General features: G+C 37.4%; 2 protein-coding genes and 2 pseudogenes across 2 annotated transcripts; all 4 read left to right on the top strand.

Annotated features, from left to right (window-relative positions):
* The first annotated feature begins 803 nt into the window (after positions 1-803).
* On the top strand, positions 804-1847 carry LOC104219624 (F-box/kelch-repeat protein At3g06240-like; annotated as a pseudogene).
* A 6423-nt stretch (positions 1848-8270) lies between these two features.
* LOC104219623 (large ribosomal subunit protein eL42-like) lies at positions 8271-9219 on the top strand. The gene is made up of 2 exons (XM_009770315.2): positions 8271-8282; positions 8692-9219. Exons 1-2 carry the CDS (start codon positions 8271-8273, stop codon positions 9064-9066), a joined length of 387 nt encoding a protein of 128 aa, XP_009768617.1. The 3' UTR covers positions 9067-9219.
* A 17128-nt stretch (positions 9220-26347) lies between these two features.
* Positions 26348-27183, top strand: LOC138884599 (uncharacterized). Its single transcript, XM_070165629.1, has 2 exons — positions 26348-26842; positions 26980-27183. Exons 1-2 carry the CDS (start codon positions 26348-26350, stop codon positions 27181-27183), a joined length of 699 nt encoding a protein of 232 aa, XP_070021730.1.
* Positions 27184-31945: 4762 nt separating this feature from the next.
* On the top strand, positions 31946-55768 carry LOC104219622 (F-box/kelch-repeat protein At3g06240-like; annotated as a pseudogene).
* Positions 55769-72089: the final 16321 nt, after the last annotated feature.

Raw genomic sequence — 72089 nt, 5'->3', positions numbered from 1 at the left:
CATCATTCAAAACAATCAGGAGATTTCTCGGGAATGTCGGTTTCTACCTGGTGGCAACTGATTGTTGAAACAATCTTTGTGGCTGGATGGGATCCAATATGGGTAAAGCCAAGAATGACCCTGAACGCCCAATCTCTCACTTGGGGATCTATGTATTGGCTAACAATCATCAACAATCGTTGATGCCTTCCAGCAACACTACATATGTTAATGGACCAAGAGCCATGGCAATTTATTATTTTTTAACCCGCCACAATTTTGATGTGGCCCGACTCATTCATGATGAAATGTTCATTCACTTCCCGGAAATAATCAAAGGGTTCTGCTTCCCTTCCCTGGTCACCAAGCTGTGTCGCGCTTCACGAGTTCCTGAAAATCCCATAGTAGATGGGAAGTTGCCATTAAAAGTCGCGTTCAATGCTAGCAAAATTACAGTTGGGAAAGAGCAGGCTGTAGCGGATGATGATGATGATTCTGATGACGATGATGAGGAAGCTATGCATGCTGCCTCCCCATCGGGGCCGATTGCTGATAAGGCAGGCCCATCACAGGCTCGCCGGAGTACCTGGATGACTACTTTTGAACAAGATATGGCTGGCCTATGCACTTCAGTAAATGACCTGAGTGCTAGAGTTGACACTTTGGCTACTCAAAATGCTAGGTCAGAGAAAAGGATCATGGGCTTGCTTCGGGCGCTAGGACAAACGTGTCACTTCGATCCTGGTATCGTCTCCGATCAGGACTAAGCACCAGGGAAGTCGTCTTAGCTTACTCTACTTTAAATTCTTTGACATGGAATCTCCACAACTTGATATACTCTCGTACAATCCTCAACATTTATCAATCTTCATCTTAATCGCCCTACAACCAGAAAAAATGAATTCATTCTTTTCAATCGCTCCATCAAAGTAGAACCTGATGGATTAAAAATGACATATCTATTATTTAAAGTGATAATGACGATGATCTTAACTCCGTCTTTCCAGATCTAGATCGTCCATATCTGACCTTCAGTTATTACTATGCTTATAATGAATTAGTCGACCCTTACAATGATTTACATGCTTTGACGGATTTTGAAGTTATTATCTTATTTAATCCAGCTACTAGAAATTACGTGCCACTCCCATCTAGCCATTTTGTTTGCGCAGAGGGTTTCAATATCTCTATTGTAGGTGGTGTTGGATTTGGTTTCGATTGGATCAGGAATGACTCTAAGTTTATTAGGATTTAAGATGTTTTTAAGGATATTGATTGGTCTTAGGACGTGATAGATCAAAAAGTTGAGGTTTATGATTTGCACACTGATTCTTGGAGAGAATTCCTAGAGTTCATTGGTTGCCACATTTCGAGATCTTTCATACAGGAGCCTTTCATTGGTATGCAGATACAGTTGAGCAATGGTAATTCTTTGTTTTTACATGATAACTGAGATATTTCACACCATGATGATGCCTGATTCTTGCAAAGACTACGATGGGAAGTGTTATAGCCTTGTAATCTTGAACGAGTCCCTAACATTAATTTGTTACCCCGATTCATATGGCGAGACTGATCTGACACAAGATTCAATGGATGTATGGATAATGATGGACTATGGTGTACACGATTCATGCACTAAGAAATACATAATTAGACCTCTTCCAGTTAAATCCCCACTAACAATTTGGAAGAATCACTTATTGTTTCTTCAAAACAAAAGTGAACTTCTTATTTCTTGTGATCTTATTTCGAATGAAGCCAAGGAGTTCAACTTACAAGGGTATCTTCAAAGTTTACGCGGTATAGTTTACAAGGAAAGTTTGATTTCAATTCAAAAAAGAGTACGCGAGTCTAGATCGTCTTAACTTAATGAATACCCCAAAGACCTTAACACTTTTTTTAAGTCGCTTTCTCGGTATATGATTGTAGTTACGACAATGCATGCTTAGAATATCGACACATTTATTTATGCGGTAGATTTAGTTGTATATGGGTGAAACCGATCCCGGGGAACGTCTCGCTTTTCGAAGTAAACGGAAGAGAGATATGACTGTAAGGAAATGGAATCGGGGCAAAGAGCACCCCGAGTCGCAGTTGGAAAGAATCAAGGCCACGTCTCCCAGGTCCGATTTGAATCCCAAAACTTTGGAGAGAATTAGTAGATAATCAAGCACGACTGACAAAGGATCGTGATATTTGTGCCCAATCGGATGTTACGACGTGAATCTCAACACATATCGATTGAAAATCAGTGATTAGTAAAACAAAAGACTTTTACCTTTTAAGGAATTGTACGTAGGGTAAAACTCCCTTGCTATATAAAAAAGAGTCTAATTATTCATTAAAGATATTGTAACTCGCATATCAAGGCAATATACTCTTATTTTCTCTATTATTCAGAGTTCTTACTTTTGTTCATCTGTTCTTCAATATTGTGAGCCCGGGATCGAATGCGGGTATTTCATTAAAGTTGTTATTGAGTCCAGGATCACTCCCCTTAATTGGTTTGAAAATTTATTATGTCCTTTATTTGTTTAATGTAATGTAGTTTATCATTTATATTGAATTAATTGACATAATCTTAAAGCCATACATAAATTTAATTGTTATCTATTTTTGAGGGTAAACATCAGTAAAAGCCGTTTGTAGCTTAAATTTCAGATTTATTTTCATTTTGAGGTTGATAATTTGTTTGACGCAAATTCACCAAAACTATCACTACCAAAAATAATATATAACTACAAAAAAAATATTGTAGTCATTTTGCAATAGAAAAATCGGTTGGACTGATGATATCAGTAGGTATATTAGGTTGAGAATCGATTATCAACGGATTTAGTTTTCTACTAAAAGAATAATTTGCAATTTTTTCCAATGGATCTGTAATATGAAGTCCGTTCACTATCTAAGGATTTTCAATGACTAGTAATTCGAGTTTGTTTTTGTAGACAATCCACTCTCGCTAAAGAGAGAATTGTAAGTCTCCTTACTCATTTTATTACATTGGTATCACAGCCACGGGCTTGTTTTCTGGTCATGTAAATTATTTTTTCTAGTGTATGAATTTTAGATTTTTTTTATATGTTAAACCCGTATCTTGCTTGCATTATTTTATGCTCGAAACTATCTTTTTATGCGTGAAACCTTAGGAATTCTAACAAAGTTCGTTGCGAGCTTTCCAACGATACATAGAACAATTTTAAACTCTAGGATTTTATATGTTTTAAACAAGTTTCAATTCTCTATGTTATATGTAAATTTTGTGCAAATCGTACTGGGTAATCTATTATCCATATGTTTTTGAGAAAAATTATATAATCACATGTGATTAAGATAGAAAAATTAGGTTGGATTTTATAGAAAATCCGTTAGGGTTTGCTAAAAACAAAACTAATCAACTTTTGATCATATTGATCAATTTTTGAATGTTTTTCTTTAAATTAGTTATGCAAATAAGTCTTAGAATACGTTTAAGACTTTAATCAATATTTTAAACGAGTAATTTTAGCCGAAGAATACGATTTTTGGCCAAAATCTAGAATAAACTGGCCATCCCAAAAACTCCACTACTTTGATAATTTCCTGAGCAATAGGCGCTTGAGCTCAATCCTAAAACTCATTTGGAGTAAAACTATGTGTTTTAATTGAATTAAAATAGTCAAAAGTAGAGATAATTTTAATCCGGATCATAGTAAAAATCGTTTTCAGAACCTGTATCGCTCGTAAATTGGGAAAAAAGTATTGGTTACCCAGCTTTGACACATTCCCACACACTTGTGAGGGTTTTTGAGCGATTGTGGTTCCCCCAGGTCTCTGTTTTCGATGTTCTTTTCTTTGGTGATTTTTCTAAAATTTAATTTTTTACTTAATTTTTTTAGTTTAATTTTTGGACATTGGAAAATATTTTTTTCCATATTTAATACCTTTTTGAAAATATTAGTTCCTTATTAATTTTTATGTGGCATTTTTGGAAAATGAAAAATACAAAAAATTATTATATGATCTAGGAAATATGTCTATGTGACTCACTCTATATAGATATTTATGAAAAATTAATATCGTATTTCTAAGTGAAATTAGGTATAACTATTATTATTTTTCCTTAATTTGTTCTTGGAATTATATGAAAATCATTTTACTTCATATCTAATTAAAATATTCTTTTTAATAAATATAAATCTAGAATAATATCTGATTTATTATTCTTGTGCGTGTGTATGTGTGTGTTTATATATATATACACACACATACACGCACACACTATATTTTTATTCAAAAATAAAAATATTATGTGGGATAGTTTTATTTGGAGACTTGGCCTGAGTTGATTTGTGTGATGACCCAAAAGGTCATCACAAGTTTTAAAAGTAAATTCTGCGTTTCGAGGCCTTAAAAACCTCTTTTTGTCTCATCTCGATTTGCGTGTGTAGTCTGGGCGCATAGCCGGAAAGCCAATATATGAAAATCTGTGAAAAATAATAAATTTTGACTTTAAAATGAATTAAGTTGACTTCGATCAACATTTTGGGTAAATAAACCCGGACCCGAACCCGTGATTTGACGGTCCTAGAGGGTCCGTATAAAAATATGGGACTTGGGCGTATGCCCAGAATCGAATTCCAAGGTCCCATGCCCGAGAAATGAATTTTTAAAGAAAATTATTTTCTGAAATTATTTATGAGATTTGGAAATGAATTGTAATTACGACTCGATGGTATCAGGCCCTTATTTAGGTTCCGTCATCTGATACAGGTCTTATATGTGATTTAAGATAAGTCTGTGAAATTTGGTAAGAAACGGACTTGAAACGACGTGAATCGGATCGTATTTGAGAAAAATGAAAAATTTGAAGTTCTTGAGAAATTTCATGATTTTGGTGTTAAATTCACAGTTGTTGATGTTATTTTAGTGATTTGAATGCACGAGCAAGTCCGTATGATATTTTTAGGTTGGTGTGCATGTTTGGTTTGGAGCCCCGAGGGCTCGAGTGAGTTTTGGATAGGCCACAGAGTGAAATTTTAACTTAGGGAATTGCCGGTATGCTACAGGCCTGCAGGCTTTGCATATCGCAAATGCGATACTTGTGTCGCAAATGCTACAACTGCTTGGAAGCCCCCCTTGGTCGCAAATGCGACACTTCAGTCGCAAATGCGATTTCGCAAATGCGACACTACATTTGCAAATGCGAACTTAACAGAAGTCGGGGTTCGCAATTCCCATACCTGCAACCTGCAATTTTATAACTTAGCCGAAAATCTCCCATTTTTCACACTCATTCAAAACCAAAATACTCTTAGGTGATTTTTTCAAAGATAACTCTTCTTCCAAATCGATTGTAAGTCAATTTTAACTCGTTTTCTTCAATCATTAACATCTTTTCACATGATTTCAACTCAAAATCAATGATTTTCATGTGGGAAATTGGATGTTTTGGGTAGAACCTAGGTTTTTCAAAAATTGTGGATTTGGACCTCGATTTGAGGTCCGATTTCAAAAAAAATTATATATTTAGGTTCGTGGGGGAATGGGTAATCAGGTTTTGACCATGTGGGCCCGGGGGTGATTTTTGACATTTTGGGCAAAAACTTTGAGAAACTTATTTTCATGCATTGAAATTTATTCATTTATCATTTATTGATGTAATTAAGTAATTTGTGGCTAGATACGAGCGAATTGGTGGTGGAATCAAGAGGTAAAGCGATAGTAGAGACTTGAATTGTGTTCGTAGAATCGAAGTAAGTGTTTGGACTAACCTTATCTTGAGAGATTAGGAGTTGAGTCTTATATGCTATGTGCTAATTATTAAGTACGACGTATAGGCATGGTGACAAGTATTTATACGTTGGTGCATGTGAGTCTTATACCATGATTTATGTGACTTCATTTCGTATTGTTCATGCTCTATATGATGATTCCTACTGATGAAGATGACGTGTGGAAGTATTATTGTTAATTGAACATGGTAAGAGCGTTGTCTCAAGTTGAGAATTTAATTGTTGAACATGGTAAGAGCATTGGCTCAAGTTAAGAATTTAATTGTTGAACATGGTAAGAACAGGTGGGTGTGGTCCCTATGGAGGACAAGATGCAAGACTTAGATGGTTCGGGCACATTCAGCGAAGGAGAACTGAGGCACCGGTGAGGAGGTGTGAACGACTGGCTGTGGTGGGCATGAGGAGAGGTAGAGGGAGACCTAAGAAGAATTAGGGAGAGGTGATCAGGCAGGACATGGCGCGACTTAGGATTGTTAAGGACATGGCCCTTGACAGGGAATTATGGAGGTCTAGCATTAAGGTTGTAGGCTAGGGGAATGGTGTGAGTATTTTTACAGCGCACTAGAGTGAGACTAGCCAGTTAGGAGTTAGTATTAGGATGCTACTGGTCAGCTACTGATGCAGGGCTTTATCTGCTGGATATTATTATATCTTCCATCTTTTTCGTACTTCCTATATTTCTTATATTGTTGTTATTTTTATTTTTTGTTATGTTATGTTATTTTATGTTATTCTATTATGAGTCTATTGATAGTACTAATATATCGTCTCTTGTCGCTGTGTTGAGCCGAGGGTCTCCTGGAAACAACCTCTCTGCCCCTCAGGGTAGGGGTAAGGTCTGCGTACATATTACCCTCACCAAAACACACTTGTGGGATTATACTGGGTTGTTGTTGTTATTGTTGGTAAGAGCGTTCGCTCAAGTTGAGAATTTAATTGTTGAACATGGTAGAGTATTGGCTCAAGTTGAGAATTTAATTGTTGAACATTGTAGAGGATTGACTCGAGTTAAGAGTTGAATTGTTGATCATATAGAGCATTGGCTCAAGTTGTGAATTTAGTTGTGAAGTAAATGTTATAAAGAAGAAAGAAAAGAGAGGATAATGATATTGTCTCCCTTGCCGGGATGTTGTTGCTTTAATGTTATGTCCCTTGCCGGGATTTGATTGTTGTACTATTGTTACCTTGCCGGGATTTTATTGTGATTTCATTTATTTCCTTGCCCTTATTTCCTGTGATTGTTGTTTGGGTGAGGAAGAGTGTTAAAGCATAAAGGGTGATGTCGTGTATGATTTTGTGAGGAAGAGTCTAAATCACGAAGGGTGATGTCATGTCGCACGATGTACTATTCTGTGCCTATTATATTGATTTTATGGTGAGGATGAGAGTAAAAATATGAAGGGTGATGCTGTGTAATTTATGTTGATTCTATGGTGAGGACGAGAGTAAAAGCACGAAGGGTGATGCCATGTAATTTATGTTGATTCTTTGGTGAGGACGAGAATAAAATCACGAAAGGTGATGCCGTGCACTTGTCCTTGATTTTTCTGACTCTTGCTGATAATTGAGTTATGTTATCCATTACGTTTACTTATTGATTTTCTATTGTTACTTGATTTTATTTCGATGTTATAGATTCTCTTACCCTATTTGCCTTGTGATTTGTCGCTTGGGTAAGGAAGAGTGTAAAACACGAAGGGTGATGTCGTGTATTATTTTGGTAAGAGAGTGTTAAAGCATGAAGGGTGATGTTGTGTATTGTTTTGATGAGAGACTGTTAAAGCACGAAGGGTGATGTCGTGCACCTGTCATTGTTTTTTCGATTTTTATTGATAATTGGGTTACAATTTCTCTACACTTAATTGTTGGTTTCCTGTTGATACTTGTTGTACCACGCAGCATGATTTCCCCTTCAAATTTTGAATTCAACTGTGATGATCCTCATATTTATGTGTTATTCTTCTTTTATTATTTGATGTTTCACCGCAACATGTTTCCCCCTCCCATACTTGACTGTATATTATTGTTCTTCTTTCCGATGTATATAGTTAAATTGCATAGGTTTATTTGGTAGTCTGGTCGTAGCCTCGTCATTACTTCGCCGAGGTTAGGCTAGGAACTTACCAGCACATGGGGTTGGTTGTGCTGATACTACACTCTGCACTCTTTTGTGTAGACCACAGTGTTGTAGACTCCGGACCGTAGTGAGATTGTTGTTTCTTGTTCATCAGGCGATCCGAGGTAGTCCTGCAGGTGTCCGCATGCCTTGGCGTCTCCTTCTATCTACTATTCTTATTTGCTTCATGTATTTTCAAAGACAGTGTTGAATTTATTTATTTTAGACCTTTATTTGTAGAACTCTTAGACCGTCTGTGAAGCTGTGACTCCAGTTCTAAGTAGTCTTGTTGAAACATTTGTATTGGTTATACTCAGTAGTTTTATTATTTTTCTTCCGCTTGTTATAAATTCTGATGTCTTTAAGGTATTGCTCATAATTTCTTGTAAAGGATTAAAATGGGAAAAAAGGTAAATTGTTCAAAACAGTCGGCTTTCCAAGCTTACATTAGTACGCGCCATCACGACTCGCGAGGGTGGAAAATACGGGTCGTAACAATTTAGTTAACTTACATTTAAAATTTATCCTTAGACGATAATTATGAAGGTGGTGAACATTCAAATCTAGGATTTATATTTGTGTTTAATTTGTTAGCCTTGTCAATTTGCTTAAGTTACATTTAAGTGTTTGCAAAATACTAAACTTGCATGCTTTTAGGGTCTATTTAGAAAGTCACCAGGTAATTGGAATTGGTATAATTACTAGGGTAGTGATTACGCAGCCTAGTAATTACACAGTTGTATAATTGTGACAACCTGTTTGTTTGTCATAGTGTAATTACAAGTTTACTGTTTGGTTTGCATAACTGTAATTACACAGTTAACTGAACGACAATTGTGCTCTCTGCTATTTCTGTCTAAATCTTGGCCGGCGAAAAAGGTGAACGTTCCTAAGATAAAGAAGACCTACTGCAAGTCTAAGGAGTGCAAAAAGCATACGTTGCACAAGGTTACACAATACAAGAAGGGGAAAGATAGTTTGGCTGCTCAGGGAAAGCGTCGTTATGATAGGAAGCAGTCAGGTTATGGTGGTCAGACAAAGCCCATCTTCCACAAAAAGGCAAAAACCACTAAGAAGATTGTGTTGAGGTTGCAATGCCAAGGTTGCAAATATGTTTCACAGCATCAAATCAAGAGGTGCAAGCACTTTGAAATTGGTGGAGACAAGAAAGGAAAGGGAACCTCTCTTTTCTAGATTGCATGTGAAGTGTAATCCACAACTTTTTTTTTCGCCTTAGTTTATGTTAACTTAGAGATGTTGATTCGTATGGGTTACATTGTTTTTCAATAGATGTTTTTGTGTTATGGTTGTGATATGGAGATGAAATTTATATTTTAGGGTTTTAAATTTCGTAAAAAATGCCTATAAACTTTTATAAGTACGAATGAATGAATAAAAGTGCAACGAAACAAAGAAGTTCAAACCTCTTTAGGAAGAAGACCTTTAATAGTGATTCTGTCACAATACATCGGCCATAATTTCGGACTCCGTTAAGTTAAGATCACAATCTTAGTACCAAAAGAACACCTTTCTCGTTGTGATCAATCCCCATTTGATTTCTTCCTAAATATTTTAACCAAACGCATCAGATCTTTAATTTCATCTTGTGAGTTACTATAGCATCGCGATTGCAAGACTACATGTTACTACTTTTGACGTGAAGTTGAAGTTTTTGAAGATCAACTTGGAAGCTTTGTTTTTTTTAACTGGAATTATTAGATGTGAAGCCAAAATCAACAACAGGTATTACAAAAATTGTTGGAGCTACTGTAGCATCTAATTAGTATAATCTGCAGCTTTTATCGTCAAAGACAGTTATACATTGTAACTGGTGCAAGAGAAATACTTTGTACTAAACTGGTGGATCAATGATACTTCAAGTTCTTTGAAGAAACAAGATTTTCCTAGGAAGTCCACTGCTATTTGACACAGTGCTTCCATGGCCACAATGGCCAGTGGCAAGCTACATTCAATCGATGGGCCAAAGCCCCAACCAGCCCCCAACATTACACAGCCATGTACGATGACTGCTAAGGTTCCAAAACAAATGGACTACGCAAAGGTAGTCAAACCCATGGCCAGTACTTCAACTACACAAGAAAGAGTACAGGTGGATCCAATAGCTACTAGACAAGCTCAATACTTTCAAGGACAACCAACTGTCTGTTTTAAAGAATCAGAAGTAGAATGTATGAACTACATTGAGGGATTGCAACAGGCAGTGGTGTGCAAATTTTCATACGGATGGCCAGATATCAATGAAATACGTCGAATAGTCCCATTACAATGTGGTATCAAAGTTGAATGCAACATAGGATATCTACGTGACAGACACATTTTGATACGATTTACACTATGGCAAGATTATGTAGATTTCTCGTCAAAAGGTGTGTACTATGTTAAGGATAAGTATGGGGATGAATATCAATTGAGAACACTGATTTATGATGCAAAATTCAAAGATGGAGAAGAGACACCTAAGGTTATGGCCTGGATATCATTCCCTAATCTGCTGCCAACATACTTTGTCAGGGAATTCCTATTCTCTTTAGCTTCAGCTGTAGGTAAACCCCTTCAATTGGATTTGGCCACTGTAAAGAAACCATGACCTAGCTGTGCTCGTGTGAAAGTGCTGGTGGACCTGCTAGCTGATCTCCCAAAGAAAGTTCGAATGGACATTCTCAATGAGACAAATGGAGAGGTAAGAACTAAATGGGTAACCATTAACTATGACTACCTACCTAATTATTGCAAAGAATGCAAATTACAAGGACACGATAGGATGGAATGTTGGAAAATTAATCCTGAGCTAAGGGAAACCAAAACTGCCCAGCAGCAAGAAAATGTTGAAAATGTGCAACAAGAAAATAAAAAACATGCAAAACATGATTCTCCTTTGATGGTACTTACTAGTAGCAAAGTAGTTGGTAATATAGGCCCTCAGTGGAAGGAAGTACGCGACAATAGGAGACTAAACAAAGGCAAAAAAATTGAAGATAATACTGCACAAGGGAAAGAAATGGTTCGTGTTAACAATGTTGCTGTAGAAAAAAAAATACAATCAACCAACAAATTTGCTGTGTTTGAAATTGAAAATGGTGAGTTAAATGAAGATAACCAACTGGCAGTTGTGGAGGAAGTTCAAAAAACAACAGACCACAGTGATATACATCACAATAATTCCACAGTAATTGTGGTCATTGATTCAGAGGAGCAGGAAGTTCATGTATCGATCAAGCAGCTAGTACGAAAGATAACTTCTCCTATTTCAGCTAGGATACAATCATCAAATACTAAAGCTAATAAACTGAACCACAAAGCTCCAACATTTATTCCTACTGCAAATGGGAATCCAACAACAAAGTTCAATGCAGACAATGAGAAATCAACAACAGCTTGGGTGCAAACAGCTTTTTCTAACAATGTTGTAGGTACCAACACCTCATATAAAGACATACCATCTCAAGACACTAGCATTAATGAGACAATAGCCAAAAATTCAGTCAAGGTAAATAATGTGCATGCAGTGACAAGGCAAGAAGAGCAGACAAGCAATGATAATGAGCAGGCGGAAGACACAGATTTTGAAATGTTTAAAAACAGTGAAACAATTAATTGGAAAGGAAGCAAGTTATGGTTAAATCAGACTGAAGAAGATCCAGTAGAGGGTCAAATTCCAGATGGAATGGCAAGTGATGATGAGACAGGAGGGGATGCAAATAATGAAGATGATCCAAGTGTAAATGAGAAAAGGAAAGGAGAGCAAACTTCTGAAAAACAGAATTCAGTTGTTGAAGACTTAAACCTAAAAATGCATAGCTGTGCAATGTTGATGATCCAGGAGGAACACTTGGAGATATTGAGCATACCAAAGCAGGACAACAACGTCCAAGCTATAGTAATGCAATTCCAATTGTTAGTGCAAATGCTACAAACCAACAACCAGATCCACAAGCTGCAGAGCAGGGTACTGTTACATTAAAATCTGCACATCAACAAAATGTCAGCAGTTCTGGTAACAAACAGATAAATATCCTACATGAAAAATTTGGTCTAATGGTTACAGCTAACACTAAGGAAATTGAAGGCCAAAGTAATCAGGCAATCAGGGACCTGGATGAGGAGTCAACAACCCAAAACTTTCTCAATGTTGCCAAGCAAGGAGATTTATTACCTAGGCACATTGAGCAGTTTAAATCTGCAACAAAGAGAAAAAAAAACAAGTCAAAGAACCATCTATCCCAATAGGAGGGGTACAAACAAGGAGAACATTGTCCAAACCCAAAAACCTTTAATGGATGTCATTATATGGAATGTGAGGTCAGTAAATACAATGCAAGCATTTGAAATGATTACAATGCACAGGATACATCACTTTGAGTTCATAGGAATCCTTGAGCCTATGCAACCGTTTCACAAAATGGAGAGGTATAAAGCAAGAATTGGTTTGGCACAGGCTGTGGTGAATGTGTCAAACAAGATTTGGGATTTTATTGATGAAATTTTTGAGTTACTATTCTATATAACATGACTCAACAACTGACTTTGAGATTGATGCACACTGAAACACATGTTGAGCTCATCCTTACACTAGTTTATGCCAAATGTGATCGCATTGAAAGAATTTAACTATGGGATACTTTGTATGCAATGACATCAGATATGGTAGTACCATGGCTAATTGGAGGCGACTTTAATGTGATATGGGACGAGGAAGAGAAGTATAGAGGCTTTCCAGTTTCTCTCCTTGAAGTAGATGACTTTAGTCACTGCATCAATACCTGCAACTTGACAGATTTGGGATTTAAAGGAAGAATATTTACATGGTGGAATAGAATATCGGAGGAGGATTGTATTTTTAAAAGATTGGATAGATGTTTTGGCAATAATGAATTGTAACAGACCTTTCCTGGATTGGAGGTAACTCACCTGTCCAAAATTGGGTCTAATCATTGCCCGATGCTGCTGAAATGTGATATAGAAACTCCTCCAATTAAGAAGTCATTCAAATTTCTAAACTTCTAGACAAAGCATGAATCTTTCAAAGAGGTAGTGAAGGAGAATTGGAATGCTGATTTTAGTGCTAACCCTTTCTGCATTTTTAACTACAAGTTAAAGAAGCTTAAGCAAGCACTATTTACCTGGAGCAGAGCTACTTATGGGGATATATTCCAAAAGATTGCAAGCCTTGAGGAGGTGGTCTTGGTTCATGAAAGACAATTTGAAGTCAATCCTACACAGATGAAAAGACAAAGATTACGACAGGTCCAAGCTAAAATGATTAAATATCTTGCATTAGAAGAAGAATTCTGGAGGCAAAAAGCTGGCATGTTATGGTTCAAAGATGGCGATAGAAACACTAAATTCTTCCATGCTCAGGTTAATGGGAGAAGGAAGAGACTGAAATTATCAAGGATCCAGAATAACCTTGGTAACTGGATTGAAAAAGATCACTTAATAGCAGAAAAAGCAGTAAATTTCTACAAGGATCAATTTACTTAGAGTGTAGTGCTTAATGATTTTGATATTCTAAATCATGTACCTTCAATGGTAGATAGCAATCAACATAAGAGATTGATGGATTTGCCTTCCAATGAAGAAGTGAAGAGAGCAGTTATGGGGTTGAATGGGGACTCAGCAGGCGGACCAGATGGTTTCACTGGAGCCTTTTAACAAACATGCTGGGAAATCATTGAAGAAGATGTAGTCGGCATGGTCAGGGCTTTCTTTTGCGGTCAACAATTGCCAAAGAGTGTGACACACACAAACCTGGTTTTATTATCAAATAAAAAAGAAGTGATGACCTTTGCAGACATGAGACCAATCAGTCTCAGCAACTTTGTTAACAAGTTTTTCTCTAGGGTTATTCATGAAAGATTGGTTGAATATTTACCAAACGTAATCTCACGGGAACATGCATGTTTTGTGAAGGGAAGAAGTATAGTTGAGAATGTACTGTTAACTCAAGAAATCATTACAGATATCAAGTTGAGAACAAAAAAAAGGCCCAAATGTTGTTATTAAGCTCGACATGACAAAAGCTTACAATAGGATATCATGGCTTTTCCTGACCTAAATGCTAAGGAAGATGAGATTTCCTGAAGCATTTATTGGATTGATCTTTGATTTGATTGGGAATAATTGGTACTCTATTCTTATAAATGGGCAGCCAAATGGTTTCTTCAAATCTTCGAGGGGAGTTAAGCAGGGTGACCCTTTGTCACCAACCCTATTCATTCTAGCAGTAGAAGCAATGTGTCGGGGTTTGAATTCACTACACTCTAACCTGTATTTCCGTGGATTTGGAATGCCAAAATGGAGCCCAAAAATAAATCATCTCTCATACGCTGATGATACAATCATTTTCTCCTCTTCTGATGAAACTTCACTAAGACTTGTCATGGAGGTTTTGCAAGCTTATGAATCATTGTCTGGTCAACTGGTGAACAAAGCCAAGTCTGCCATATACATGCGTCAATTAACAGATAATGAGGTGATTAACAAGGTTAAAAGGATTACAGGTATATGAAGACAATGTTTCCCTATGACCTATCTTGGATGCCCTATTTTTTATGCAAGAAGAAGGAGTGACTATTACCAGGGATTAATCACTAAGGTCATGGACAAACTGCAGTCGTGGAAAGTCAAACTCCTATCTATAGGAGGCAGAGCTGTATTGATCGCAAATGTCATGTAGAGTATCCCAATTCATATGTTGTCAGCAGTTAATCCACCAATTTATGTGATCAATAAATTACATAGCATTTTTACCAAATTCTTCTGGAGCAGAAATGTGGTAGGCAACTTTAGACATTGGTCATCGTGGACTAACCGTTGCATGCCTAATGAGGAGTGAGTGTCGACGCCCCCTTTTTCCCTCCTGAAAGAAGGCAAAATCGGGTTTACGACATTATGGGAAAAACAACTCTTATTCCCCTTTCGAGGAATCGGGATATGGAATTTGAAGAGTCGCCACCTAATGATTATAGTGCATTAGGACACTTAAAAAAAGGATTTTGAAAGATAAACCAGAGTTCGGGTAAGGGCTTCAGATTATCTCGAGGAGAAGGTGTTAGGCACCCCTCAAGATCCACTAGTGTGCTTCCCGACCGTGCTTAGTTATGAATTTAAGAAGAGTAAGAATAAACAAGCAAAGTTTGCACATAGGAAGTATAACCAAGTTGAAAAAAAAAATTGAAAGAAGAAGGACACAAGTGATTTTGAAAAGAGAAAAGCTTAGTTGAAGAAAACACTAATTTAAGAAAACATTGATAACTAAAGAAGGAGAAAAGGAGTCCTAGGTTTAAATATAATATGAAACAGTTTGGTGCAATACCCAGCAATCATTCCCGCACGATATATTAGCGCACCGTCATCATCTTCATATTCTACCCTTCCCACCCCGTTAGGGTATTAAACACGATTAGTTTCGTTTTACTTATTGCATGCTAGTACCCGTCCCAACCTATCAGTCACGGGGTATTTGGACTTCTAATCCCAAAGGGAAGAAAGGGATGGAGGCATATATGGTGCTTAAAAGGATAAAATACTAGGACGTCAGTCAAAACAAATAACAAATAAGCGGGGCATAAAATAAATATGCAAGGCTCACATAAAACCCCGTAAATCACATAGCAAATAGTTTAGCATGTCTTGCATATACTGGTTTGGTCTTTAATTAAAACTTAAACAGCGGACGGATCAGTTTAACACATAGAATTAGATAAAAGGTCTGCATTAGGCAACTCGAATCAAATTGTCAGGAATTGAAGTACTTTAAATGAATTATTTAGAAAGTACTGATTTCAGAAAAAGCCTAATGCAGAAAGGATTAAAACAGATAGTTGAGATTACAGAAATAGGAAATTGACTTTTAAATCAGCAGATTTGAAATACAGTAGAGTTATGAAAAAGAGTTTCGAAAGTAAAGCGGCTTTAAAAGTAAGAACAAACTGAATACTATTTTGAATATAACAGCTTCGTGAGATGAAAATTTAAGCAGAAGATTGAAAACCGTTTTAGCAAAGAGAGATTCAAGTTTAAAAAAAAAAAGAAACCGATAATTTTAAAGACTTGTAAGAGTTCTAGTAATAAATAGATTAGTACAAGTTTGTTGAAAACGCTGAATCCAATTTCCAGATTAATGCTTATACAGATTAGGCGAGTTTGAACCCTGTTGGCAGGATATCTATACCTGTTATTAAGTTGTTAAGAAAAAATGAGTATTTGATTACCCTACAGTTTAACGTTTTCATGCATTTCCTATAGGAATGATTTCTACGTGCAACGGGTTATTCGATTATTAGGTCCTATAGGCAGGATTTCTACTGATTTGCGATATTAAATCTTATAGACATGATTTCTAAATGATTGATTTAAAGGAATGTAAAGGCCTATAGACATGGTCTCTAGGTGATTGAAAGCATTAAAATCCTATAGGCATGGTATCTAGGTGATTGAAAGAATTAAAATCCTATAGGCATGATTTCTACCCTTTAACTCATGCAAGCAATATAAACCCCTCCCACACCCTTTACTAATATTCCCCGAGTTCTTTTTACAAGATTATTACAGAACCAAAAGAAAGAAAGTAAACAGAAATACATCACAGCGTACAGCTAGATCCAAGTAGCCTAATTCAATCTTAATGCCCAATAACATGTATTTCACCAAATCCGGATTCTAGATTCCGATGCCTTCTCTTACTCAGAATGTTTTCAAAGTTCCAAGGAGCTTCAAGAACTCCAGGAAATGCTTAACATTCTGAATAATTGATATAATAACAGAACAGTGCAGTGTGGAAGTGCCAACCCTCAGGCATCCAAGTTCAGAGGGAACTCAGGGGTCCCAAAGCATGGCTTGCAAGAGAGGGGTAGAACGTAATAGCTAAGAGTAAGTGCAAAGTGAAAAGGGGGATTGGGGAGCCGTGACTGGTGGTGGTCATGCCTAGCCACAAGGTAGGCTAGCACACCCCAGACCACCTGTTTGATTAATCAAATTAGGAGCAGACCTTTGAAGGTCAGACCAGGGTCTGGACAGTGATTAGGACACTACCAGACCCAAGTCTAAGGCTCAAACACATAAAGGGGGAAGGGAATGGGGAACTGATTGAGTTTTGGATTCAAAGAACCCAATTTAAAAACATAGACAACAATATTAGAGTGATGTCATGCTTTGAACCATAACTCACATATAAAGGAGTAAAGGGTAAGGGAATTCACGTAAGAAAAATAATGATAAAGTTGCAGAAAACAGTAAAGAAAAAGCATAACAGAACTGGGATGTAAAACACATAGTCGAGAAGCAGTATTAAACTAAGATGGGCATACCAGTTGCAAAGTAACAGAAAGAGAATAGCAAAGTAACCACCGTAAGCAAACAGCAGAAACAACTCAGGTTTTCAGTAGAACACTCGAAGATTCAAGGAGAACTTAAAAGTATTTCAGAAAGAAAAGAGAAGTAGAAAATAGAACTGGTCAGCGTGTTGAGAGAAGAAGAGAGTTAGTCGACTGATTGCCTTTTTGTTCCTTTTTTTTTGGTTTTTTCTTTTTGAAAAAAGGGAGGGCTAAGCCCTTTATATAGTTTTGAAAACAGGTGAGGCAGGCAAAGGATACAAACATAGAAACTAATCAAATTAGTATCAATCAGGGTAGCCAGACTCCTTTAATTAAGGGTCTAGTTCAAACGACTAAGAAGGAAGAGAGAATCAGTTTATTAAGGCTAAATTAAGGTAAAGCAACCATATAGTGCACAAATAGGGCCAAATACAAAGTTGGTATTTAAGGAGAGATGGCACAGTAGGTACAAATTTGAAAAAATCAGTCAAAGGATCTCGGATCCAGTTGCAAACCACAAAGAAACTGAGGTAATTAAAGAAGTAGATGATCCAGACGTTGGTACAAAATCATAGAAGATACAGGATCAATAATTTAAGGAAAACATCAGTAAGGTAAAAGAGGTTCAATCAACAGAAATCAGTGACGAATTTCTTAGTATGATTAAAGGGATTTCAAAACTTTGAAAGGGAAGCTTATATATAAAGCATACAGTTCAAACCAAAGAAGAACAATGAGAGTTTTCATAATCACATGCAAATAAGATTTTGAGTTCGATTGCAGACTCGTCGTGAGTCTGTAAACTTAGGGTTTCAGAGTGAAACCCTAGTGTCTTTTACTCAAAGAAAAAGAAAACCCAAATTCTAGGGTTTCCCCCATCGAATCAAACACAGAAACGAGAAGGCAAATGAACAGACTCAAGGAGTCTTATGAGAATCAGGCAAATACAATAGCAGGCTTGAAACAATCAAAGAAAGAAAACCATTTTAAGGCATGAAGAACATGTTCAGACAACTTCAGAACTTAAGAAAGGATGGGGATTTAAACAGAACAGACAAACATGCTTACCAAGAAACACGAACATAGTTCAGAAAAGCAAAACATCTAGAAACACAGTAGTAAATACGCTGGTAGAAGAGTGAGAAAACAGACTTAATCATGTGAGCATACATATAAAAATAGGAAGACAATACATGCGTAATAGAGGAGGAAAACATACGAGCATACTACAGACAAACATCTAAAGAAAAGAACAACAAGAATCGAAAGACTTTCAGAAACCCTAATTTGAAAACCAACGATTTTGAAAGGGAAATTTGGGGAAAACCCTCAAATGTCAAATATAGAATAGATTTAGCACAGCTCTAAAAGAATAAAATGAAATGGAACCTCGAATAGGATAGGGTTTCTGAGAACCCTAAAGGACGAGAAGGCTTGGAAGTCTCGAGAGAGGATCTGAGCTGCTAAAGTCGAATCCAGGCTCAAGAGGCTAAGGTACGCCGGAGCAAGGCCGGAAACGGCCAAAGAATCTCGATTCGGCCAAGGTCTGGATGAAGACCTTCGATGTCTAGCCTCGAATATTCAGCGAGCAGGCGTATAGGAGCAGGAGATGGTGAGTAGAGATCATCCATGGCTAGGTTAGCCATGGATTCAATTGGATTTGGGGTCAGAGGGGGTAGGCGGCTACTAGGGTTTCAGGAGTTGAGAGAATTTGAGAGAGACGAGGGAACCAAAGGCGGCGGGTAGGTGAAAGTGATTTTAGGGTTGGGGTGCTGGTGGATTAAAAAAGGAAAGGGGGAAATGTGGCCGTTGATCATTTTGATCAACGACCTTGATCAAAAAGGGAGCCAGACGGGTAAAATAAACGGGCTGTGGGTCGGGTTAATTGGGATATGGGTTGGTCTGAAATGGGTTGAAATTGGGTTTAAAATTGGGGTTAATGGAGGTCGAAATTGGGCTAGAATTGAAAGTAAAATGGGCTGCAATTGAAATAGCCATTTTCACTTTTTGAATTTACAAAAATAGTAAATGATGTTTAGAATCAAATTAAAAATACTTAGTTGATAAAAAATATGTAAGTACTAATTTAAAAATATTAGAAATGATTTTGTGATTAAAAATGCTATTAAATCGAGAAATAGGCTAAAATTGCAATTTCATGCAATTTTAGTTTTAAAAATAACAAATGGACTTGTAAAATTATGAAAAAATTGTGTAAATTATATTTTGATGTAAATAAGAGAAAATAATAACTTATTTACCAAAATGATAAGTTATGGGAATAATTATTGGATTTTATAGTGCAAAAATAGGCCATAAATTGGTTTTAAAAATCTTAAAGAATTTGGGAAAAATACCAAAACCTATGGGGATGCTTATATATGCATATACATGCTATTTTGAAAGTTTTTTGAGTATAAAATACATAGGGAAAAATTGGGTATCAACAGTGAGGCATAGGCTTCAGGTCCCTACATGATGTATCCAAAGCACTATTCTGTAAATTGTGGCGGAATTTCAGGACAAAGCCTAGTTTATGGAGTGCATTTATTAGTCAAAAGTACTGCAAAAAACTAAATCCAGTAATTGTACCTTGGAAGCATGGATCCAACGTGTGGAGAAAAATGCTAGAATGTAGGGACATGATTGAACATCAAATCTACTGGAAACCGAGAATGGGATCAGCTCAATTCTGGTTCTATAATTGTACTGAACTGGGAGCCTTATATTTCCAAGTGCCTGCAGACTTTGGTATCGATGAGGATATTCACAATGTCAATGATCTGGTTGAAAATGGTATGTGGAACTTGAAAAAATTATTTTAGACTCTACCTGAAGATTTGGCAAACCATATTATGCAGAACTTTAGACCACCAAACGAATGTACAGAGTTAGATACACCATTCTGGATGCTTGAAACAAGAGGTCGTTTTTCAGTGAAGTCTGCATGGGATTAACTGCGAAGAAGAGACAACCCAAGATTAGCTTACAGGATGATATGGGTCAAAGGATTACCTTTTAAGATATCCTTCTTCCTGTGGAAGGTGTGGAAAGCCAACTGCCACTTGATGATTTCTTACGAAAAATAGGATACTCCATGCCATCTAAATATTGGTACTGTGATGATCCTAAGGAGGAGCCATTAGTACATTTGTTCTTCACATCCAATGCAGCTAGGAGTGTTTGGAATTACTTCCTCAGGAGAGGAGGAATTGCATTAGAATGGTTATCATTACAACAAGTAATTACAAAGTGTTGGACAGCACCCATTGTTCCTAGATTGAAGCCAGTTTTACAAGCTTTACCTTGTATGGGAACTGTGGAAGAGAAGAAACAGTTTGAAATATGGAGAAGCAATGTCAATGAGCAGAGTTATTTACCAGGTGCCATCTACTCTGCAAGCTCTAGTCCAACTGAAAAAGCCTGGAATGCATGTGCCTCACAAGTGGCCGGACTTACTGACAATGATGGAGCAATACACACCTCGATTGAAATATGAAAAGGTGTTATGGGAATTTCCTCCAAGAGGGTGGATCAAAGTAAATACAGATGGAACATGTAGAGGGAACCCAGGGAGGAGTTCAATTGGTTTATGCATAAGGGATGAGGTAGGTGATTTGATATACGCGGAAGGAAGGGAGATTTCTGAAGGAACCAATAATGAATCAGAAGCAGTAGCTATTGTGGAGGCATTGAAGATGTGCAAAAATCTTAATTATTTTCAGATATGGCTGCAGACAGATTCCCTACTACTAAAGAACATTTTAGAGGAATCATGGAAGCCTCCTTAGTGTATTACTGATCATGTAGAGGAGATTTTAAGATTGAAAGAACAAAGTATCTTCAACGTCACACACATATTCAGAGAAGGGAATACACTAGCAGATCACCTTGCTAATTATGCTCTAGATGAAGGAAATATTGAATGTCATGATTTCTGGGATATGGACTCAAAATGAAGGAGGATTATTAATGAAGATAAGATGCAATGTCCCCACATAAGAGTGAAGGTTGCAAGGAATTAGGAGGAAAAGAGGACACAATTCTCTACCATACTCGGATCATTCTTGAGGAGAGTTTGGTAAGAAAATTTAAAGCTAACATTATTTACTTTCTTGCAGGTACACATTATGTGTTAAAGCCCTATTCTTGCAGACTCAAAGTTGGTAGTGTTAGTGATGTACACTCATTTTTCGGACAGAAAGCTGAAGGTAGACACAAGCGTGCTCATTTACAGAATAAAATATAAGCAACGGGAAAGAATCGAGGAATCAGACTCGATAGAAACAAAAAGAACTCAGGCGTGGTGGCAATTACCAAGGTTTTAACTTTGTGGAACAGTACTGTTGGGATAGCTTGTCTCTAAAGATGTGCTGGAGCGTAGAGGCATTGCGGCTTCAGTCAACAAAGGCAAAAATGCAGCTGCTCAATGCAAGTTTTCACTTTTTTCGCCATCTGACGCAAATGGGGAGTTGTTCTTCGATATAATAGGAAGGCATGCACATGGGGAATCATAAAAGTGATTCACTGATAACAAAGCTCAAGCTTGAACAGCTTTCACTTTCGAGGATCACAACTCACGCGTGAACAACTTTCACTTTGCTTTATATACACAGCTCGAGATGTGTGTCTCCATGGGAGTGTGCAAGGGGAGATTCCAAGAGGTATGGGAATTAAAATATTGCATAAAATGCACACCTACAACAAATGCATCAGCTCTTTTTTCAAAGGAAAGCACATGCTTATGGTGGAAAACAATGGATAATTTGCACAATTATTTGTTCAAAAAACCATGGTGCAAAATCATTCAAATTGGATGCACAATGGCTGCACATGGGAGGAACCAATATTGATAATTGTTTAATCACTTGGGGAAGATAATGAGGACCTCAAAAGATTAAGGCTGCACATGCACACATGGTAATGTGCAAAGCAGCAAATGCGACTTTAAATGAATCACGGATCCATTCATGGACTAGTTTTTATTATACAATTTTTAGTAGTGTTGTTGTGATATCAACTTTGAGTACACTACTCAACTTTGATAATAGGGTACATGTAATCTCCAAGGTTTATTCTTTACATTTCGTAGAACATTAAGGCACTTTATTGTTTTTTTTGCATATTTTATATAACTAAAAATTAGCCCTAGGCACTTGCCTAGCGGATTGCCAAAAAAAAAGTACGAATGAATGCAAAATGAAGAAGACCAAGAATAGTGATTCCGTCAATATTCATCGGCCATAACTCTTTCATCCGGCGAGGGAACACTACAAAATTGGTCTTAAAAGAACACCATTCTCATCACAAACAACCTCCCTTTGTTTTTTCACTGATTTCTATATCAAAAAGCTACAGATCTTAATTCTAGTTTTTCCAGTTACTGCAGCATCGAGGTATTTCATTCAAACTGCTTCGTTATTCAACTTTGTAATGTGAATTTGTTATGCTCTAAGCTCAAGTGTTGGTTTGTTGAAAAACTATATACTTGTATAACAATTCTACTGATTATCAGTTGAGTTCGAAAATTACTGTAGCACGACATCTCTCTTGGTGAATTATCTGGCAGATTTTCGATCTAGATTTTGGCTACTATTAATGTAGCATCACATTTCTTCAGTGATTTACAATTTTCACGCGAAGTTTCCAGATTTTGAAGAACTCCTTGTAGTATTAGAATCGTCCTTAGTGTTCTGGGTTGATTTAGGGAAGACTGTCACGTAGTGCTGCCATGGCTACTATGGCTAGTGTCCAGCCACCCTCTCACGTTGGGCCACCTCCACAACCACCCCCCAACATCACCCATCCTTCTAATGGCACAAAATCTATGGACTATACAAATGTTATAAAACCTACGAACAACACTTCGACAATGCAAGAACGTGCAACAGTAGTTGAGCCAATTCCTCCAAGACAAGCCCATATATTTCAAGGACAACCAACTGTACGATTTTCTTAAGCAGAAGTTGAACGCATGAATTTAATGGAAGGTTTGCAATAGGCTGTTGTTTGCAAATTTTCATACGGATGGCCAGATATCAATGAAATATGTTGTATTGTTCCTTTACAGTGTGGTGTCAAAGTTGAATGCAACATTGGATCTCTACGTGATAGGCACATTTTGATTTGTTTTTCATTATGGCAAGATTATGTAGACTTCTCGTCAAAAGGTGTGTATTATGTAAAGGATAAGCTTGGAGATGAATATCAATTAAGAACATTGATTTATGATGTTAAATTTAAAGTTGACGAAGAGACTCCTAAGGTAATTGCGTGGATCGCATTCCCTAATCTGCTGCCTACTTATTTTGTAAGAGAATACTTGTTCTCCCTAGATTCTGCAGTCAGTAAACCCCTCCATTTGGACTTGGCTACTGTCAAGAAAACTAGACCTAGTTGTGCTCGCATGAAAGTGTTGGTGGACCTGCTAGCAGACCTACCTAAGAAGGTTCGATTAGACATTGTTAATGAGCCTACTGGAGATATTAGAACTGAGTGGGTGACTATCAAATATGACTATCTACCCAAGTATTGTAAGGAATGTAAGCTCCAGGGCCATGATGTGTTCGTATGCTGGAAAATTCATCCTGAACTAATGGCTAGCAGAAATGATGAAAAGAAGGCTTCAACTAATGCTGTAGTGCAGCCCAACAAGGATAACAAAACTAACAATGCTCCAATAATGGTTCTTTCAAGTGGTAAAGTTGTTGGCAATCAAGTTGCTCAATGGAAGGAGGTCAAAGATAGGAGAGTGCAAGCAAAAGAGAAGCAGGCAGCAGATTTAGCAAATACTGGACAAGAAATCGTGGCTGTAAACAATCAAAAAGGAATTCCATAGCAGGTTCAGACAACAAACAAGTTTGCATGTTTAGAAGTGGAAAATAGTGAAGAACTTTGTACAAATCAGCTCATTAACAGTGCTGTCCAAAAAAATGCCTCCAAGTCCATAATTCCTGTGACTGAAAATAATGCAGACCCCATTAATATTCATACAGTGGCGGAGAATGAGTCAGAAGAGCTACAATTTGATTTTTCGACTAGACAAATGGTACAAAAGGTAAATTCACCTAGTTCATCTAGGAGACCATTAGCTATGTCAGAACCAAAGAAACTGAACCCTGCAGCACCTACTTTCAATCCTACAGCAATAAGAAATCATGTAGCAAATAGGAAATCAACAGCAGATTGTGTACAACAAGATTTGGGGAATGATCAGCATTTTGACAATTACTCAACTGCCCAATGGGTGCAAGAAGCATTCAAAAATAATGTAGTTCAGGTCAATACCTCATGTCAAGACATTCCTTCACAGGACACCAAAGTTGAACAACATTTAGCAAACAATAAAGAGAATGACTTAATTGAAGATACAGATTTTGAGAAATTCAAGACCAATGAAAAAGATAAATGGGCAGCGGGGAGATTATAGATCAACCAAACAGAGGAAGTCTTAGCAGATGGGCAGATTCCAGATATAATGCATAGTGAAGAAGAAATTGGAGGAAATGAAGTGGAAGATGAGAATCAAAGTGTTAATTGTAATGCCAATGCAATTAATATTCAAAGCATAAGTGAATGCACAAATGCAGCAGCAGAAAAGACAAAAGAGGGGAACATCAATATTATAGATCCAGGAGGGACTTTACATAATGATGTTAGTAATGTCTTGAAAGAAGCTGAAAATGCAGACAAGAACCAAGAGAAAAATTCAGATAAGAACCAAGAGAAGACAGTGCAAGTCTATGCAAGAAGTGTTGTACCATTGAGCACAGTGAGGGATGTAGCAGGAAGTGCTGTTCCATCGAGTAATACATAGCTTTTGACCAATGAACATGAGGAAAAAGCTGCTGACCTTACCAATCAGGAAAAAGATGCTGAACTTACCAATCAGGCATATGATGTTGTGACATCAAAAGAAGCAATAGAAGCACATGACCAAGGTGGCCACACAGAACTTAAAGGTAGAGACATGGATGAGGAATCCACTACACAAAACTTCCTTAATGTTGCCAAGCAGGGTGATATGTCGCCAAGGCTTATTGATATAGTAAAATCTGCAACAAAAGGAAAAAAGAAACAGTCAAAACAGACATCTATTGTCCCAGCTAGTGGAGTACAAACAAGGAGAACACTGTCCAAACCCCAAAACATTTAATGGATGCAATTATAGGAATTGTCAGGTCAGTAAATACAATGCAAGCATTTGAAAGGCTGATTACAATGCACAGAAAACATCACTACGAGTTCATATGAATCCTTGAGCCTATGCAATAGTCTCACAAAATGGAGAGGTATAGAGCAAGAATTTGTTTGGCACAGGCTATGGTAAATGTATCAAACAAGATTTGGGCTTTTATTGATGAAATATCTGAGGTTACTATTCTATATAACATGACTCAACAATAGACTTTGAGATTAACGCACACTGAAACACATGTTGAGCTCATCCTTACACTAGTTTATGCCAAATGTGATCGCATTGAAAGAATTGAACTATTGGATTCTTTGTATGCAATGGCATCAGATATGACAGTACCATGGCTAGTTGGAGGCGACTTTAATGTGATATGGGATGAGGAAGAGAAATTTGGAGGCTTACCAGTTTCTCTCATTGAAGTAGATGACTTTAGGCACTGCATCAATACCTGCAACTTGACAGATTTGGGATTTAAAGGAAGCATATTTACATGGTGGAATGGAAGATCAGAGGAAGACTGTATTTTTAAAAGATTGGACAGATGTTTTGGCAATCATGAATGGCAACAAACCTTTCCGGGATTGAAGTAACTCACCTGTCCAAAATTGGGTCAGATCATTGCCCAATGCTGCTGAAATGTGATATAGAAACTCCTCTAATTAAGAAGTCATTCAGATTTCTTAACTTCTGGACTAAGCATAAAACCTTCAAAAATGTAGTAAAGGAGAATTGGAATGTTGATTTTAGTGCTAACCATTTCTGCATTTTTAACTACAAGTTAAAGAAGCTTAAGAAAGCACTATCTACCTGGAGCAGAGCTACATATGGGGATATATTCCAGAAGATTGCAATCTTGGAGGAGGTGGTCTTGGTTCATGAAAGGCAATTTGAAGTCAATCCTACACAGATGAACAGACAATGATTACAACAGGTACAAGCTGAAATGATTAAATATCTTGCATTAGAAGAAGAATTCTGGAGACAAAAAGAAGGCATGTTATGGTTCAAAGACGGCGATAGAAACACTAAATTCTTCCATGCTCAAGTTAATGGGAGAAGGAAGAAACTGAAAGTATCAAGGATCAATAATTGCCTTGGTAACTGGATTGAAGAAGATCACTTAATAGCAGAAGAAGCACTAAAGTTCTACAAGGATCAATTTACTGAGAGTGAAGTTCATAATGCTTTTGATATTCTAAATCATGTACCTTCAATGGTAGAGAGTGATCAACATGAAAGATTGATGGCTTTGACTTCCAATGAAGAAGTGAAGAGAGCAGTTATGTGGTTGAATGGGAACTCAGCAGGTGGACCGGATGGCTTCACTGGATCCTTTTACCAAACATGTAGGGAAATCATTGAAGAAGATGTAGTAGGCATGGTTAAGGCTCTCTTTTGCGGTCAGCAATTGCCAAAGAGTGTGACACACACAAACCTGGTTTTATTACCAAAGAAAAACAAGTTATGACCTTTGCAGACATGAGACCAATCAGTCTCAGCAACTTTGTTAACAAGATTTTCTCGAGGGTTATTCATGAAAGGTTGGTTGAATTTTTACCTAACTTAATCTCACAGGAACAAGCAGGTTTTGTGAAGGGAAGAAGTATAGTTGAGAATGTACTACTAACTCAAGAAATCATTACGGATATCAGGTTGAGAACAAAAGTAGGCCCAAATGTTATGATTAAGCTAGACATGACAAAAGCTTACTATAGGCTATCATGGCTATTCCTGACCAAAACGCTAAGGAAGATAGGATTTCCTGAAGCGTTTATTTGATTGATCTTTGATTTGATTGGGAATAATTGGTACTTTATTCTTATAAATGGGAAGTCAAATGATTTCTTCAAATCTTCGAGGGAAGTTAAGCAGGGTGACTTTGTCACCAAGCTTATTCATTCTAGTAGCAGAAGCAATGTCTCGGGGATTGAATTCACTACACCTAACCTGTATTTCTATGGATTTGAAATGCCAAAATGGAGCCAAAAAACAAATCATCTCTCATACGTTGATGATACAATCATTTTCTCCTCATCTGATGAAAACTTACTGAGACTTGTCATGGAGGTTTTGCAAGCTTATGAATCATCGTCTGGTCAACTGGTGAACAAAGCCAAATCTGCCATATACCTGCATCATTTAACTGATAATGAGGTGATTAACAAGGTTGAAAGGATTACAGGTATAGGAAGACAATGTTTCCCTATGACCTATCTTAGATGCCCTATTTTTTATGCAAGAAGAAAGAGTGACTATTACTAGGGATTAATCACTAAGGTCATGGACAAACTGTAGTCGTGGAAAGGCAAACTCCTATTCGTAGGATTCAGAGCTGTATTGATCGCAAATATCATGTAGAGTATCCCAATTCATATGTTGTCAGCAGTTAATCCACCAATTTATGTGATCAATAAATTACACAGCATTTTTGCCAAATTCTTCTGGAGCAGCAATGTGGGAGGCAACTCTAGACATTGGTCATCGTGGACTAACCTTTGTATGCCTTATGAGGAGGGAGGCATAGGCTTCAGGTCCCTACATGATGTATCCAAGGCACTATTCTGTAAATTATGGTGGAATTTCAAGACAAAGCCCAGTTTATGGAGTGCATTTATTAGTCAAAAGTACTGCAAGAAACTAAATCCAGTAATTGTACCTTGGAATCATGGATCCCACGTGTGGAGAAAAATGCTAGAATGTAGGGACTTGATTGAGCATCAAATCTACTGGAAACCGAGAATGGGATCAGCTCAATTATGGTTGGACAATTGGACTAAGCTGGGAGCCTTATATTTCCATGTGCCTGCAGAGTTTGGTATCGATGAGGATATTCAAAATGTCAATGATCTGGTTGAAAATGGTTTGTGGAACTTGGAAAAAATATTTCAGACTCTACCTAAAGATTTGGCAAACCACATTGTGCAGAATATTAAACCACCAAATGTGTGTGCAGAGTTAGATACACCATTCTGGATGGTTGAAATAAGAGGTCATTTTTCAGTGAAGTCTGCATGGGATTACCTGCGAAGAAGAGAAAACCCAAGATTAGGTTACATGATGATATGGGTCAAAGGCTTACCTTTCAAGATATCCTTCTTCCTGTGGAAGGTGTGGAAAGCCAAACTGCCACTTGATGATTTCTTGCATAAAATATGATACTCTATGCCATCAAAATGTTGGTGCTGTGCTGATCCCAAGGAGGAGTCATTAGTACATTTGTTATTCACATCCAATGCTGCTAGGAGTGTTTGGAATTACTTCCTGAGGAGAGCAGGAATTGCATTTGAAGGGTTATCATTACAACAAGCAATTACAAAGTGTTGGACGACACTAGTTGTTCCTAGATTGAATCCAGTCTTACAAGCTTTACCTGCATGCATTGTATGGGAACTTTGGAAGAGAAGAAACAATTTTAACTATGGAGAAGCAGTGTCAGTGAGTAGAGTTATTTACCAGGTGTCATCTACTATGCAAGCTCTAGTCCAACTAAAAAAACTTGGATTGCATGTTCCTAACAAGTGGCTGGACTTACTGACAATGAAGGAGAAATACACACCTCGATTGAAATATGAAAAGGTGTTATGGGAATTTCCTCCAAGAGGGTGGATCAAAGTAAATATAGATGGAGCATGTAGAGGGAACCCAGGGAGGAGTTCAATTGGTTTCTGCATAAGGGATGAGGTAGGTGATTTGATATGTGCAAAAGGAAGGGATATTTCTTAAGGAACCAATAATGAATCAGAAGCAGTAGCTATTGTGGATGCATTGAAGATGTGCAAAAATCTTAATTATTTTCAGATATGGCTGCAGACAGATTCCTTGCTATTAAAGAACATTATAGAGGAATCATGGAAGCCTCTTTGGTGTATTACTGATCATGTTGATGAGATTTTAAGATTGAAGGAACAAAGTATCATCAAGGTCACACACATATTCAGAGAAGGGAATACATTAGCAGACCACCTTGCCAATTATGCTCTTGATGAAGGAAATATTGAATGTCATGGTTTCTGGGATATGGACTCAAAAGGAAGGAGGATTATTAATGAAGATAAGATGCAATGTCCTTACATAAGAGTGAATGTTGCAAGAAACTAGGAGGAAAATAGGATTCAATTTGCTATCAGGCTCGAATCATTCTTGAGGAGAGGTTGGTTGGCAATTTTAACGCTAACATTGTTTACTTTGTTGTAGGTACTTCATTGATGCTAAAGTATTATTTTATAGTAGAATCTCAAGTGGTGGTATTAATGTTTTACATTCAATCCACTGAGAGGACATTAAAGTTGAGCTTTGGCATATTTTCAAACATCTTTTCATGGCAGCTCAAGTGTAAAGAAACTCCACAAACATGGAGGGCACGTGAAATTGATGAAAAGGTGAGCATGGGCATTAGGCACACAAGGTGGTTTCAAGGCACACTGAAAAAGGATATACCAAGAACCTTTGAAAACTGTGTAGTCGTGCGCCTTTTGGCACGCCTGGTTGAAGGCTACACAGTGAGGCATGGAGGTATCATGCAACGTTTTAAAGTTTTAGAGCAAATGCTGAGCATAAAAGAGACAGGCATGCCATTGTATGTTCCCCAATTTTATTGGAAAAAGGTGCTGGACAGTAATGAAAAATTCAGTTGCTCAACAATTATTTTGGGACACTCACATTCTATTATTTTAATGCACGCATGCTCATTGGGACTGATTGCACGGGAATCTGCATTGGTAACCATGCGTCTTGGACCTCAAAATGTGGAAGTGCTGATTACAATGGCAGATGCACGCTGGTTGTGGACATGGTTTTTCTTGTCGAGACAACAGCTGAGAAACACTAAACAGAATGCTATAATGCACGCACATGGGATGAACATGGGCTACTATAATTAAATATGGCATGTTGCGTTCTGCTGGACAAGAATCTTGGATTTTAATCCACGCATGATTAAGTTGGAAATAAGCCATTACAGCCTTTTGATTCTTAAATGCACGCATGCTTTCACATGGATTTTGCACGCTCATTAGGGATGAAAATGTGACGTGCAGATCAAAGAGATGCAATGACACTATGCACGCCTGGCTCAAGGGTGAATGCAACTATCTAAGACCAATACAAATACATGGGAAAAATTTAATCAAAGGTGGGTCTGCTTGGAAATCACGTGAAAATAATGCAACAATGACGAAGATTAAATGCAACAAAGAAGGTTATAAATGGATCCATGCAAGGCAACACGTGTACAGTAGCAACGATATAATTAAAGTGGCTATTTTTGCAATTGAAGGAAGCGAAAATGGAGTGTGGCTATTCATGCAACCTATGTGTTACGCTAGGCTGGGCTGCTATGCAATGGAAGACCATATTTGGGCCAAATGATTCGGCCCGCTCGCATGGGCTAATTGTTTATGCATGTTTTAGTGATCATTTTGTGATATCAATTTTGAGTACATTACTCAATTTTGATAATAGGGTAAATGTAATATGCAAGGATTATTTTTTACATTTGTTAGATTATTTGCACACTTTGTATTTAAATTATTATAAATAAAAACTAGCCCTAGGCCATGCCTAGTGGATTGCTTTAAAAAAATAAGTACGAATACTATTATATTTGTTATTTAAGATATATATTTTTCGTGAATATACATTAATTAGTTATCATATATTTATAATTAATATTAATACCTCAAAACCTTGATTTATTAAATAAATGGACAATTCCTAAAGTTTCTATAAAAACCATTTAGGCCCCTCAAAAAAGGATTGATATTCTTCGAGCAATATGTTTAACAGTGCTTTCTTCTATAATCCTTTTTTGAGGGGCCCTTGTCATCAAAAAACATGGTGTAATAATTCATAATCTATTCTAAATATAAATAATATATATATATATATATATATATATATATATATATATATATATATATATATTGAAAAGCTCAAGGATAACAATCAAAAAATATTAAAATATTGAATTGTAATATGTGCTAGAAGAACAGTATTTTTTGGATTGTTATAATATCATGGATCACATTACGTTGTTGAGTAGTAAAGGTGTCACATGGCATTCTACTCACAAGATTATCAAATATCCGTGGGATATTATTGAAACTAAGTATGGTAGGACTACGGTGGTCAAATTAGGGTTATAAATTGTCTAATGAGCAAGAAGTTCATGCAATTATTCATTTTCTGCTTAAAAGTTAGGACCATATATGAATGCATCTGACACATACAAGTAATTGTGCGTTTGATTACGTGAGGCAAACGAATTTACCCCAATATTATTTTCAAAATAGAATCTACTATGTCATACATTAAAGAATAATGAGTCAATTATCCAAACAAGCTATAAAATAACTCTATCTAAACGAAAAATGTTGCACCGTAAAACACTCAAATCACAACGACAAGTTTGGCAGCTAATTTATTAGGGAGTTAAATATGTGAGTAATAAGCATTTGCATCCAATTCATAGGATGATATTACTGAGATGTTAAAGCTTTTAGTGGACAAAGAAACATCATTCGTCATTGCATTGTAGAGATTAATGATGGTAGATGGAATTATGAAAAAGTTGCCTGAAGATGTGGTAATTGATATACTTTTGAAGTTCACAGTGAAATCTCTTATACGATTTAAATGCATCTCCAGAACTTGGTATACTCTCGTACAATCCTCAACATTTATCAATCTTCATCTTAATCGCCCTACAACCAGAAAAAATGAATTCATTCTTTTCAGTAGCTCCATCAAAGTAGAACCTCACGGATTAAAAAATGTCATATCAATTATTTACAGTGATAATGACGATGATGTTAACTCCATCTTTACAGATCTAGATCCGCCATATCTGACCTTCAGTTATTACTATGCGTATAATGAACTAGTCGGCCCTTGCTATGGTTTACTTGCTTTGACAGATTTTGAAGTAATTATCTTATTAAATCCAGCTACTAGAAATTACATGCCACTCCCATCTAGCCCTTTTGTTTGTGCATAGGGTTTGAATCTCTCCATTATGGGTGGTGATGGGTTTGATTTTGATTGGATCGGGAAAGACTACAAGTTGATTAGGATTTTAGAAGTTTTTAAGGATGCTGATTGGTCTCCGGATGTGATAGATCAAAAAGTTGAGGTTTATGATTGTGAGCACGTGATTTTTGCCTTAACGAAAACTACTCCAAAAATAAATCAAAAAATATAATAAAAGTTTTTTTTTACTATGTAATTTTTGAATTTGCGTGGTATTAAATATTTGTGTTATGTCCGTAAATGTTTACTTTGTCATAATAAAATGAAAAAATAAAATAAAATACATATTGCATGCATATAGGATTTAATTATGCATTTAAGAGATAATTTAAATAAAATCACAAAAAATATGCATTCGTTCTATTTTTAAATATGTTACTGTATGATTAATGTTTTGACTATGTGTTAAATAGTTGTTATAGAGTAATTAATATATTTTTGTGAAGTTAAAATTGTTTTATAATTAAAATTGAAAATTTAAATTAGAAAAATGAATTAGTTGAAAAAGGAATAAAAAAATCGGACCTGGATTTAAATCCAGGCCCAATTACCCCAACAGCCCAATCCAACATCCCCTGTCCGGTCCAATTCAGACCAGACCAAACGACGTCGCTTCTGGATTTTTAATCTGGGACGTTGATTCATTTCAATCAAACGGTACAGTTCAGCCCCTGCACAAAAGAAACGACAACGTTTAGGGCAATCAAATCTGAACCGTTCATCCATCCTGATCCTACGGCCTCAAAAACTCACCCAGACCCGATCCATTTCACCCCCGGGTTGACCCTTTTCCCCAACTTAAACCAAACGATGTCGTTTGGTTAAGTGGATTGATCCTAGCCATCCATTCTACTTGATCCAACGGACGATACCAATCCACCCCACCCCTATATAAATCCCAAGCCTTACCCCGGCCCCTAACTGAACACCCCCCCCTCCTACACTGTTCATCATCGTCCCCCAAACCCCCACTCCTAACCCTAGCCGCCCTAGGATTCCACCGCCTGAAACCCGGCGGCATCAACGCCGCCGGTCACCAACTTAACACCCTAGGACCTCCTGAACATCCCCTACACGAATCCGACCTTAGTTTCCTTCGAATCAGGCCCCAACCCTTCGAATCTTAAATCGAAGGTTGGCCTGAAAACCTGATCTAAACCAATCAGCACCTAGTTAACACCATAGCTTCCCCTAGTCATCCTGAGTATGGATCTGTTGTTTGTTTGGCTCGAATCAGTTCCGAGCTTCTCGAATCTTCTTTTGAAGATTCGGACCAAACAAGAACAAGCTCAGATTTGTTTTAAGCTGACACCAAATGACCCCTAGGCTACCCTCACCCTTGTGTCATGTTTGGTTCTTCTCGAATCTGACCAGAAATGGTTAAATCCCAAATCGAATTTTTAAGAACCCTAAAAATACCAAACTTTCGGATTCTGTTCAGATTAAGTAAAGATTGAGGTTCAATCGACCTTAGTCGAAGTATTTTCAGTGGAAAATACTTCGACTAAGGTCTGTTTGATTTCAAACAAAAATCCAAATCCAAGCTGAGTTCGAGTCGGATTAGAATTGAAGATTCAAAGGTATTTTTTCTATTATTTTGTGTATTCTACGTGTGTTGTTGTTTGTCTTAATAACTTGTTAATTTTTCATGATTTTATTTGATTAATTCTGTCACCTTTGTCTCATGCATGTCTATATGGTCAAATATGAAACTGTTTCAGTTGGTTGTGATTGTTCATAATGTAAGTAATCGACTCGATTAAGTTCGTCATATTATGAATTCTCACTTATGATAATGCTAATAAAAAAACAATCTGCTTCTATTGTTTTAGACCAATTATGGACAATTGTTGTAGATAATCAGTTTAAATTAATACTCGTCAGTTAAATCACCCTTGTTTACATTTCAATGAGTCTGTCAAAATGAATGCTGTATATATGTTGATTTCTGAACCTGTAAGTTTCAGGGCATTGTCAGTATACTGACAATGCCCCTGCATTTATGTTGATCTGAATTTCAATTCAATTTTTTTGGTTCTGATAAGCTCTGCATAGTGTTAATGTGTTTGTATGCAAGTTCAGCTGCTCAATCTGAATTTAGCTTGTCCATTAGTTATTAGACATTGAGTTTGTTGGGTCAATTAACTAACAATGAAAGGACAGAATGTTATTTGATTTAGGAATTGGTTGTTAGCTGCTAAACAAGTTTAATTCAGATAACTTGGACAGTAATTACAGTAGGATTTTAGGGACATTTCTGGGAATGAAACAGATAAAACAGTAAGAGTAATATGATATAATAGTGGGCTGATAATGGAGTGTTAATGGCTATATTTAAGTAATAAAGGGGGAACAAGGGATAATGGGGCTGCTGAAAATCATGTTAGGATCACATAAAGTATTAAAAAGTAGTTTTTAATGGAAACTTTCTAATTTTTAAAGGGATAAAGGGTCCAGCCACCATGACAAAGGTGCAACCAGCCCTGTATAAATACAGGAGCTGGACAGCTTAAAAGGGCAGACCTTAGAGAATTTTAGGAGACTGGAAGAGATTTTGGAAGGGAGAAAAAATTAGTTTCCAGAGAGAGGGAAATCAGCTTTTCATAATAGAAGGGGAATCAGTTCTTTCAAGGAGTTTTAAGAGGGAAAAGAAGAGTTTTTTTTCAAAAAAATAAAGACCTTAGAGAATTTTAGGAGAGACTGGAAGAGATTTTGGAAGGGAGAAAAAATCAGTTTCCAGAGAGAGGGAAATCAGCTTTTCATAATAGAAGGGGAATCAGTTTCTTTCAAGGAGTTTTAAGAGGGAAAAGAAGAGTTTTTCAGAAAAAAAAAAAAAGCTTAGAGAGAGTTTAAAAACAGAGTTTAAGAGTTCTTTATTGAGAAATTTTAGGAAATTTGAGAGAGGGAAGTCAAGTAGAAACAGAAATTTGAAAAGGAAGATAGAAAGAAAAGAAAACAGAAACAGAAAAATCAGAAACAAGAAGTCCGAAACAGGAAAGAAACTGAAAAACTGAAAAATGTTACTTTTCTAGAATCTGTCCGTTGTTTGCTTGTGAATATTGTTCGGTGAAATCTGAAATTTTTCTCAAGTTTCTGTCACTATTCATCTGGGTTCTTCGGGTCTTATTATTGCTCAAATCTCTGGAAAAACAGGTATTCTGCTGATTTTGTTACTGCTGCTACTGCTGAATTTTACTCCTTCTGCCTTCATTTCCAGGTACATGTCTTTTAAAATCATGTGGTGAAAAGCTCCAACATGATGAATAGATGAAGTTTGAGAATTATAATTTTGTCTTCCACATGTTTAAATTCAGTAGTTCAAACTTCTGTTTTGTTTCGTGTAGGTTAATATGACAATATGCTTGATACGATAACTATTAGCTAATCATTCCCTTTTGAAGTTTTTGTATAAATATTGTAGCAAAGTTATTTATTTCGAATTTTCATTCAATATAAGTTGTATTTGAATCATTAAAATAGAGAACATGATAGAAAACTGGCCATTAATTGCATCTCTTAAAATTGCTAGTATAGACTAGTATGGAAATTTCAAGATAACAGCATTACTAGTCTATATTGTTAAACATCTGATTTTTAAGGCTAAGATAGTATTGATTGTATCTTGTTCATATTTAGCATAATAATGTTCATGTTCATAATCAATAGCCGAAAGATGCATCGATAAAATCTGTTATATTCACGATATTGGCATATGGTGAATGGTGTAGGGGTATATTCATGTTATATGTGATATTGTCTTCTTAAGTCAACGATTTTTTTATGTCGGCCAAATAACTCGTATAGGTTGAGAATAAAAATTGGGTTGATTAAGTATATTTCGAATTCAATCAATAGCAATTAATCAAAAATAATTAGGCCTATCAAATTAAGAACAAGCAATGTAGAAAGAGATTAGATTTATAATGTATAACAAGTTTAAGAGTGTAAATAGTAGCATTCGTTGCAAAAAGAATATTGAGAACTCTTCGAAAATATCATTTCCTTTCAAGAATTGAATTTTTTTAGTTTCATACGTTATTCACATTTTAGTATACATATGTTGTATTTACTAAAAATAGTGTTAATCACATGTTTATTCTTTTCTTTAAATTTGAATAGTTTGGAGGAATGTAATTCATACGCGAAATTATAATCAATGGGCGACATTCGATAAATTGTGAAATTTTTTTTAAGAGTATTTTAAATGAAGATTTCTCATAATATAATAAACAATTTGTGGAAAAATCCCTAATATCATTATAAATATTTTGCGCAATTAGGGATACGTTCGCGTACCATGATTATATTTTTAAAAGCAAAAATTCGGATTATGCGTACGCGCAATTTCGAGCGAATATTTAATAAAAGGATTTTTCCAAAAGCGTTAAACCAATTTCATAAAAACCCGAGATGTGCGGTTCACTATTTAAGAAAAACAAATATTCTTGATTCGACACAATTTCGAAAAAATGATTGTTTAATAAATATATTATCAAAAGTTATCGTGTACACGTACGCGTGACACAATTCCGCATTTTTAAATTTATAACACGAATATACGTACGCGTAATTCGATTCAAAGAAGGGTCCTCAATCACAATAAGTATAAGCGGTAGTAAAATCATGTAACATCAATATATTTAATAAAATCAAGATAATTAAGCCAATAATAAAAACAGTTAAGCGACCGTGCTAGAACCACGGAATTCGGAAATGCCTAACACCTTCTTCCGGATTAACAGAATTCCTTACTCAGGATTTCTGGTTCGCAGAATAATAAACAGAGTCATATTCTCCTCGATTCAGGGATTGAAATTGGTGACTTGGGACGCCTTAAAATTCCCAGGTGGCGACTCTGAAATAACTAAATAAATCCCGTTTCGACTGTCCTTTAATTGGAGAAAACTCCCCACGCGCCCCGCGGGCGCGGCAAAAAGGAGGTGCGACAGCTCTGGCGACTCTGCTGGGGACATCAAAAGTCAAACTGTAACCCAGAACCAGTGGTTCAGGGTTTAAAGAATTCGAGCTTAAAATATCTGTGTTAATTGGTTTTATTTACTATGAGATTTTCAACTGTTTATATGCTAATATGCTAAATGTTGCTGTTTACCGCTTTAATATTATTTGAATTGTGAATATATACAACTGCTACGAAACCCCCTTCTTTCTGAGTCTTCTGAATTTATGGTGTACACGTGCGCGTGACCCACCTTTCTGTTAGAGTCGTACCAAATAAGACGGAGTTGGGACAAGTAACTAGGCCGGGCAGACTTTCGTGCTCCCGGTACGTTGCCCCCGCTTCGGCTCAAACTGTCCGTTTGGGTAAGCCAGGTTTAGAACAATCAACCTAAGGTTTTACACTTAGAATAACTCAGCCATGTACCGGATCCCTAGTAGGAACGAATATTTGCATCATATGCATTTGGCCTTGGAGACTCAACACAGGGGTTGGGTCTGTCTAGGACAGGTGAACCCAAAATAAAAAGACCATCATGATGCATCCTACTTGTTACTTGTGCATTCATTTGCCTCGAACATGCTTGTTGACCAGCTTAAATAAAATCATGGTAAGAAGAAAGGAATAAAATGGGTTGTTTTAAATTTCGAAAAAGAGAAAAGGTTTTAAATCTTGAAAACTACTTTTTTAGTATAAATTTTCAAAAATGAATTTTGACTTTATCAAAATTAAATTTCAGATACAAAATGAGCATCACACAAAGCCCCTCATCCACAAGTACGGAAGAATTTCTATGTCAGCTTCAAATGTGGTGGTATGATTTAGGCGAAGACGGTCAAAAATGGGTCGTCAAGCATTTGGGAAATCTCACGGACATTATGAAAGTTAAACCCCGTGATGATCTGATTGCGGCGTTAGTAACTTTCTGGGATCCTGTTCACAATGTTTTTCGTTTCTCTGACTTCGAGCTTACTCCTACATTAGAGGAGATAGCTGGCTATGTTGGTTTTGACGGAAGTTTAAGAAATCAAAGCTTGATATTCACAAAGGCTCCTTCGGTACATCGATTCTTCGGTCTTCTGAACATCAGCAGTCAAATCAGGAAAAGCAATGTCATCAATGGATGTTGTTCCTTCAACTTTTTGTATTCAAGGTTCGGAAAGTCAGATGGGTTCGAAATTCATGAGAAAGGCCTTACTAATAAGCAAAACAAAGACACTTGGCAGATTCACCGTCGATTTGCTTTCATGGTGGCTTTTCTAGGAGTCATGGTCTTCCCAAATAAAGAGCGAACAATTGATATTCGCACCGCAAAAGTTGTGCAAATCCTTACCACCAAAGAAAATCACACCCTTGTCCCCATCATTCTATCAGATATTTATCGGGCTCTGACTTTATGTAAATCAGGAGCAACGGTCTTCGAAGGATGCAAAATTTTGTTGCAAATGTGGGTGATGGAGCATCTCCAACAACAACCCAAGATCATACAGTATGGGTCAAACAAAGCTAATTGCATTGAGAGCTATGAGGAAAGAACAAAAAATTATCAGGCTCCAGAAGGGATAGAAGCATGGGTATCTCATCTAAAAGCTTTAACGGCAAATCAAATTGAATGGACTCTGGGATGGCTCCCGATGAGGGAAGCAATACATATGTCAACCTCAAATAGTTATCTGCTACTATTGGGATTGAGAAGCATACAGCCATATGCACCGCTAAGAGTCCTAAGGCAACTAGGGAGATATCAAATAGTTCCTGATGATGAAGATTTGAGTATGCAAGTAATCGAATTACACCCAGAAGCCACTATTCCCGAAGCTCTACTTCAGCAGATGTGGAATGGATGTCGATACTTGAAAAGTGATACTCAAGTCCCAGACACTACAAAGGGTGAGATGAATCCTGGATATGCAAGGTGGTTCGAAAAACGGTCTCGCGTGGATGATGTACCAGAACCTGAGCTGAAAAGGCCAACAAAAAGACCCCATGTTCAAAACTTCAATGATAAAATCCAAGAGCGGTTGATCTGGGGAGAAAAAGAAAAAGGGTACAAAGCAACTATCCATGCCCTAAAAGAAAATCTGAGAAGCCTCAGTTTGGAAAAAGATTTACAAGCACAAGAAGCCGAAGGCGAGAAAAAGAGTCTAGTTTGTGAGAATGAAAATCTTCATGCTCGTTTCCAAAAAATGAAAAATGTTTCTGAAACGCCAAAGAGGAGCTGGAAGGATCAAAAAACCATTGCCAATCTCTTTTAAAGGATGCAAGATTATGATTCCATTCTTGCGGAAAATGAAAGGGCATTGAGCAAAGCAAAAGAAAAGATCCAACAATTAAACGAAGAAGCCAGATCTAACAAGGAACGCCAAGATAGGCAATCCGAAAAAGACAAGGCACAATTCAAGAAGGAAAAAGACTATTGGATGCGATCAGAAGACCAGCTTCGTGCACAACTAGAAGAGGCAAGAAGATGCAACAGAGAACACCAACAAGCAGACCTCGACAGGGAAAGAGCGCAAGCAAGATTAGAGCAGGCCAGACTCCGAGCTTTGTTAGAATCAGCTCTAGATCGTGAGAACCGTGTCAGAGATATAGCCACCACTCGTCAGCAGCAATTACAAGACCAAGACCAACGTCTCCAAGGTTTCAGGGCACAAATCCACGACCTGGCAGTCTTCACATCTCAAAGTTATGTAAACTGCCAAGGAATGGATTATGAAAGATTTACTGAGCATGCGCCCACTTTTGCTCGTCATCTAGCAATGGAGTTGGAAAGGATGTATCGTACGCTGGGAGGCCATCCGGGTCAAGCACCACATTGAGCAGATAATCCAATATTTGACAACAAAAATGGAAAGTGGGGCATGTTGTGAGATGTTATGAATTGTATCTTTTATTTTGATTTAAGTGTGTGTGTTTTCAAGCCATTTTCTTAAAGTTTTCAAATGTAATTCCATCTTTGTGTAATGAATAAAAATGATTGCCTTTGGTCCGAACTACGCAAGGTCTGATTCATGTAAGAGCATGATACGTAGGCAATCTCTCAGATTCGACCACCACGATAAAAGATATATATAATAAATAAAAATGAATAACAATAAAAATTTCAAGAAGGCTGGGACGACACAAGCAGCCGAGCAAATGCATAATAGAAAGGGATTATTTGTCTAGGAGCATTGCATCTCAACGTGTGATTATATATGTGTTAAACTCTCAAAACTAACAAGTTTGTTCATTTCCAGAATTCAAGCAGTTAGTTTCTCTAAAGAGTATACTGGCATATTATCACTATCACACAAGATCAAAAGGACCGATACCCGAAAGTATGTCTATCCCAGATGTTGACACAGGTATGGAGATAGAAGAGATGGATGTCGGGAAAATGAAAGAAGAGATGTTTAAGCTCAAGCAGCAAATGGCTGAGATGTACCAAGCTTGGTCTACAGGACAGTTACCCCCATCTTACCCAAATAACCCTGCTCCATCAATGACCCAAACTCAGGATAATATCACCACCGAATTATCCCCAAGTTTCCCCATTTATCAGCACTACCGAGGCACCACCTCTCAGACACCACAGTCTCCACCTCCAAAACCAGTTCCGTACTTTCCTCCACCTATGACTCCTGTTTTCGTAGCACCTCCCCCTGCTACATTTCACAAATCTCCTAGTGAGCCTACATTCCAGGCCCAGGACAACCAATATTACCCCCCGGAGCCTACCTTCAAAGCCTCCAAAATCAATTCCACTGCTCCTCTGTTTGATCTCCCAACCGAAATTGACAAGCCAGCCAAAAATGTTGAACAAGAAGAGATGTTCAGGAAGGTCAAAAGTCTAGAATAATCGTTCCGAGACATGCGGGGGTTAGGTGGGCAAGTCAGTGTAGCATACAAAGATTTATGCTTATTCCCTAATGTGCAATTGCCAGTTGGCTTCAAGATGCCCAAATTTGACCTATACAGCGGGCACGGCGACCCAGTAGCCCACTTAAGGGGTTTCTGTAGCAAGATGCGAGGAGCTGGAGGAAAGGATGAATTATTGATGGCTTACTTCAGTCAAAGTCTAAGCGGATCAGCTTTGGAGTGGTATACACGCCAGGACCATGGAAGATGGTACACCTGGGATGACCTGGCACAGGCATTCGCATACCATTTCCAATACAATCTGGAAATCATCCCAGATCGATTATCTTTGACCAAATTTGAGAAGAAACACAATGAAAGTTTCAGAGAGTATGGTTTTCGGTGGAGAGAACAGGCAGCAAGAGTAGATCCTCCTATGAAGGAGAGCGAAATGGTAGACTACTTCCTCCAAGCCTTGGAACCAACTTACTATGCCTACTTGGTTTCAGCGGTTGGAAAATCATTCAACGAAGTAGTAAAGATGGGAGGTATGGTGGAAGAAGGCCTCAAGACAAATAAAATCATGAGCTATTCAGCAATTAAGGCAACTACTCAAGCTATCCAAGGCGGGGTAGGAGGAATCGGAAGAAAGAAGAGGGAGGAAACAGCCGTAGTTGATTCGGGAATTTGGCCGGGACCCAGAGGTTCACCGCTTTACTATAATCAACAACGACCTCGCCCATCAGCTTACCACCATGATTCATCCCAACACTACTATCACCCTTCAGAGCCTCATTTTTCCATTAACCATGCTCAAGCATACAATCAGCCACCAGTTCACACCAATTGGCGTGCTCCTGTCACATCAAATACTTACCCACGAGCCTATCCCGGACCAAGTTTCAGGCCTAGGCCAGCATTCAGGGGAGAAAGGGAACAGAAAAAGAAAACTTACACTCCATTGGGAGAGTCTTACACTAGTCTGTTCCACAGGCTGAGACAGTTAGACATGCTGAGACCAATACAATCCAAATTACCCAATCCTCCACCAAAGAATCTGGATTACACCATTAGCTGTGAATATTGCTCCGGTGCACCAGGCCATGATACGGAGAAATGTTGGCATTTGAAAAATGCAATACAAGAGTTGATTGATACTAATAAAATCGAGGTTCAAACCCCCGAAGCTCCAAATATCAATAGAAATCCAATGCCAGCCCATCAAGAGGCTAATATGATAGAAATCGTACAAGCTGATGGGAAGACAAAGAAGCCGTCACAAACTGTCATGATGATCAAGTCTTATGAAACCAAGCCAGATAAGCAGTTAATGGAGGAGAAGCCGGTGTCTAAGCAGAACAAAAATGGTGATGAACCGTCTATGATAGTCGATGAGGGATCATCGAGCAAAGTTGCCGCAAAACAAGAAAGGCCGAAAGTGATAGTACCAGGGGTTGCTAACAAACCCATTGTATTCGTGGAAGGAGCCCGTACAGATCGGGTTATTATTGCACCTGTAATCCAGCTGCCGGTCATCAACAACAAAGCCATCCCATGGAACTATGAACGGGTGACTGTAATGTACAAGGGCAAAGAAATCAAGGAAGAAGTGTGTGAGGTGCAAGGCTTGACACGTTCGGGAAGATGTTTTACTCCCGAAGAGTTGAGAAAAACTAAAAACAATCCAATGCCAACAAAGAGAGCTGTGACGGAAGAAGAGGCGGAGGAGTTTTTAAGAAAAATGAAACTCCATGATTATTCTGTTGTGGATCAATTAAAGAAGACCCCCGCTCAAATTTCATTGTTGTCATTACTGATCCATTCAGAGGAACACCGTCTGGCGTTGATGAAAATCCTGAATGAAGCTCATGTTCCTGAAAAGATCTCTGTAAATCATTTGGGCAAAATAGCCAACAGAATCTTTGAAACAAACAGAATTACATTTGCTGATGATGAATTACCTGTGGAAGGTACCGAGCACAACAGAGCTCTTTACCTCACCGTGAAATGTGAAAACTCCGTAGTAACCCGGGTATTGGTTGACAATGGGTCCAGTGCAAACATATGCCCTCTCTCCACTTTAAACAAATTAAAAATTAAAGAGGAGAGGATCCAGAAGAATAGTATCTGCGTACGAGGATTTGACGGTGGAAGCAGAGATTCATTTGGCGACATAGTGTTGGAACTAACTATAGGGCCAGTTGAATTCACAATGGAATTCCAAGTGTTGGACATGACTGTTTCTTACAACTTGTTGTTGGGTCGACCATGGATCCATGCTGCTAAAGCAGTCCCGTCAACACTACATCAGGCTGTCAAGTTCGAATGGGATCATCAAGAAATAGTCGTGCATGGAGAAGAAAGTTTAAATGCTCACAACAGTACCATTGTACCGGTCAAGGGAACAGAAATTGACCAAGGACCATGGGTATACCAAGTGTCCGACACGGTGTCAGTAGAGAAAATTCCAGAAGGGAAATACCTTCCGAATCCAAGGATATCCTCTGCATCAGTCATGGTAGCTTATGAAATGTTAAAGAATGGCTTTATACCCGGCAAAGGTCTGGGCTTATCTCTGCAAGGAATTGTACAACCAGTATCTCTCCCCGAGAACTGGGGAACATTTGGTTTAGGGTTCATACCCACTGCCAATGACGTGACAAGGGCTAGGAAGTTGAAACACCAAACATGGGTTCTTCCAAAACCAGTCCCACATCTGTCAAAGTCTTTTGTCAAGACCGGCGCTAAAAATCGCCCGATAACAACAATTCCTAAATCCCGGGTCAATCCTGAGAAGGAATTAATTGAAAGGTTCGAGAAATTGTTTAGTGATGTGAATATGTTGGAAAGCGGAGAAGGGTGTAGCAACGCAGAAGTTCAATTCGTTGGGCCAGAAACAAAGCTCAATAATTGGAAAGCCACTCCTCTCCCAATTCGAAAGGAGTCTTGGTAGTTTATTTTGATTTTCTTTCAGTTTGTTTGGGTTATTTCAAGGTTGTAATCCCAAAGTTTATCTTACAGTTGGTTTGAAGTGTGCAAAACCTTGTTATCTTTCATCATCCAATAAAAAGCAGTTTCCTTTTTATTATCATTCCTAATAGCTTTCTTTTCTTTTTCTTCTTTTCTGTACAGTTCCTTTTACGCTGGCTCTAGTGATATGGCATGCATGAGGAATCCTCAGCCCAGTCTTAAAAATCAATCTGGTTCCGAAATATTAATTCAAGAAATATATTGTGATTATGAATCAGAATATGATGAAGATGAGGTTTTTGAAGAGATTAGTAAAGAGTTAATTCACTTTGAGGAAAAAATCAAACCTAACTTGAGTGATACCGAGGACGTCAATATAGGGGACACGAGTAATGTCCGGGAAACTAAAATAAGTGTCCATCTCGAACCAAAGATCCGAGAAGAGTTAATTAAAGCACTCATAGAATTCAAAGATGTTTTTGCATGGTCGTATGACGACATGCCGGGCTTGAGCACTGATTTAGTGGTCCACAAATTGCCCACCGATCCAACGGTGCCTCCTGTCAAGCAGAGGCTGAGAAAATTCAAGCCTGATATGAGTATGAGAATTAAGGAAGAAATCACCAAACAATTGGAAGCAAAGGTCATTCGAGTCACTCGATATCCTGTTTGGTTGGCTAATGTCGTTCCTGTGCCAAAGAAAGACGGCAAAATTAGAGTATGCGTCGACTATCGCAATCTCAACAAAGCAAGTCCAAAGGATAATTTCCCATTACCCAATATCCATATTTTGATCGACAATTGTGCCAAGCATGATATAGGGTCTTTCGTGGATTGTTATGCCGGGTATCATCAAATTCTAATGGATGAAGAAGATGCAGAAAAGACGGCATTCATCACACCATGGGGAACTTATTGCTATCGGGTAATGCCATTCGGTTTAAAGAACGCCGGGGCAACCTATATGAGAGCAATGACCACAGTGTTTCATGATATGATACACAAGGAAATTGAGGTGTACGTGGATGATGTGATCATAAAATCAAAGCATCAGGCCGACCACGTTGGGGATTTGAGGAAGTTTTTCTTGAGACTTCGCAGATACAACCTCAAGCTTAACCCTGCCAAATGCGCATTTGGAGTTCCATCCGGAAAGTTGCTGGGATTCATAGTCAGTTGACGAGGCATCGAGCTAGATCCGTCAAAGATTAAAACCATCCAAGAACTGCCACCTCCAAAAAACAAAACTGAAGTAATGAGTTTGTTGGGGAGGTTAAATTATATCATCAAGTTTATTGCTCAGCTCACGACAACCTGTGAGCCAATTTTCAAATTGTTAAAAAAGGATGTTGTGGTCAATTGGACCGATGAGTGTCAAGAAGCGTTCGATAAAATAAAAGGGTACTTGTCGAACCCACCCGTGTTGGTCCCGCCAGAGCCAGGAAGACCTTTGATTCTTTACTTAACGGTTTTGGAAAATTCATTTGGTTGCGTATTGGGGCAACATGACCTCACTGGCAGAAAAGAACAGGCCATCTACTACCTTAGCAAGAAGTTCACAGCTTATGAGGTTAAGTATACTCATCTGGAAAAGACATGTTGCGCCCTAACATGGGTAGCTCAAAAATTGAAACACTATTTGTCATCCTACACTACTTACCTCATTTCTCGGTTGGATCCATTGAAATACATTTTTCAAAAGCCTATGCCAACGGGAAGACTTGCAAAGTGGCAGATATTGCTCACGGAATTCGACATCATCTATGTGACTAGAACTGCAATGAAGGCTCAAGCACTGGCCGATCATTTAGCCGAAAACCCGGTCGATGAGGAATATGAGCCGTTGAAGACTTATTTTCCTGATGAAGAAACAATGCATATCGACGAGGTGGAACAAATGGAAAAACCTGGCTGGAAACTTTTCTTTGATGGAGCCGCTAACATGAAAGGAGTCGGAATAGGAGCTGTAATCATTTCTGAAACAGGGAATCACTATCCTGTTACGGCTCAATTGCGATTTTATTGCACCAATAATATGGCTGAATATGAAGCTTGCATTTTGGGGTTAAGGCTAGCTGCAGACATGGGTATCCGAGAAATCTTAGTCATGGGAGATTCGGATCTTTTGGTACATCAAATTCAAGGAGAATGGGAAACCCGAGACTTGAAGCTCATACCATACCGACAATGTCTACATGATCTTTGTCAGCGGTTTCAATCAGTGGAATTCCAACATATTCCAAGAATCCATAATGAGGTGGCCGATGCATTGGCTACCCTGGCATCAATGTTGCACCATCCGGACAAAGCTTATGTAGATCCGATACATATTCAAGTCCACGATCAACACGCTTATTGCAATATGGTTGAAGAAGAATTTGATGGTGAACCATGGTTCCACGACATCAAGGAGTATATCAGAATGGGGATATATCCCGCACAAGCCACAGGAGATCAAAAGAGGACCATTAGGCGATTAGCAAATGGATTCTTCTTAAGCGGAGGAGTTTTGTATAAAAGAACACCAGATCTTGGATTATTAAGATGCATAGATGCCAGACAAGCTACAGCTGTCATGTCTGAAGTACATTCAGGAGTTTGCGGACCCCACATGAGTGGATATGTGTTGGCAAAGAAAATCCTCCGAGATGGTTACTATTGGCTTACCATGGAGCGAGATTGTATCAGTTTTGTGCGCAAGTGTCATCAATGCCAAATACACGGAGATTTGATTCATTCTCCACCATCCGAGTTGCACACAATGTCGGCACCATGGCCCTTCGTTGCCTGGGGCATGGATGTGATTGGACCAATTGAGCCGGCAGCATCCAATGGGCACAGGTTCATTCTGGTAGCTATTGATTATTTTACCAAATGGGTTGAGGCCAAGACATTCAAATCAGTGACCAAGAAAGCTGTGGTCGATTTTGTCCACTCAAATATCATATGTCGATTCGGAATCCCGAAGGTGATCATCATAGATAACGGTGCTAATCTTAATAGCAACCTAATGAAGGAAGTATGTCAACAGTTTAAGATTACACATCGCAACTCTACCCCATATCGGCCCAAGGCGAATGGAGCAGTAGAAGCAGCCAACAAAAACATAAAGAAGATACTTCGGAAAATGATAGAAGGTTCAAAACAATGGCATGAAAAATTACCATTTGCGTTATTGGGATACCGCACTACTGTTCGCACTTCAGTAGGAGCAACTCCCTATTTGTTGGTATATGGCACTGAAGCAGTAATTCCTGCAGAAGTTGAGATTCCTTCCCTTCGGATCATTGCCGAAGCAAAGATTGATGATGATGAATGGGTCAAAACCCGTCTGGAACAGTTAAACTTGATTGATGAAAAACGATTGACTGCAGTATGCCATGGTCAATTATATCAAAGAAGAATAGAAAGAGCATACAACAAAAAGGTGCGTCCTCGGAAGCTTGAAGTAGGTCAGCATGTGCTGAAACGTATTCTTCCACATCAGGTTGAAGCAAAGGGCAAATTTGCCCCGAATTGGCAAGGACCATTCATTGTGACCAGAGTATTATCGAATGGTGCACTATGCTTAACAGACATTGAAGGCAAATGCATAGATATGGCGATCAATTCTGACACGGTAAAGAGATATTATGCCTAACTTTTTGAGTGTTTGTATTTAGCATTATTTCGAAGATTGGAATGACAAAGGCAATTTATTCTACTATCCAAACACTATACCATTTGCTTCCCCTATGAGCCATACTTGTTTCTTTCCTACCCTCTCTTGGAATCAATAGAATTAAAAAAAAAAAAATCATCACTCTTATTGGTGAACTACGTTTGACCTGATTCCTCAAAGAAGGATACGTAGGCGCTTCACGGCTCGGTCATAGGGTGCACCATATACATAAAATGTGCACAAAAAGAAACATCAAGCGACCCCAATTAAGGAACTGGGGCAAGAATTCTATTGGAAACAAGAAAAGATTCCAAGAGTCGTAATTTTAAACACATACCAAAATTGTTTAGCTTTTCCATTTCTAACCCCATACCATAAAGACCTTTCGACCAATCTTAGAAAAATTCTAAGTCAAGCAAATGAAGATGGTTCATAACATTCTAGTACAAACAAGAAAAGAAAGTAAAAACGAGAGAGTCTTATAGGTGAAAACCCAAACGGGCACCATAAGGCGACGGAAGTTGAGAGAAAAGTAAAAATGAGAGAGTCTTATTGGTGAAAACCTTTGTAGGCACCATAAGGCGAAAAGGAAGTGAGAAATAAACAAATGAGGAAAGTTTATCAGTGAAAACTTTTTAAGACATTGCAAGTCCAACAGGTCTGTGAAATGAGAAATAAAGTTGGGTTGTGGAAATTTTGGCAAAAACGAAAATGAGACAATTGAAAGGAGATTGATTAAAAGACTGGGTTGATTAATCCGAAATGCATACCCTGATCATTGGTGCCAGTAACTCCAATCAGATAAGTTTTCATTCTTGCTCCAACAGTCATCCAAAATTGGATTTTTCTTTTTATTCTATAATTGTCGAAATCAACGTGTTTCGTCACTAATAATCTTACTTTTCTAAAAGCTTTGAAATAAATTTTATTCCAAACAAATAAGAAGGAATTTCAAGGTATACTACCAAGATTCAAGGTTACAGGATGAAAAATACGGCCACAAAAAGTGGAAGATAAAGGATATGGGTGTAAGAAAGGTGAAATCAAAAATGGATCAGCAAAGTCAGAAGGGACATATGATTACAGTTAAAAGGGTTCGAAGGAAAACATACAGAGGGGAATCCTATAGTCAAGGATCAATTACAAAGACAAAACAGTCTTTTCAACCATTCCAAGGCAATAAAGAGAGATAAAGAGAAGCATCACCATCTGCAAGAATACCACAGCAAACCAACCTGCTTTAAACTAACGAAGTTTTCTTTGATTTAAAACAGGGGCAAGTATAATATTTGTGTCAGGAAATACCCGATAAGAAGTTAAGAAATTAAAGAAGTCAGGCGTCCACCTGGAGAATGAGGATGAGAAAAGGAGAAGTCAGGCGTCCACCTGGAGAATGAGGATGAAAAAAGGAGAAGTCAGGCGTCCACCTGGAGAATGAGGACAGAGAATTAAAGAAGTCAGGCGTCCACCTGGAGAATGAGGATGAAGAATTGAAGAAGTCAGGCGTCCACCTGGAGAATGAGGATGAGAATGGAAGAAATCAGGCGTCCACCTGGAGAATGAGGATGAGAAAAGAAGAAATCAGGCGTCCACCTGGAAAATGAGGATGAGAATTAAAGAAGTCAGGCGTCCACCTGGAGAATGAGGATGAAGAATTAAAGAAGTCAGGCGTCCACCTGGAGAATGAGGATGAAGAATTAAAGAAGTCAGGCGTCCACCTGGAGAATGAGGATGAAGAATTAAAGAAGTCAGGCGTCCACCTGGAGAATGAGGATAAAGAAATTGAAGAAATCAGGCGTCCACCTGGAGAATGAGGATGAAAAATTGAAGAAGTCAGGCGTCCACCTGGAGAATGAGGATGAAGAAAGAAAAGAAACAGTCAAGGCACCCACCTGAAGAACGAGGGAATGAAATTGAAATGTTGAAATCAAAAGCCCGCTCATATGGAAAAGGAGCACACTTAGAATCAATAAAGCAGAGAAGTCCAACAGAATCCCCAACAAGAAACGCAAGGGCATGATCTAGATAAGATTTTTATAATTCCTGTATCATAATCTAGTTTAGTTTTTGTATTACCTTTGAAGTAAGGTGTAATAAGGAGGTCAGCAAGCAGTAAAAACAGCACGAAGCAGCAGTAACATCACAGTCCCACGGTAGTCCCAGCTACCCAAAACTTCCCGAACTACATTGACCTGATTCCTTTATAGCCAAGGATATGTAGGAAACCTTTGAAGCAGAGGTTCGGTCAAATCTTTCTAAAAATGCTTCCCACGGAGTATTCGAACGGGCAAAAATCGCTCGTATCCGCTCACTTTATCTTTGCACGAAAACTCTTCGAGTTTCCGCACAAAGAGGGGCAGCTGTGAGCACGTGATTTTTGCCTTAACGAAAACTACTCCAAAAATAAATCAAAAAATAAAATAAATTTCTCGTTACTGTGTAATTTTTGAATTTGCGTGGTATTAAATATTTGTGTTATGTCCGTAAATGTTTACTTTGTCATAATAAAATGAAAAAATAAAATAAAATACATATTGCATGCATATAGGATTTAATTATGCATTTAAGAGATAATTTAAATAAAATCACAAAAAATATGCATTCGTTCTATTTTTAAATATGTTACTGTATGATTAATGTTTTGACTATGTGTTAAATAGTTGTTATAGAGTAATTAATATATTTTTGTGAAGTTAAAATTGTTTTATAATTAAAATTGAAAATTTAAATTAGAAAAATGAATTAGTTGAAAAAGGAATAAAAAAACCGGACCTGGATTTAAATCCAGGCCCAATTACCCCAACAGCCCAATCCAACATCCCCTGTCCGGTCCAATTCAGACCAGACCAAACGACGTCGCTTCTGGATTTTTAATCTGGGACGTTGATTCATTTCAATCAAACGGTCCAGTTCAGCCCCTGCACAAAAGAAACGACGACGTTTAGGGCAATCAAATCTGAACCGTTCATCCATCCTAATCCTACGGCCTCAAAAACTCACCCAGACCCGATCCATTTCACCCCCGGGTTGACCCCTTTCCCCAACTTAAACCAAACGATGTCGTTTGGTTAAGTGGATTGATCCTAGCCATCCATTCTACTTGATCCAACGGACGATACCAATCCACCCCACCCCTATATAAATCCCAAGCCTTACCCCGGCCCCTAACTGAACACCCCCCCTCCTACACTGTTCATCATCGTCCCCCAAACCCCCACTCCTAACCCTAGCCGCCCTAGGATTCCACCGCCTGAAACCCGGCGGCATCAACGCCGCCGGTCACCAACTTAACACCCTAGGACCTCCTGAACATCCCCTACACGAATCCGACCTTAGTTTCCTTCGAATCAGGCCCCAACCCTTCGAATCTTAAATCGAAGGTTGGCCTGAAAACCTGATCTAAACCAATCAGCACCTAGTTAACACCATAGCTTCCCCTAGTCATCCTGAGTATGGATCTGTTGTTTGTTTGGCTCGAATCAGTTCCGAGCTTCTCGAATCTTCTTTTGAAGATTCGGACCAAACAAGAACAAGCTCAGATTTGTTTTAAGCTGACACCAAATGACCCCTAGGCTACCCTCACCCTTGTGTCATGTTTGGTTCTTCTCGAATCTGACCAGAAATGGTTAAATCCCAAATCGAATTTTTAAGAACCCTAAAAATACCAAACTTTCGGATTCTGTTCAGATTAAGTAAAGATTGAGGTTCAATCGACCTTAGTCGAAGTATTTTCAGTGGAAAATACTTCGACTAAGGTCTGTTTGATTTCAAACAAAAATCCAAATCCAAGCTGAGTTCGAGTCGGATTAGAATTGAAGATTCAAAGGTATTTTTTCTATTATTTTGTGTATTCTACGTGTGTTGTTGTTTGTCTTAATAGCTTGTTAATTTTTCATGATTTTATTTGATTAATTCTGTCACCTTTGTCTCATGCCCGTCTATATGGTCAAATATGAAACTGTTTCAGTTGGTTGTGATTGTTCATAATGTAAGTAATCGACTCGATTAAGTTCGTCGATATTATGAATTCTCACTTATGATAATGCTAATAAAAAAACAGTCTGCTTCTATTGTTTTAGACCAATTATGGACAATTGTTGTAGATAATCAGTTTAAATTAATACTCGTCAGTTAAATCACCCTTGTTTACATTTCAATGAGTCTGTCAAAATGAATGCTGTATATATGTTGATTTCTGAACCAGTAAGTTTCAGGGCATTGTCAGTATACTGACAATGCCCTTGCATTTATGTTGATCTGAATTTCAATTCAATTTTTTTTGGTTCTGATAAGCTCTGCATAGTGTTAATGTGTTTGTATGCAAGTTCAGCTGCTCAATCTGAATCTAGCTTGTCCATTAGTTATTAGACATTGAGTTTGTTGGGTCAATTAACTAACAATGAAAGGACAGAATGTTATTTGATTTAGGAATTGGTTGTTAGCTGCTAAACAAGTTTAATTCAGATAACTTGGACAGTAATTACAGTAGGATTTTAGGGACATTTCTGGGAATGAAACAGATAAAACAGTAAGAGTAATATGATATAATAGTGGGCTGATAATGGAGTGTTAATGGCTATATTTAAGTAATAAAGGGGGAACAAGGGATAATGGGGCTGCTGAAAATCATGTTAGGATCACATAAAGTATTAAAAAGTAGTTTTTAATGAAAACTTTCTAATTTTTAAAGGGATAAAGGGTCCAGCCACCATGACAAAGGTGCAACCAGCCCTGTATAAATACAGGAGCTGGACAGCTTAAAAGGGCAGACCTTAGAGAATTTTAGGAGACTGGAAGAGATTTTGGAAGGGAGAAAAAATCAGTTTCCAGAGAGAGGGAAATCAGCTTTTCATAATAGAAGGGGAATCAGTTCTTTCAAGGAGTTTTAAGAGGGAAAAGAAGAGTTTTTTTTCAAAAAAAAAAAAGACCTTAGAGAATTTTAGGAGAGACTGGAAGAGATTTTGGAAGGGAGAAAAAATCAGTTTCCAGAGGGAGGGAAATCAGCTTTTCATAATAGAAGGGGAATCAGTTTCTTTCAAGGAGTTTTAAGAGGGAAAAGAAGAGTTTTTCAGAAAAAAAAAAAAAAAAGTTTAGAGAGAGTTTAAAAATAGAGTTTAAGAGTTCTTTATTGAGAAATTTTAGGAAATTTGAGAGAGGGAAGTCAAGTAGAAACAGAAATTTGAAAAGGAAGATAGAAAGAAAAGAAAACAGAAACAGAAAAATCAGAAACAAGAAGTCCGAAACATGTTACTTTTCTAGAATCTGTCCGTTGTTTGCTTGTGAATATTGTTCGGTGAAATCTGAAATTTTTCTCAAGTTTCTGTCACTATTCATCTGGGTTCTCAAGTTTCAGAAAAATCAGAAACAAGAAGTCCGAAACAGGAAAGATACTGAAAATCTGAAAAATGTTACTTTTCTAGAATCTGTCCGTTGTTTGCTTGTGAATATTGTTCGGTGAAATCTGAAATTTTTCTCAAGTTTCTGTCACTATTCATCTGGGTTCTTCGGGTCTTATTATTGCTCAAATCTGTGGAAAAACTGGTATTCTGCTGATTTTGTTACTGTTGCTACTGCTGAATTTTACTCCTTCTGCCTTCATTTCCAGGTACATGTCTTTTAAAATCATTTGGTAAAAAGCTCCAACATGATGAATAGATGAAGTTTGAGAATTATAATTTTGTCTTCCACATTTTTAAATTCAGTAGTTCAAACTTCTGTTTTGTTTCGTGTAGGTTAATATGACAATATGCTTGATACGATAACTATTAGCTAATCATTCCCTTTTGAAGTTTTTGTATAAATATTGTAACAAAGTTATTTATTTCGAATTTTCATTCAATATAAGTTGTATTTGAATCATTAAAATAGGGAACATGACAGAAAACTGGCCATTAATTGCATCTCTTAAAATTGCTAGTATAGACTAGTATGGAAATTTTAAGATAACAGCATTACTAGTCTATATTGTTAAACATCTGATTTTTAAGGCTAAGATAGTATTGATTGTATCTTGTTCATATTTAGCATAATAATGTTCATGTTCATAATCAATAGCCGAAAGATGCATCGATAAAATCTGTTATATTCACGATATTGGCATATGGTGAATGGTGTAGGGGTATATTCATGTTATATGTGATATTGTCTTCTTAAGTCAACGATTTTTTATGTCGGCCAAATAACTCGTATAGGTTGAGAATAAAAATTGGGTTGATTAAGTATATTTCGAATTCAATCAATAGCAATTAATCAAAAATAATTAGGCCTATCAAATTAAGAACAAGCAATGTAGAAAGAGATTAGATTTATAATGTATAACAAGTTTAAGAGTGTAAATAGTAGCATTCGTTGCAAAAAGAATATTGAGAACTCTTCGAAAATATCATTTCCTTTCAAGAATTGAATTTTTTTAGTTTCATACGTTATTCACATTTTAGTATACATATGTTGTATTTACTAAAAATAGTGTTAATCACATGTTTATTCTTTTCTTTAAATTTGAATAGTTTGGAGGAATGTAATTCATACGCGAAATTATAATCAATGGGCGACATTCGATAAATTGTGAAATTTTTTTTAAGAGTATTTTAAATGAAGATTTCTCATAATATAATAAACAATTTGTGGAAAAATCCCTAATATCATTATAAATATTTTGCGCAATTAGGAATACGTTCGCGTACCCTGATTATATTTTTAAAAGCAAAAATTCGGATTATGCGTACGCGCAATTTCGAGCGAATATTTAATAAAAGGATTTTTCCAAAAGCGTTAAACCAATTTCATAAAAACCCGAGATGTACGGTTCACTATTCAAGAAAAACAAATATTCTTGATTCGACACAATTTCGAAAAAATGATTGTTTAATAAATATATTATCAAAAGTTATCGTGTACACGTACGCGTGACACAATTCCGCATTTTTAAATTTATAACACGAATATACGTACGCGTAATTCGATTCAAAGAAGGGTCCTCAATCACAATAAGTATAAGCGGTAGTAAAATCATGTAACATCAATATATTTAATAAAATCAAGATAATTAAGCCAATAATAAAAACAGTTAAGCGACCGTGCTAGAACCACGGAATTCGGAAATGCCTAACACCTTCTTCCGGATTAACAGAATTCCTTACTCAGGATTTCTGGTTCGCAGAATAATAAACAGAGTCATATTCTCCTCGATTCAGGGATTGAAATTGGTGACTTGGGACGCCTTAAAATTCCCAGGTGGCGACTCTGAAATAACTAAATAAATCCCGTTTCGACTGTCTTTTAATTGGAGAAAACTCCCCACGCGCCCTGCGGGCGCGGCAAAAAGGAGGTGCGACAATGATTTGCACACTGATTCTTGGAGAGAATTCCGTGTGGGTCAACAGTTTCCTAAAGTTCATTGGTTGCCACATTTCGAGATCTTTCATAAAGGAGCCTTTCATTGGTATGCAAATATAGTTGACACAATGGTAATTCTTTCTTTTGACATGAGTACTGAGATATTTCGCACCATGATGATGCCTGATTCTTTCAATGACTACGATGGGAAGTATTATAGCCTTGTAATCTTGAATGAGTCCCTAACATTAATTTGTTACCCCGATTCATATGCCGAGACTGATCTAACACAAGATTCAATGGATGTATGGATAATGATGGACTACGGTATACGTGATTCATGGACTAAGAAATACATAATTAGACCTCCTCCATTCAAATCCCCATTAACAATTTGGAAGAATCACTTATTGTTTCTTCAAAACAAAAGTGGACTTCTTATTTCCTATGATCTTATTTCCAATGAAGCCAAGGAGTTCAACTTATAAGGGTATCCTCAAAGTTTGCGCATTATAGTTTACAAGAAAAGTTTGATTTCAATTCCAAAAAGAGTACACGGGTCTAGTTCATCTTAACGTAATGAATACTATGGGTGGGCATAGTTTGGGCAAATCAAAAATCCAAATCGAAATCCGATTTTTTAAAATTTTTGGTTGGATTTTCGGATTACGGATTGGATTTTGGATTTAATTTTAAAATATTTGGATTTCGGATTGGATGTTGGATTTGGTACTTTGGATTTTTGGATATCCGAAAATCCAAATATTTTATACTTTATATTTCGTACGTTATCTATATGTCAATAATAATAAGTTAAATACCCTATCCATTAGATATTATTTCATATATGTAATATTAGTTACTATGATACTGTTAGAATACATTCTATTTGGACATGGTTTTACTATTACTGCTTCTTATAAGCCGTATTAATGTCTTTGTTGCATTTTCTTGATAGTAATTTCATTAATTGAATACTTTATTTGGATGATTGCGGTGATAATGAGTAACTTTTTCAGGCAATTTAATATGAGTACTTCATTTGGATACTAATTTTTGTAAAAAGAAGAAACATGTCAACTTATAAGCTCAAAACCGAAAATCCAAAATATCCAACCCGATTAATTCGAAACCGAACATAAAAAATCCGGTCCAATCCTAGCTTATTTGGATTGGATTTGGATTGTTATTTCTTCAATCCAAAAACCGAAAATACAAACCGAAATTCTATATTTAATCTGAACTGCCCGAACGCCCAACCCTAATGAATACCCCAAAGATATCAACATTTTTTAAGTCTCTTTCTCGGCATACGATTGTAGTTATGGGAATGCATGATTAGAATATTGATACATTTATTTATGCGGTAGATTCAGTTGTATACGGGTAAAAATGATCCTGGGGAACGCCTCGCTTTTCGATGAAGTAAACTGTGAAGACCCAGCCGGTCGTGTCATGAGTTACCGCTCCATTTCCCCTATTTCTTCTTTCTATTGTTTTGTTCATGTGTATTATGTGTTATCGGGTTGGTTGGTGTCACGACCCAAAAATTCACTAAGGGTCGTGATGGCGCCGGACACCGCTATCAGGAAAGCCAACCAAAATACTTAATTAAATTCCAATTTTGATATTTGTTGAAATCGTTTTTTATATATTAAATAATAAATAATGAAATTTACAGAAATAACCATGAAATTTTAACCAAACTAATATTGAGCAATCCTGTAACCATCCCAGAACCCGGTGTCACAAGTGTATGAGCTATCTGTGGGAAGCAATGTAATACAACAACCATCTGGAATACAAATTGGACAAAAAGTAAATACAATAATCTAAAAGAGACTCTGCTGCGGGTAGCCTCGGGAAGTGCAGCTCACCTAAGTCTCCATATCAACCATGCTGCTACGCCCACTAGGCCACTAGAAAATGCATGCACTTGTGCAACAAAAATGCATAGCAAGTGTAGCATGAGTACGAAAATAACGTATACTCAGCAAGTATCCCGTCTAATCTCGAAGAAGTAGAGACGAGAAGTCGACTTCGACACTTGCTAGTGGTCCAATAATAATATAGTGAAAGTGTGAGAAAATCATAGAATTATATAGCAATTATAACTCATAAAACCGGAAAGCAGGTAAACCCCTTCTCAAACAATAAATGATTTCCAAGGTTTACTTTTCATTAGGCTTATTAACTATGTCTGGCCAGGGAAGGAAAATATTATCACATAACATTCTCAGGCAAGCAATACAATCATGTGCATATCATGCCGAGGTCGTACGACCCGTTTAAAAAATAAACACACACAGACAGTCAATCAAGAAGTCAACATGGAACAATTATCCAAAAAATTCAATTATCTTTTAATAATTTATGAAAATGAAGTTTAAATCTTTTTAGAAATTCATTTACTAATTTGATATGATTTAAGCAATTCAAGATGTCAATAAGATTACAAATAGACCAAGTATAGCATGATTTTGGGTCCAAGACTACCCAAACTTAAACATAATAGTAGCTACGCACGGACTATCATCACCTCATGCGTATGTAGCCCCCACAAATAGAAGCACATAACCAATTATGTCACTTATGGGGACAATTCCCTCTTACAAGGTTAGAAAGGAGACTCACCTCGCTCTGAAGATCCATAACCGACATTCTACGCTCTTTCGAAGACTCAAATCGATGCACAATGCTCTAAAACTAGCCAATAATTATGCAAATCCATTAATATATGTTCACTTACTCATTACAATCTAATTTATAATAATTCCTAACTCCAATCGAAAAGTTTACAAAATTGACCTTGGGCCCACGTGCCCGGATTCTGAAATTTCTCGAAGATAAATTCTACCCATAGCTTTACTAACTCAAATACATGGTTTTCTCTTAATTACATACCCAAAACCTTGGTCAAAACCCAAGAATAAGAATTTTCTAGATTTTCCCTCAAACCTTAAGTTTCTACTAATTTCATGCTCAAATCCATACATAATCAATATATTTAACTCAAGATAGGTGGGATTAGCTTACCTTATCATTTATGATGAAAATTCCCTCTTTGTTGATGGCCAAATCTCGATTTTTAATCTCGATATCATCTTCTCGGGAAGTGCAGCTCACCTAAGTCTCCATATCACCTAGAGAAGATGGCCAAATCTCGATTTTTAAAAGAACCATTCTGCCTTTAGCACTTCCGCACCTGCGGAGTGTGGGTACTGTGTGACGAGAGCTGAGACACGGGTGACTGAGAGGCTTTCCCGAGAGGCTATATTTATGGGTGATACCTTGCCCTAGGGGCTCATTTATGACATATTTTGTTGATTATCACTCATCTTTTATAACGAGCCTATGTTGAAAACTGCTATGTAAATGATTTAAAAGTATTTCAATTGAAACTGAAGTTTTTATGAAGTAATTGGCTTTTAAACTGTTGAGTTTGATTTGAGACTCTGTTGTATACTCTTATATATGATTTTTAAATGCTTGTCACTGCACTCAGACCTTATTCACTTTAGTGACTTACTAAGTTGGCGTACTCACGTTACTCCCTGCTTGCGGGCATGAAATGCAGCGTCTCCAAGCAGAAAGGTACGTCAGTACGAATAATGTACGGAGTATGTAAGGAACATAAATAGGTACATAACAGACATCCAGGAAATATAGAGTAAATAACTCCACATGTAAGTTTGGATAACTTTGTAAATCATGAAATAATTATAGTGTCATGCATATGAGTATGAATGTCATGTCGTGTATAGGTACATGTTTCATAACATCATCAGCCTCTAAGGGCGTCCCATCATATCATCTCGGCCACTATAGGCAAAATCATCAACGTATACCAGCTGATCATGTGGTGGTGCATATATAATGCCATAACCTTTCCCATATCCCATATACATACATATACATATATATATACGCGTATGTAACTCCATCTGGTCATGGGTCAATGTACATGAATGCTATACATGAAAAGTACGTTAATAAAATCTTTTGGAGTGTCATAAGACCATTATCCCTTTGAAAAGTATCATGAAGTAAACTTTTTTCAACTTACGTATTTTTCTGAGACCCATGAATAGATGATAGAATAATATGACGCATGGGGAATCAACAACATAAGTATCTCTAATAATTCTATAAATAGAGTCATGTATGGAAATTGTGCATTTGCATTTTTCGTGTTTTCGTAAGGATCATGCCAAAATAATGAATGGATAGCCTTAACATACCTGAGCCAATTTTCTTGACAATCCCTCTAACTTATGTCAATTGCAACAATAACATAACGACGGATCGAAGTAGGGGAGAATCCTTATGATATTCTTGAGAAAGATTGCACTGTACTCCCTTAGAATCGCAAAATCCCGTTGTTATTATGATAAATTATTTCGTATGAATTTTTATTGAAGAACACATGTTACATTTGTAACATTATCTTACTGAAGCTAGCTTTGAATTGTAGAGATTGAAAATGAAGTAAAAAGCTCTCTTTAGTCTTTTGGGTGTAGGACACACTTATTTTCTTAGTTGGACAAAGACTCCTCCATATTTTGCCACCTTATAATGTGACTTAAGAGTCACTTATTTGCGCTATAAAATCAGGACACCTTGGTTTCCACATTAGGAGATTAATCATCCTTATCCAATAACTTAATTAATTCCTTAATTAATTTGCTAATCCCCCATGAACTAATAATTAACCAGTTATCCACATAATCAAGAATTATCTCACATTGCATAAAATACTACTCACTTTTAATATACTTTATATACCTTACCATCATGGCCATATGGTACCTTATCTGGTACTTGTCTATAAATATCGGGTATTAACTCTCGGCCCGAAGTTTATCCCAACATGCCAAACTTGGACGAAAATTCATTTTCTTTGACTTGCTTCCCCTCTCATCTTCATGAATTTACTCATCACTTGTTTAAAATAGCATTATTCTTATAACCTTCAAATAATAATTTCCTTGGACTGATCTCAATTACCTTATGACAAATTCAATGTACAATACTATAGGGTGCAATATCATCATAATTTAATACTGCGAAGCGTAATATTATCGTAATTTAATATTGCAGGACGTAACATCCTCGTAATAAAATACTGCAAGATATAACATATTCGCAATATAATACTGCAGGACGTAATATCGACGTAATATTACGGGGCGTAAAATCATTCCCCCCTTTGGAACATTCGTCCTCGAATGTTGACCTATGTTCTTGCCATTTTCATAACTTATATCTCTTTTGAATACCTTAATACTCTCCTCTCAATTTAGGCAGTTGTTCTGTGAACAAATTCAAAGTGTAGGGTATTCCTACCTGTAGGTCTCTTTCTTACACCATGACCTGTGATCGGGATTCTTCCAATCTCGTAACTCTTGCTACCTTCTGTCATAGAGCATGTACGACTTTTTCCTTGTAAGTATGCCTATGTGAGTGTTCTTTCTTTTTTTCTCCAGCTTTTAGCCAACCTCTAGGCCTCACTTGGTAAATATATATTGAGCTTGATAATATGTTCCTCTGGACATCTATGGGTATACCAAAATTCTTCGTTCGGTACTTTGTTGAACTCACAAATATTGCTACACCTTATTTTGTTCATCCATCCGTTTGACTTTACTGCACCTAGGTAGCTCATACTATACCATAACTATTACCTCAATGTATCTTTACTGAGGTCTGCTACCAAGTCCCAGTTACTTTCGTTCCTTATCCCATATAAGTTCTTTAATTCTCTCTCATTATTCTTTATCTTAAGAATGACGGCCTAATCGTATCTCATACTTTATGATTATTTTCCATCCATTGTTGATTCACCTCTATATTGATATACAATTCACAAATGATAACTTGGAACTTCTTACGTAATCACTAGGGCTTACGTGGTATTTAGGAACATTTGAAGTGATTTTACTGACCCACCTGGGGACGATACTGTCCCTCCATAACCATATTTCATAGCATCCCAATTTGATTCACCTTACGTAAGTAAACTAATCTCGTAAAATTCATGAATCCCTTTTTTCAAATCATTTCACAATCGAAGGCCCAAACATCATCCTTTATCTATTATAATTACACCTTCATTCTATTACTAGGGCAACATTCCATCTCTTCTAAATGCTATTAGCCTTAGACTCCTTTGAGTTCATTCAGGCTATACTGAGCTTTCTATGACTTAGAGAAACCATTAGCTCACCCGTTTTTATGGGTTTAATTCTGAGGACTTATCCATTCTCGTCACCTTCTCACTCGCCCTTTCATAACCTTACTCTTGCCTTCCTAAAACCTTATCGTTTTGATATACTTAAGCTCGCGACCTACCCATATTTATTTATATTACTCGCAACCTTCCTTCAACTTGCTTGTATCATAGGTTTCCTTATGTCCCTCTGGAATGTCAAGCGAGACATCATATTGTCTCTAACTCTTCTTTACTATATTAGTTAACCTTCACGATATGTAGAAACCGTAGGATACGGGATATGCCACTGACGATGCTGCTATCATTCCTGGATATTAAATCCCCGCGGTTCTAGCCTTCTATTCGAATTATGGACTATTCACAACTTTTTGCATTTAAGTATCTCGTTTGTTGTTTACCTTTGCCTTACTTACTTAAACTCTCACATCATATTTTTTATCTCCTTCATAACCTCCATTCCTAATAGGTATGATTCACACCACAACTTGAAGCTCTATTATAATACTACAATCCAGTGGGAGCTTTATACTGATTTCTTCTGAGGCTGTTACTTTTTTTAACTGGCTTTATCATAGAGCCGTTATAGACTATGGTTGTTGTACTATCTCTCTCGTACCTTTGATTTTAAGGGAGATCCTGCAATGTTCCCGATCACGATGTTTCTACTGTTCTGGGTCCAATAATCAAACTCCTAATTTACTTGGGTGATGTAACTCTTTAGTTTCCTCCTTCTGATCGGCCTTTATGTTGGCTTAAGATATCTTCTGATCTATGGTTCCTGGTATTAGTTATTCTGTTTAGCCTTTCATGGGTGTTGAGCAATATGCATGATACAATACTTTGATAATTTAATTCTTTGTTTATTACTTGGGCTCAATTCTTTCTTTTAACATATACCAGAATATTCTACGGTTGTATATGCTACATGTATAAAACTCTGAACCCTTAAGTGCGTTCATAACGTAACCAACTCTGGATCATTGATCGAATAATTTCTTTCATTCCATATTATCTTCCTTTCAACGTAAGCTATTACTTTCTCTGGTTTTCTGCTCCCTTGTTGCATCCATATGGTTTTATTGAGCCTCCAATAATGCTATCTCAGATCCTGATACATCTTCGCGGCACCCGGATGAATAGAATACCCGGATATATTTCAAAGTATTGAAATACTTTGAAGTCATTTACATAGTAGTTTTCAACAGAGGCTCATTATAAAAGAAGAGTGAAAATCAATAAAATATGTCATAAATAGGCCCCTCGAGCAAGGTATCACACATAAATATAGCCTCTCGGGCAAGCCTATCAGTCATCCATATCTCAGCTCTCGTCACACAATACTCACACTAAGCACTGAGGCTCAGCAATATCTCATAATAGTAATAATCATAATAACCGCTACGGCGTGCAGCCCGATCCATAGTTTATAGTCAACTACGCTCACTGGGGGTGTACAGACTCCGGAGGGGCTCCTACAGCCCAAACGTCATATCGTTGTGGCACGCAGCCCGGTCCAATATATATATCACTGCAGCGTGCAGCCCAATCCATATAAGTATCATTGTGGCGTGCAACCCGATCCATAATATATACATATAATATTGTTGCGGCGTGCAGCCTGATGCGTAATATATATATAATCTTCACCATTAGGTCCTCAACCTCTCTCAGTCATTAACCTCACAGTCACTCGGGCCTAACAGTGGAAATAAGGGAAACTCAGTAGTTTTTCACATTTTAAGAAGTAGAGTGCTAAAGACCAGGTTTAAACAATAAATAGGTAAAACATGACTGAGGATATGCTTTCAAACAAATAGAGTAAGGAAAATAGTAAAAATGCCCCCCAAGGGTCTCAACAGGTCGACACAAGGCCCCAAACATGACATATTGCCCATAATATAGTATCAATCCTTAAAATACTTGATATCATAAGATTTCAAATGAAATACGCAGCTTAATAGTCGCCACGGGACGGACGAAGTCACAATCCCTACCGGTGCACGCCCACACGCTCGTCACCTGGCATGTGCGTCACCTTATTTGTCAAAACAATACGAAATACAAGGGTTTTATACCCTCAGTTCCAGAATTACAATGGTTACTTACATCAAACCGGGTGAAATACAACTTTGCGACATCTTTTCCTCTCGCCTCGGCCTCAACGTGCATTGAATCTACCCAAAATCAGAATCATAATATTAGAATATGCTAAGGGAACGAAGCCCATGCAAAAAAATCAAATTATACCAAACATCCCGAAATTGATCCAAACCCGACCCCCGGGACCACAACTCGAAATTCCATAAAAATCACATCAATAGAATCCTTATCTCCCCACGAGTCTATTCATACCAAAATCATCAAAATCGGACCTCAAATGGTCCCTCAAATCCCCAGTCAAAGCTCTCCAATACCAAGCCCTAATCCCTCAATTTTCTTCCTTAATTTCCACTAATACCATGATTAAACAATGGAAAAATGGTCATAAACTCAAGCAATGAAGCTTAGGTAGCTTACCCAATTTCCCCTTGAAATTCACTGCCCTAGCTCACTTCCCGTTTTCAAAAATAGAGAGCTTAGCAAAAATTCGCGAAGGAGACCTTATATACTTTCTGACCCAGGTATTTCACACCAGTGGCCCCTTTCTCCATTTCTGCTCTACCGCATCTGCAGTTTCCACTTAAATCCCTAGAACCACACCGACGACCTATCTTCCACATCTGCGGTCACGCAGGTGTGCATGATTCTGCACCTGCAATTTCTGGTCTTCTATCCCCTGGCCGCTTCTACGGCTTGCTTCCGCATCTGCGGGAGTCGCACCTACGGCCTCCCAACCACAAATGAAGTTATGACAGCAACCATAAAACTTCAGCTGCCAAACTCAACTCCAAAATCTCCCGCCAACCATCCGAAATCACCCCAAGGCCCCCAGGACGTCAACCAAAAGCACGAACTAGTCATATACCAATATCCAAACTTATACAAATCTTCAAAACACCTCAAACAACATCGAATCAACCAAATCACAGCGTATTCAAGCCTAAGGTTCCAAAATCTTCCAAATTCCGCTTTTGATCAAAACGTCTATCAAACCACGTCCGAATGACCTAAACTTTTGCACGCACATCCCAAATGACACAACAGACCTGCTGCAACTCTCGGAATTCCATTCCGACCCCTACATCAAAATCTTACCTATGAGCTGGAAAACGCCAAAAATCCAAGCCAATTAAAGTCTAAATCTACTCCGGACCTCGAAAACACATTCCGATCACGTTCCTACGTCCCAAATCACTTCTCGAAGCTATCCGACCAATCAAAATTCACATATGAGCCTTTATTCACATAAGTCAACATCTGGTTGACGTTTCTAACTTAAGCTTACTCAAAAGAGACTAAGTGTCTCAAACCTTACCAAAACCTCTCTGAACCCGAGCCAACCAACCCGGTGATACACAATGCAGCTGAACAAGACAATAGGAAGCAGAAATGGGGGAAACAGAGTGGTATCTCATGAAATGATCGGTCGGGTCGTTACATCCCCCCTCTTAAATAAACGTTCGTCCTCGAAAGAGTTAAGAAACATACCTGAAGCCTCAAATAGGTGAGGATATATGCTCTGCATCTCCCACCCAGTCTCTTAGGTAGCCTCCTCTGTGGTCCGACCTCTCCACTACACCTTCACTCAAGCTATATCCTTTAATCTCAACTTTCGAACATGACGCTCCAAAATAGCTACTAGATCCACATCATAAGTCAAATCATCATCTAACTGAACCGTGCTGAAATCCAAAACATGAGACGGATCACCAATATACTTCAGGAGCATAGAAACATGAAATACCGGATGAACACTCGACAAGCTGGGTGGCAAAGCAAGCTCATAAGCCACCTCCCCAATCCTTTGAAGCACCTCAAAAGTCCCAATGAACCAAAGACTCAATTTACCCTTCTTCCCAAATCTTATAACACCCTACATGGGTGAAACCTTCAATAGAGCCTTCTCACCAACCATGTAGGACACATCCCGAACCTTCTTATCAACTTAACTCTTCTGTCTCGACTGTGCTGTGTGAAGCCTCTCCTGAATCACCTTCACATTGTCTAAAGCATCCTACACCAAGTCTGTACCCAATAGCCTAGCCTCACCTGGTTCAAACCAACCAACTGGAGATCTACACTGCCTCCCATACAAAGCCTCATATGTAGCTATCTGAATACTCGACTGGTAACTATTGTTATCAGAAAACTCTGCGAGTGGTAGAAACTGATCCCATGACCCTTTAAAATACATGACATAAGCGCGCAACATGTCCTCCAATATCTGAATAGTGCGCTCGGACTACCAGTCCATCTGAGGATGAAAAAATGTGCTCAACTCAACCTAAGTACCCAACTCTCACTGCATAGACCTCCAAAACTGTGAAGTAAACTTATTGCCCCTATCTGAAATGATAGAAACTGGGATACCATGCAAACCAACAATCTCCCGGATATAGATCTTTGCCAACCGCTCTAAAGAATAGGTAGTACACTTAGGAATGAAATACGCGGACTTGGTAAACCGATCCACAATCACCCAAATAGCATCGAACTTCTTCAAAGTCCGTGGGAGCCCAACTATAAAATCCATGGTGATCTGCTCCCACTTCCACTCTGGAATATTCACCTGCTGAAGCAAGACACCCGGTCTCTGATGCTCATATTTCACATGCTGACAATTGAGACACCGAGCCACAAATCCCATATTGTCTTTCTTCATTCTCCTCCTCCAATAATGCTATCTCAGATCTTGATACATCTTCGCAACACCCGGATGAATAGAAAATCGCGAGTGTTACGGCCCGCAATATTACGTCGATAATACGTCCTGCAGTATTATATTACGATTATGTTATGTCTTGTAGTATTTTATACGAGGATGTTATGCCTTGCAATATTACATTACGATAATGTTACACTTCGCACTATTAAATTATGACGATGTTGCACCCTGTAGTATTGTACATTAAATTTGTCATAAGGTAATTGACATCAGTCTAAGGAAATGATATTTGAGGGTTATAAGGATTATGCTATTTCAATAAAGTGATGAGTCAATTCATGAAGGTGAGAGGGGAAACAAGTCAAAGAAAATGACTTTTCGTCCAAGTTTGGCATGTTGGGATAAATTTTGGGCTGAGCGTTAATACCTGATATTTATGGACAAGTACCATACAAGGTACCATATGGCCATGATGGTAAGGTGTATAAAGTATATTAAAAGTGAGTAGTATTTTATGTAATGTTAGATTATTCTTGATTATGTGGATAATTGATTAATTATTGGTTAATAGGGGATTAGTAAATTAATTAAGGAATTAATTAAGTTATTGGATAACGATGATTAATCTTCTAATATGGCAGCCATGGTGACCTGATTTTATAGCCCAAATAAATGACTCTTAAGTCACATTATAAGGTGGCAAAACATGGAGGAGTCTTTCGCCAACTAAGCAAACAGGTGGGTCCCACACCCAAAAGACTAAAGAGAGCTTTTTACTTCATTTTCAATCTCTAAAATTCAAATCTAGCTTTAGTGAGATAATGTTACATATGTAACGTGTGTTCTTCAACAAAAATTCATACGAAACTATTTCTCATAATAGCAATGGGATTTTGCGATTCTAAGGGAGTACCGTTCAATTTTCTCAAGAATATCATAAGAATTCTCCCCTACTTCGATCCGCTGTTACGTTATTGTTGTAATTGACGTATGTTAGAGGGATTATCAAGAAAATCAGCTCAGGTATGTTAAGGCTATCCCATCTTTCTTTTGGCATGATTCATACGACACAAACGAAACGTGGAAATGCACAATTTCCATACATGACTATATTCATAGAATTATTAGAGATGCTTATGTTCTTAATTATCCATGTGTAATATTACACTATCATCTGTTCATGCGTCTCAGAAAAATACGTAAGTTGAAAAAAGTTTACTTCATGATATTATTCAAAGGAGGGGGGAATATGGAGTGATGTGGCATTAAGTGGGAATTAAGTGGTTGTAGTAACTATAGAATAATAAAGGAATAATGCGATAAGACTGAGAAAGGAATAAGATTGCACTTATCCAAATCCTACAGGCATGCTGCATTTCCAAAACATTTTGCAAGTACAATGTCAAGGAAAGGAAGCAGGGTTCTAACCCAGGATGTTTTTGATAAATAAGGAACTAATGCGAGAGGTAAGCTAAGACAAAAGGAATAACCCAAGAAAGATTACTCGAAATATTGATATGAGAAAGGGACAAGGAGTAGTTAGTAGTTAATTCAGGAAGAGCCCAGTTATGGCTAGGCAAGAAGATAAAGACAAATCAACAAATCAATTCAAAATAAACACAGTGAAGCCTAACATGGGGATTTAAGTCTCACAGATATGACATTGAAACCCTTGGGAAATATTCGGATATGAGTTGGGGTAGTTAAAGGTATCGTATGAATGTTATGGAAATAATGAAAAGTGCCACTTGGAAGACAATCAAAATATCAGTTCAGGAGCAACCCTACGAGCACAAGGGTGTGGAGGTAAGAACTACAGATAAGTATAGGTAAGTACAAACATTATGAAATCCATTGGGTATACGATGTAATTATCTCACAGCTTTATAAGGGTCAAGAGTTCTCCCTAAGTATCACAACGAAAGACTAGCTGAGGAAACAAGGAAGAAAGCTTCAACTTAAGCACAACGACCTAAAGAGAAAATGGTATGGTAACAACAATCTCACAACAATATTTTAAGCACTTCAAAGGAAAGTGGAACCTGCCGTGGTTAATGAACGGGGAGTAAAATTAAAAGTAATATTGGAGATCATATAAGTTGCACGGAAACTCTAGCATGTGTAGGCACTAAGATAAGCTAAGTATAGACGCAACAAGGGGTAGAACAACAAGAAAAAGTAATAGCTTACCTTGAAAGGAAGATAAGATTGAACGAATGAAATTATTCGATCAATGATCCAAAGTTGGTTACGTTATGAATTCACTTAAGGGTTCAAAGTTTTATACATGTAGCATATACAATCGTAAAATATTCTGGTATATGTTAAAAGAAAGAATTGAGCCCAGGTAATAAAAAAAGAATTAAATTATTAAAGGATTGTATCATGCATATTGCTCAACACCCATAAAAGGATTAACAGAATAACTAATACCAGGAACCACAGATCAAAAGATATCTTAAGCCAACATAAAGGCCGATCAGAAGAAAGAGTACACTAAAGAGTTACATCACCCAAGTAAATCAGGAGGTTGATTATTGGACCCAGAAAAGTAGAAACATCGTGATCGAGAACATTGCAGGATTTCCCTTAAAATCAGAGGTACTAGAGAGATAGTACAACAACCATAGTATATAACGGCTCTATGATAAAGCCAATTAAAAAAAGTAACAGCCTCATAAGAAATCAGTATGAAGCTCCAACCAGATTGTAGTATTATACTAGAGCTTTAAGTTGTGGTGTGTATCTTACCTATTTGGAATGGAGGTTATGAAGGAGATAGAAAATATGATGCGAGATTTTAAGTAAGTAAGGTAAAGGTGAACAAGGAACGAGATACATAAATGCAGAAAGTTGTGAATAGTCCATACTTTGAATAGAAGGCTAGAAGAGCAAGGATTTAATATCCAGGAATGATAGCGGCATCGTCAGTGGCATATCCCGTAGCCTATGGTTTCTACGATCGTGGAGGCTAATTAATACAGTAAAGAAGAGTTAGAGACAATGTGATGTCTCGCTTGACATTCCAGATGGAGATAAGGAAACCTATGATACAAGCAAGTTGAAGGAAGGTTGCGAGTAATATAAATAAATATGGATAGGTCGCGAGCTTAAGTATATCAAAGCGATAAGGTTTTAGGAAGGCAAGAGTAAGGATATGAAAGGGCGAGTGAGAAGGTGACGAGAATGTATAAGTCCTCAAAATTAAACCCATAAAAACGGGCGAGCTAATGGTTTCTCTAAGTCATAGAAAGCTCAGTATAGTCTGAATGAACTCAAAGGAGTCTAAGGCTTATAGCATTTAGAAGAGATAAAATGTTGCCCTATTAATAGAATGAAGGTGTAATTGTAATAGATAAAGGATGACGTTTGGGCCTTCGATTGAGAAATGATTTGAAAAAGGGGATTCATGAATTGTACAAGATTAGTTTACTTACGTAAGGTGAATCAAATTGGGATGCTATGAAATATGGTTATGGAGGGACAGTATCGTCCCCAGGTGGGTGAGTAAAATCACTTCAAATGTTCCTCAATGCTACGTAAGCCCTAGTGATTACGTAAGAAGTTCCAAGTTATCAATGGTAAATTGTATATCAATATTGAGGTGAATCAACAATGGATGGACAAAAGTCATAAAGTATGAGATACGATTAGGCCGTCATTCTTGAGATAAACAATAATGAGAGAGCATTAAAGGACTTGGATTTATACATATGGGATAAGCAACGAAAGTAACCGGGAGTTGGTAGAAGAGCTTAGTAAAGATAAATTGAGGTAAGAGTTATGGTATAGTATGAGCTACCTAGGTGGAGCAAAGTCAAACGGATGGATAAACAAAATAAGGTGTAGCAATATTTGTGAGTTCAACAAAGTACCAAACGAAGAATTTAGGTATACCCATAGATGTCCAGAGGAACATCTTATCAAGCTCAATATATGTTTACCAAGTGAGGCCTATAGGTTGGCTAAAAGCTGGAGGAAAAAAAAAGAACAGTCACATAGGCGTACTTACAAGGAAAAATTCGTACAGGCTCCACGACAGAAGGTAGCAAGAGTTACGAGATTGGAAGAATCCCAATCACATGTCGTGGTGTAAGAAAGAGACCTATAGGTAGGAATACCCTAGACTTTGAATTTGTTCACAAAACAACTGCCTAAATTGTGAGGAGAGTATTAAGGTATTCAAAAGAGATATAAGTTATGAAAAAGACAAGAGCATCAGTCAACATTCGAGGACGAATGTTCCGAAGGTGGAAATGATGTTACGCCCCGTAATATTACGTCGATATTACGTCCTACAGTATTATATTATGATTATGTTACATTTTGCAGTATTTTATTACAAGGATGTTACGCCCTGCAGTATATTACATTACGATAATGTTATGCTTTGCAGTATTAAATTACGACGATATTGCACCCTGTAGTATTGTACGTTGAATTTTTCGTAGGGTAATTGACATCAGTCCAAGAAAATGATTATTTGAAGGTATAAGGATTATGCTATTTCGAACAAGGGATGAGTAAATTCATGAAGGTGAGAGGGGAAGCAAGTCAAAGAAAATGAATTTTCGTCAAAGTTTGGCATGTTGGGATAAAATTCGGGTCGAGCATTAATACACGATTATTTATGGACAAGTACCATATAAGGTACAATATGGCCATGCTGGTAAGGTGTATAAAGTATATTAAAAGTGAGTCGTATTTTATGTAATGTGAGATAATTCTTGATTATATGGATAACTGGTTAATTATTAGTTAATGGGGGATTAACAAATTAATTAAGGAATTAATTAAGTTATTGGATAAGGATGATTAATTTCCTAATGTGGAAGCCAAGGTGACCTAATTTTATAGCCCAAATAAGTGACTCTTAAGTCACATTATAAGGTGGCAAAACATGGAGGAGTCTTTGTCCAACTAAGAAAACAAGTGCGTCCCACACCCAACAAGACTAAAGAGAAATTTTTACTTCATTTTCAATCTCTACAATTCAAAGCTAGCTTCGGTAAGATAATGTTACAAATGTAACGTGTGTTCTTCAACAAAAATTCATACCAAAACAATTTATCTTAATAGCAATGAGATTTTGCGATTCAAAGGGAGTACGGTGCAATCTTTCTGAAGAATATCATAAGGATTCTCCCCTACTTCGATTCGTCGTTAAGTTATTGTTGAAATTGATGTATGTAAGAGTGATTTTCAAGAATATTGGCTCAGGTATGTTAAGGCTATCCATTCTTTCTTTTGGCATGATCCATACGAAAACACAAAACATGCAAATGCACAATTTCCATACATGACTCTATTTATAGAATTATTAGAGATGCTTATGTTCTTGATTCACCATGTGCCATATTATTCTATCATCTATTCATGGGTCTCAGAAAAATATGTAAGTTGAAAAGCGTTACTTCATGATATTATTCAAAGGCACAGTGGTCTTATGACACTCCAAAAGATTTTATTAACGTACTTTTCATGCATAGCATTCATGTACATTGACCCATGACCGGATGGAGTTATATACGCGTATATATATATATATATATATATATATATATATATATATATCGCCAGAGCTGTCACACCTCCTTTTTCCGCACCCGAGAGGCGCAAGGGAGTTTTTTCCAATTAAAGGACAATCGAAACGGGATTGGTTTATTTATTTCAGAGTCGCCACTTGGGAGATTTAAGGTGTCCCAAGTCACCAATTTTAATCCCGAATCGAGGAAAAGAATGACTCTATATTACAGTCTGCGTACCAGAAATCCGGATAAGGAATTCTGTTAGCCCGGGAGAAGGTGTTAGGCATTCCCGAGTTCCGTGGTTCTAGCACGGTCGCTCAATTGTTATATTCGGCTTGATTATCTGATTTTATACAAGCATGAACTTATGT

The sequence above is a fragment of the Nicotiana sylvestris genome, unplaced genomic scaffold (assembly GCF_000393655.2).
Source record: "Nicotiana sylvestris unplaced genomic scaffold, ASM39365v2 Un00001, whole genome shotgun sequence".
In the NCBI taxonomy this organism is placed as follows: Eukaryota; Viridiplantae; Streptophyta; class Magnoliopsida; order Solanales; family Solanaceae; genus Nicotiana; species Nicotiana sylvestris.
Note: the sequence above shows the minus strand (reverse complement) of the source record. Positions and strands in the feature narration are given on the sequence as shown.

What these genes read in the sequence shown, in the direction of transcription:
- LOC138884599 (XM_070165629.1), top strand. Translation starts at nt 26,348, where the DNA reads ATGATTAAATATCTTGCATTAGAAGAAGAATTCTGGAGACAAAAAGAA. An exon ending in GTGTGACACACACAAACCTG is followed by an intron (nt 26,843 to 26,979) that starts GTTTTATTACCA and finishes TTAATCTCACAG; the next exon opens with GAACAAGCAGGTTTTGTGAA.